This window comes from Lygodium microphyllum, chromosome 1 (genome assembly GCF_053477565.2).
Source record: "Lygodium microphyllum isolate KBCC chromosome 1, Lygodium_microphyllum_v1.1.10, whole genome shotgun sequence".
NCBI lineage: Eukaryota > Viridiplantae > Streptophyta > Polypodiopsida > Schizaeales > Lygodiaceae > Lygodium > Lygodium microphyllum.
In genome coordinates this window covers 163,633,572-163,705,660 of record NC_141135.1, presented here as the reverse complement: position 1 = coordinate 163,705,660, position 72,089 = coordinate 163,633,572, and the positions used below count along the sequence as shown (strand labels likewise).

The following is a 72,089-nucleotide window of genomic DNA, read 5'->3' as shown; positions in this document are numbered from 1 at the left end:
TAGCAACCTGCAATGCTCGACATCATGACTGAACCTATCGCAGTTAGCGCAAGGTCTTGACCTAGGGTCTTGACACTCGACTGGCAAGTGGTTTCCGCCACAGTACACGCATTGGATGTGTGGGCGCATTGGTCGTCTCAACATATCTTGCAACTTGGCTAGTTCCATCTTAACATCAGCCACGTCTCGGTGGTTTTTGCCTTATCCTGGGATGATGGGGCTGATCGCTTACTCAAGGCTGACGCTCTCTCTGAGCTTCGCGAGTTGGTCTCTTCTAGGTTCGCGCTTCTGGAGCTCTGCTCCTTCAGCTGATCGTCAACTCGGATGGCTTCCTCAAAGACCCTAGCTAGCGCTTCTCGCTGCAAGCTCAAGTTGCTTGCCAAATCCTTGTATAGTTCCTCGTTTTGAATCCCACTGATGAATACAATTGATACTGCTCTTTCAATCGGTCACTCTCCAGTAGGGATTCTCTTGAAGAGACTCCGCACATGGGTCACGTAATCGTGAATGTCCTCCTTCTCTTTCTGCTTGACGTTCATGAAGTGTACTAGTAGATTATCGGAGTATCCGGGCTCGGCAAATCTCTTAATGAAGAGATCCTTGAGGCCATCGAAGTTGGCTTGCTCTGCGTTATCTAAGCTCATATACCACGTTCTACCCTTGTCGCCCAAGCAAAGCCCGAACACTTGAGAGCATTGAGTCAGGTCGTTGAGGCCGTTGGCTTCACATACTTGCTGGAACTGCTCAACAAAGTTGTATGGATTGTCATGGGGTTGGTACTTATCGAGTTGCTTGGCAACAATAGGGATTTTAGACTGGCTTTTTGAGCCCTGGTTTGCTTCTAATCCTGCAAGCAACGATGTCGCTAGAGCCGTGGCACTTTGCTCTGCAGCGGTGTTATCGAGCAGTTGCTTCATGAGAAGCTCACTCAGCGTTAAGTCTCCTTCTAGTGCTCTCTCATGGTCCGTTCGATTTCTGCCAGCCAGGTTCAGCACCCGCTGCACCTCTTGCAACTCCATGCTTTGCCTTTGGCTCCTAGCCTACTGATCCCTATTGTATTCAACCTTTGCAATGCTTTGCAGGCCAGCTTTCTCTCCTCTTCTAGATCTGCGATGATAGTGTCTGTTGTCCTACCGTGGTGCTTATACCGGACATGAGTGTCATAACTGCTGACCAACTGCTGAATAGCATCTGGAAAGGCTCCTCAGTCGAATTCCTCATTAGATCTGTGGTCTGAACTTTCTTCTGCCATTGTCAAGTTATCATGCTCTACCAAGCTATCGATCAGGTTCAGTAGACTTGTCAAATCCACTTCGTCGGCGTCCCTTGCTTAGTTCTACTTTTGCGCATTGATGGTTCGTCTTGGGTCCTCTCCTACTGGTGGGTTCCTTGAGTGGTTTATCTAGGTGAGTTCCTTCAGTTATTGAATACAGTCCTCAATTTATGGCCACTCAATGTATGCATCTTTTCCTGTGCACTTGTGCTCAATCAGGCTTTCAGTTTCCTTAAGTGTACTTCAAGTGCGGAAATTCAGGGTGAGTGGAGCAACCAATTTCTAGGCGTCTTACGCACTCTCGCGTTGTTTCGGGCCTATTAGGCTTGTTGGTCAAGTTTCTGGGTGTCTTGTCAAGGTTTAGGGTTTCTCTAATATGTTGCCTTGTTAGTTTTTGGTCCAATCAAGCTTTACCGCTCAGCGGTTTGCATCTAAGTCTCTGGTTCTCGCAACTGCCTACTTCTAGCTTCTAAGCGGCTGCGCTCTACGATTTTGCCTATTCCGTGTGCCAAAATCAAGTCTAAGTGTCCGGAGGGCTTTCGACAGTTTGCGCTACTGAGTTCTAGCCAGGTCAGGTCAAATTTCTAAAAATTGGGTAAAAATCTACACTCGGCCCAACTGGTCCGAATTGCAAGGTCCGAGTGGGTCACTCGAGCGGGCTAAGGCGCATGGGCCGAGGGCCGAATTTGGGACTTGGATAGGGTGGACTCGAACGGGCCAAGGAGCAGCCGAGGAGTGGACTCGGACGAAGTCACTTGGACGAGGTGGCTCAGACGGGCCGAGTGGTCAATTCGGACGAGGCCGCTCGGACGGGCCGAGGCAATCTGTCCAAGGGAAGTGGGCCGAGGGTCAAATTTGACACGTGGTAGAGGGCCGAATTGGTCCACGGTCCAAATGGTAGACTCGGACAAGCCGAGTAGGTTTGGGCCGAGTGGGCCGATTAGGGTTTTGGCCGAATGGGCCGAATGGTAAGGGGCCGAGGGCCGATTCTAGGACTCGGCCTACAAGTGACCGTTCTAACGGGCCGAACGCGACGCAAGTCAACAACGCGAGTTCGATTTCCATCGTTTCTTGTGATTTACTCAATCATATCATGCACAAACCTCCAGATCCTGCCTAAGGGGGTAAGTGAAGGGATTCATATACCTAGATAGAGTGGTGGGCTCGTCGTTGGTGCAATCGAATCGAATCGAGCAATAGCTCTCTCTCTCTCTCTCTCTCTCTCTCTCTCTCTCTCTCTCTCTCTCTCTCTCTCTCTTTGAAATGGTTGTAAATGAGTTCTCCCTTGGCCTCTTTGCTCTTATACCCCTTCGCGGGTATGGTGTTGATGCCCCCAATCACTCACTTGCCGATCTTAGGCATCACAAGCGAGTTTTTTGCCATTTTTGCACGATTTTTGCCCTGTTTTGCAACAATAAACCCTACCCTTCTCTGGTGCGATTTCTTAATCCTATCCTACTCTAAATGCAACAAGAATTGAAAGCAAAATACTGAAATGATTTCTCCATGTTTCTAATCATCAAACAAACAAAATAACCCAAAATACTTACTTGTTTTGAAGATCAAAAACACCCAAATTTCCTACCTATCTCAAGCTCCGTTTCGGGAATGAATCCCTTACTTCGATGCTTGATATGAGGCACGCAAGTGATCAAGCTTGAATCCGTTGGTCCCAGCAACAGAACCAAAATGTGGGGGCTTTCGCTCTCAACTGCCAAGACCCACGGACCACTTATTGTTTCAAGTGTTCCAAGCAAGCTCTAATGGCTATCTCTATCTCTCACCTAGCCGACACGCCGTCGATCTTGAGAGTGTAGTGAGCTTACCTTAGTGCCGATATGAGTTGCCTCCTCTCTCACACATACCGATAGCTCCACGATCCTAGATGCTAGCTCAAGCATCCTCAAGCCTCCTCCACCTCCAAGCTCCATCCTCCATAGCCGCGCGCGCAAGAAGAGAGAAGAGAAGAGAAGAAGAGAAGAGGAGATGGTGAGGAGCTTCACCCTCTTGATCCCTCACTCTCACGCACTCACTCCCTCTCACACTCTCACACTCCCTCTCTCAAGAGCACACACAAGCAAGAAGATGAGAAGGAGAGAAGAAGAAGAAGACTCTTGTTGCCACACACCAAAGAATGATCTCTTATTCACTTTTGGAAATTTATATATACAAACCCTAAAATTCCATGGGCACCCATCCCTTTTTTACATGACAAGCCATTGTGGCAAGGTCCTTTTTCCATTTCCCTCTTCTAGCCTTGTGCCTCGAGCCTACACCCATCTAATATTTTACAATTGGCACAAGAGGGGGTCTGGCGCTCTTTTACAAGATTTTTCCGAGTTTTTTGAGGTGCCTTTTCATTTAAGGTTGCGCTTTTTGCCCCGGTTCATATTTAGAGGCCATCTGCGTGTCTTTTCTCTTTTTCCATCTTCCCTTTGCTTTTTCCTCCATTTTTTCGCCATCTTGACTTGGGGTTAACATTGGCTAGCTTGCATACAATTAAGAAGTAGCACCATTACTTATATGGCAGTTGATTCAGAGTACATAGTGATCACAGGGTTCTTAAGTATTTCCTTACTCAGTCTAATCTTACTCCAAAGCAACGTCATTGGGTAGCTACATTACAGAATTATGATTTTTACATCACTCATACAAGAGGCAAGGATAACATAATGGCTGATTCTCTTTCTCGTATGTGGGCTTGTAAAGTTTCAGCGATGTTTTTATCTCTTAAAGTGGATATTTCTATAGAGGAAAATTATGGATATACATAGGAATCCTTGCAAAAGTATTGAGCAACAAATGATAAGATTTCTCACAAGCTGAGGACCTTGTCTCCAAAGTATGATTAATTTTTTGAGGTATTTGAAAAAAAATCACTGGTAATACAACCAGGAACACCCAACTTTTTGGCTAGGGAAAGAAGCAAGATAAGAAGAAGGTAAAGGGATGGATGAAAGAATAGAAGCATAGGAGAAGAAACCACGGGTTAATCATTGCTAGCTCTATGGATAGATGATCCCTCTATCCTTCTCTTCAACTATGATCTCTCCCCCAAGTGATGTGTCGTGTTCATGATAGTTTGAACTTGCTCTTTTTACTCAATCTCCCTTCCTCTCTATTCCCTTCTCCCTTTTATGCCTTCTGAACATGTGATTCTTTATAAAATCAATTTGAACTTGTCAAGTCTACCTTACAGTGCCTTGAAGCATAGCACTACCTTCGTTGTCAAGCAGTCCACTTTACCACCATGGCCTACTATGCCAACACTTGGCAACATCTTGTCATCTTGTAATGAATCTTATGATGGGGAGATTCACTGAAGCTATTGCAACAAACACACACAATACATGGAAGGAGAAGCTCTATCATCATCAAGAACACAAGAAGAGAGATAAGGCCAAATTTTTCCTTTTTTTTTCTTTTCTTTCTTCTTCCTCACACTATATAATATGAACATATTATATTTAATATAAAACATAAAGGAAAGAACCCTACTATGTCAAGTAGCTGCATAACTAATTATACTAATCAATTGGTGCTAATACTTATACCAATTTTAGATATGTCTGTAAGAGATGGAAAATAGGGTACATAGGGGCAGATATAAAAAGAGAAGGTACCAATCATTTTCTAACTAGATTTGTCTCCAATTCTGACATTAGTACAAGTGTCTTCTCGTGTTTAATCTCTCTTTTTGTCCTTTCATGGAGCCAACCATCTCTTTCCTACTTTTCTATCTTTCTCTCTCCATTTCTAATATTTCTCTCTCCTCCACTAGAATTTTTCTCACTTCTACACTTCTTCATCTCTCTCTTCTGTAGTATTCTCTCTCCTCTTTCTCTCTCCAATTCACTTTTTGACAAGTGGTATCAGAGCTTGGGTTTTTGGTATTTAATTTTCTCATTTCATCCATAATTTTCTCAAATTTTCCACCATTAGATCATAGACAGCAAGTATAGGAGCCACATGACAGGTACTTGTAGGTGTTCTACTTAGAGCAAAGACTAAACTTGGGGCTCTGATAAAGATCCTGGAGAGATTTGGCCAAACCATGGCTAAAATGGCAAGTCGTTCATCTATTACAAGCTATTTTGAAGGTAAGTTGGTAAAATAGGGGTTAATCGAACTTAAGAGAAGAATAAACTATGGTTACTTTTTGGAAAAGAGCTTCTCCTTCTTCATGTTTGTGACTTCCATGGAACCATCAACCTTCAACTTCATCTTTCTCCATGAATCTTGCCTCTTTCCAACAATGGACTGTGTAAAAGGCTTCTAGGCATCAAGTACAACAACTTGCATATCATTTTGCCATGTCTTGGTGGTGCCACATCAACAGGAGAATAGCCCAAAATTTGCACTGATTTGTTGTCCTGGACAGTAGTAGCAAACGTGGCAACAACAAAATCTCCTTTAGTGGTTGATTAGATCACTTCTACTCTTCATCCAAATCAAGATCAGCATCCTTGACAAGCTTTGGAGCTTCCTATTGTTTTAAACATGGACTTCTTCTTCTTCTCCAAATCCTAACTGTGTAGTCCATGGGCAACCATTAAAGCTTGAACAAAGCTTTTTAATTTCAAAGGGCTTTTGCTTCACTTCATCTCTGGAGTTCATCTACAGCAAGATTCTCTCAAGATTTGAGCAAGATTAGAGATATTGGAGCTTTCTTCAACTCTTCAAGGTTCCATGGGGGATAAATTTGGGGATTCTTCTTCAAGCTTGACATTGCTTGTTTTTGAAGTATAAAGAGAGCTAAATTCTTCCCATTACAAGGATTCTACATGGCCAACATTGAAGATTGAAGGTTAGCTCTCTTCTATTAAAGCAACATGGAGCTTCTCTTGTTGAATTAAGTAGAGAATCATCAAATATTTTCTTCTTCATCTTCCTCAATAATTGAACTATCAAGAGGCATTCTCTAATGTTGAATGCTTAATGATAAGCTCCAACCATAGCTATTAGTTCAACAACTTCATTGTCTTCTTTGAGTAAGGCTCTTCAACCTTGGTAAGATTGAAGATTATGGAGTTATGGGATTCAATTTAGAAGAAATATTTTGGAAATTTTGATGACAACAAGCTGGAAATTCATTACTCTTTTTTGAGCTCTTGGATATAAAGCATTACTTATTACATGAGTTATGCTAATGACATGTTTGTGATGGCATGGGATCTTTGGTTAGCTAATTAAACGTTTATGTTGATTTTTTACATCAATGTCTTGCTATTTTTGGAAATGGTGATAAGATTATTCTTATGTTGGCATTGCAAGTGCTTAATTTGGCATTGGTTGATTCATCTTGGTAGTGATTCCATTCATACAGTGATTACAGGACATTACTCCTTCATTGTAGTCATTAAAATGGGTGTTCTAGGACTTTGATTACTTTTCATTGATCATGAATTGATGTTTTGGTACCCTACAGAGTGCTCTCAGTTCAATTTGTGAGTATACAAGGTTCAACAAGGTCAAAATTGGATTTATAGACCTCTTATAGACTCATTCAAACAAGGCAGGTTCTAGACAGTTTCACTTAGTCAACTTTGGGCTTATATACTATTAATTTCTCTTTCAAAGAAGAAAGTCTTATCTTTGATTTGAATCAAAAATTTTGTCAATCAAAGCTTTCAGTCAAAAGTTACGGTCGATTTAGTACATGTAGGTACTGCAGGACTCCACTTTCCACATGCAGGGAAATAGAGTATTATGGGTCAAATTAGAGATGTTGGTTCTGATAGGTTGGATATTCCTTTGGTAGACATTATGGATACTTTGGCACATGCTTTTATGACTTATGATGACTCTCAAATGGCATTGGAAGTAATAGATGTGAGTTTGTTAAGGAAGTACTTCTATCAGTTGCAACCACATACCTCCCAGTTGGTTTAGCAAGGTGTAATGTAGGCTCTTATTAATCTCTATGATAACAGTATCTTACAAGGATGTATATGTAATGTTGAAGCTAAACACATGTTGTTGGGATTACTAACCATGGAAAAACTTGAGCTTTAAGCTGATTTGTGGGCATCAATGAAGTATTTTTGCAACAATGGTACTACTATTTTACAATGCTAATCAATGGGCTATGACGGTTTATACACCTCCATTGGTTAGTAGGCGATCATGGGCTGGATTAGAAGGACAGCTAGTATGGAAAATCTTGGATGTTGGTATGCTTTCATTGCTCAAACTTCTTAGGAAATGTTCTACCAATATAGAGGAATATGCTACCTTCATCTTGATTTGTCTTTGTATCTACCATGAGGATATTCGCCATTGTGTAGAGATGGCTACAAACATTTTGCTAAAGCATGCTACATGGAAAAAGAAAATGCTTGCATTAATTGCTACTTGGTGCAATCACTTCAAGGATAGTGCTCGGCCTACTCTACAAGATATGATTACTTCATTGGAATATTTGGATGTTGGTATTATGTCTAAATTTGCAAAATTAAATCATGGATAGCAAGTATACTTTGTACAAAGCCAGGATGAAGAGGATTATTCCATAGATCTTAGACAGCTAATCAATGGGAATCAACCAACTGCAGTGTTGAATTCTTTGTTTCTTCAAGGTAATGATGATGCTGAAGTGGAAAATTTAAGGTAATGCTGCAGTGTTGAATTTTTTGTTTCTTTGTTCCATAGGCCTTTTGGACCATTTAAGGAAGGATTTTCACATGCTAAAAATGAAGACTCTAAAGTTTTTGATCATTCTTATGATGGATTAGTTGAGGATATGCATCAACTCACACTCAATCAGGAATTACATCAACTAGAAGAGGAGTTGGATGCATTGATCATGGTTATGAAAACTTGGATAATAATTTTGTTGAATGGTATGTTGATGATGAGGATGTACATGAGATTCATGATGGCTATAATATGCTAGATGATGGATATGCTTATGGTGATGATTATGGGGATCTTTCCTCCTACCCATTTGGCTTGAGTGGTCAAGATTGTAAGTTTGATTATAGTTTTTCTCCTCTTGATCATTATTATGATGGTATACGTTTTGATCCATGAGGCCATGGGAAAGATTTTGCACCTTCAATAGGCGAACATCTATATTGGGTTCCAAATCTTTATCTTTCAGAGGTTTATTTGGCTAAAAACTAGTCATTTTATCTCTTGTTCTACTACATACAATTTATGGATAGCTTGCTGTTTTGACTCAGTTTCAATTTTGATTTGATTACTGAGGAGTAATACCTATATGGGCTGAAAGTATATCCAATGATCTTTCTTTTGACTCATAGCACATTTGATTTGGATATGCCTATCAAATGATATCTCAATTTTACTACACTTGGGTGTATAGTAGACAGCAAGTTGCCTATTGTTTGCATGTGTCTTTTCTTGGAGTTATCGTGGTTTAGTTTTTTGTTTTATCATTTCAAATAGATTTCCATATGGTCTATTTTCTTTTCCACTTCAAATTGCATCCATTACTTAGTACATATAAGTGATTTTCCTTTTTTTTTTGTAGCCACTTGTACCAGAGTAGTACTCTAATTTCCTTTATATTCAACCATTGTAAACAGTCCACCGATATTTTTTAGGACAAAAATTTCTTTGAGTGGGGATGGAATGTAAGAGATGGAAAATAGGGTACATAGGGGCAAGTATAAAAGGAGAAGGCACCAATCATTTTGTAACCAATTTTGTATCTAGTTCTAACATTAGTACAAGGGTCTTCTCTTGTTTCATCTTTCTCTTTCTATCCTTTCATGGCTACCAGCCATCTCTTTCCTACTTTCATGTCTTTCTCTCTCCATTTCTAGTCTTTCTCTCTCCTTGACTAGACTTTCTCTCACTTTTGCACTTCTTCCTCTCTCTCTTCTGTAGTCTTCTCTCTCCTCTTTGTCTCTCTCTAGTTCACTTCTTGACAATGTCTAACAATCAAATATAATAAATGATGATTCTATGGCCATGTGAGGATCATAATGACCATTGACTTGCTAAGTGTAGATGTGTAGATCCATCTAACTAAGTGTTCCATCAACAATGTTCACAAGTGTTGAGCTTACCATGTCAACACTCCCCCTTGAGCTCAATTGTATCTCTACAACTCCAAGTAAGATTTGAAATCCTCATAGCTTCTTTGCACCCAATCCTTTCGTAAAAATGTCAACTACTTGATCCTATGTGCGAACATATACCAAGTTACTCTCACCTACAAATACCTTCTCTCTCAAAAAATGGTAATGCATCTCAATGTTTTTTGTCACAATATGGAACACAAGGTTTCTCACTATTTCTCCTATTGTCATAATGAATGACAATTATACTATCTCCCTACACATCCAAATCACCCAATAATGTTTTTGTAGCCATACCACCTCACATATTGCTATAGCAACACCTTTATACTCTACCTTTGTGCTCCATAAAGCAACCGTTGGTTTTTTTTCTCTCCAGTACATTGTACTACCAAGAGAAAATATGAATCCATTGATCTTCTATCAAATATACTACCAACCCAATCTACATTTGTATATCCAACCACTTACACATCCTTACCTACCTCATAAAAAAGTACATAATGCAAGGTGGACTTCACACACCTCAATATGTGTCTCATTGCATCCACATGAGGTTTCCTAAGCACCCATATAGAGTAACTCGAAAGCCCAACAAGATAGCACAAGTCTAGCCTTGTGATAGTCATATAAATCAAAGTCTCTATATCTTCCTAAGCATAATAGGGTATTCTATCTCATCCCCAACATTAATATTTAACATGATCTTTTTCTCCAATGGCATTGAAAGGAACTTGCTAACCATCATACCATACTTGGATAACATATCTAGGCTATATTGACTTTGGAACAACCATTTATCATCAACACATCTAATTACCTCAATATCAATAAAGCACCTCAATTTAGCCAAATCCTTTATCTCAAACTTCTACTTCAAAGGGCCCTTGACATCAATAATCTCATTGCCACTATCACCTCTAATAAAATCAAGTCATCCAAATAGATAACTATGATGACCAAATTTTCATCATCCTTTCTCATAGAAAGTGAGTGATCCACATCAAAAACAAAAAACTAATGTTGGCAATGTACTCTTTGATCTTATTAAACAATGCTCTAGGTTCTTACTTTAGCTCATGGAGCACCTTCTTTAATCTGCACACATACATGGGATGCTCTAAATCTTCATAACCTATTGGTTTCCCCACACATACCTCTTCTTACAAATAATCACATAAGAAGGAATTCTTTACAACCATCAATTGTAAACTCCAAACTTTGTTGTCGCTACCAAAGGCAATCACACATCTGGCAATTGCCATCCTAGCAACTAGACTAAATATCTCCTCATAGTCTATGACATTTGTCTACACGCAACCTTTCGTAAGTAGCCTTGCCTTTTACTTACTAACAAAATCATCTATGTTATGCTTTATTTCATAGATACACTTACGACCAATAGCTTTCTTGCCATTGGACAATGCTACTAGATCCCAAGTCCTATTGGCCTCTAATGTAGTCATCTCCTCATGCATGTTACATCCAAAATCAGCATGACCAACAGTCTCCTTAAACCAAGTGAGCTCAACACCCTCCATCACCTTCACCATATATGTATGATGGTGAGCTACATATTCCTGCAAATCTTTTAGGGTATCTCACCCTTCTATACCTCTATACCACTAGATCACTCAAGGAAGTCATTACATTACCATGTGCTCTCTATACATTTGGTGTCTTGACTAAAGGAATACCAACCTCATCATCCAAACTCTTTGATCCACTAGACTCTCTATCAAGAACTAAACAACTAGTAGATACGTCATTATGATATGACACTTTTCTCTCTCCTTTGTTATTACTTGCAATACTAGTAGATACACCTGAAGATGTGGGGCTGCTACTTAGTCTCCCAAACCAAGGATTGATTGTAGATCTACTACTAGATGATGTCTTTGGTCCATTAAGGATTTGCAATTCCTTCTAGGTAATTTCTCTCATCCACTAAGGGTTAAAGATTCCTACTTTTTTATTTATACATGACTATCATGATCATCAATATTATCTTATGCATCCCCCATTAGATGCATGCCAATGGCCCATCTCATCAAAAATAACATCGCTACTTACTCTAAACTCACCAATGATAGGATTATAATAGTGATACTCTTTTTACTCAGTAGAGTGTCTAATGAAGATAGACTTTTCAAACTTTGGGTCTAATTTCTTCCTCTACTTATCAAGCATATGAACATATGCAATATAACCAAATCACACCTTCAAGTGTGATACATCTAGCTTCTTACCTCTAAAATGTTCCTAAGAGGTCATACTATGAACTACAATCGTGTGAGTTTTGTTCATGATATAGACAATAGTATGAATAGTGTCAAACCAAAAATACTTTAATATATTCTTGTCATAATATAGACAACAATATAAATAGTGTCAAACCAAATATACTTGGGCATATTCTTTTTAGACCCATCAATGCTCATATAACTTTTACAACATACATGTTTTTCTTTTTTGCAAACCCATATTGTTGTGGGGTATACGTGCATGTAGACTATCACTTACCCAATGAGACCTCAAAAAATTAGTAGACTCTCATTAGAGAACTATTATTCCTCTTGATCTGATCTCAAGCACTTAACTTTCAAGCTTGTGTCTATTTCAACAACAGCCTTGAAAATTTTGAAATGATCAAATACTTTACTATTTTCCTTCAAATATACCCTCAAGCGCTTAAGATTTAAGCCAATTTGTGTTTTGACAATAGCCTTGAAAGTTTTGAAGTACTCAGACATTTGACTCTTTTCCTTCAAATATACATGTAGCTTTCTAACGCATCTAGGTACACAACATCAAGTATATTCATGTCTACATCTATGTCATATGACAAAGATTATATTACGTGCTTCTCAAATAGACATGCTTTACAAACCTTATGTAATTCTACAACTCTAAATGCAGTCATAATAATCCTTTGGATTGCATCAATTTCAACTTTACATATTTTCATACCCAATATGTTTCCACAATATTGTTCAATGTTTGCAACTACACTTTGCCTTTGGCATACATAGCAACATTCATAACAATAATTTGAGCCATCCAAAGTAAACATGCATCCAACTCTACTTCCTTTTGCAACTAATCTGCACTTGTTATTGAAGTCCTCCACAAAATAGCTCTTTGCATTAAATCTAACTTGCACCCCCTTGCTCAAGCATTGGACCAATAGATACCAAATTCCTTGTGATGGATTTCTCTCTATATCTGAATGTGTGGATACTTGCCATGTGCATAGGGTCACTGAGTCTTGCATAGTATCAATTTGAGGTGACATGTATTAAAAATTACATGTAGCATGGATTGTGTGGCAGAATTTCTTACATAACATCCTATATGGCAACAAATATGGCATCATTATTTCTACACTGCTAAGAAGTAGCACGATCCTAAAGCAATAGTCGTGAAGAGTACATCACCATTGGTGTCATGTTGCTTATTGGACTAGGTATACTGATGAGTGACTAGAATGAGAAATGGTAGCTGATATAGTATTATAGCTTCCAAGTACCCAAATTATTAATGGGGCTAAGGATACTATTACTAATGGCATACTCCAAACGTTATAACTGCGGCACAACAGTAGGTGAATCCTACATGAGATGACAGGAGCATAAGTTTATCATTTGCATGTGCCTGTAAATGAATGAGCTCCACAACGGATTGCATGTGCTGGTAAGTGAATGCACACCATAATGGAAGTTTGCTAGCAAGCCATGGAAATAGTAATCCCAACTTGGTTTTTTTGTATAGCCTAACAACTCATCATTATTGCACACGACCCTCCTATGCACATGCACTAGAGCACATCACCCATTGCACATGTGCACTAGTGTATACCTTTTTTATCTTGGCCTATGCACATATACCATGCATCATACCATGTGCACCCCCCGTATGTTGTGTGCACTAACCTCATAGAAGTGCACTTAGCCCAGGTCATAACACAATTCCCAACACACTTGTACACATAGAAGTGCCCTTATTTTTCTCTTTCTCACCTTGACACCTACCCTATTCATAAAGGAGGGTCAATGGATAGAAAGCAGAGGAAGGTGGCACCTTATAGTGTACTCTAGCACACTACACCCTAGTGCACTTGCCCCATCCTTGCACATTGTAGTGTATCCTAGTACACTACAGCCTAGTACACTTTTCCCATCCTTGCACATTGCACACCACACATGCACAAAGCACAATGCACATGTACATGCACATTGCACACTGCACTAGTCCACACCATCATGCACTAACCTCTCCTAGTGCACTACATTAGTGCAATTTTGCTACATTTTCATTGTTGCACTATACCTACTATATTGCCAATTTCTTGCACGCTAAGTATTGTATTCTAGTGCACGGCGCTAGTGCATACATACATGCACATGATCTAATGCAAATGCACACCACAGTAATCCAACCTAGTACACTATCCCTTGCATTGCACTGTGCATACTAGTGCACTGCACATTGCACCAAGTTTTCAACTTTACACACATCTTTGCACCTTAGTGTGCAGACCCTCCTTGCATACCATCACACACAAACCCTCATACATAGACATACACATCTCGCTACTACATTAACACCACACTGTATTTTGCACTAGTGCATATGCACTAATGTACCTTGGTGCACATGTACACACACACACACAACCTAGTGCACAATGTGTTTCATCCTTGTACATCCATGTGTGTTATGCACTGGTTCTACCCTAGTTCACTACACCTAGAGCACAATACCACCTTGCACTTTGCCTAGAGTATAAAACACCATTGCATACCACCTAACAATTCATCCTAGTGTATTACGATAGTCCACTAGCACACTACACTCATGCACAGTGCACACACAAAAGCACATATGCACTAGTACATGCATGTACTAGTCTACCTACCCACAATCCCCCACTTGCGCACTTTTCTAGCATCACCTTAGTGCACTCAGCATGCACTATAACTCACACCTTACTATACTAGCACATTAGATCTATCCTTACATTTCACATTACACTTGTACATAGTGCATGTGCACAAGACACATGCATATGCACTAACCTCATGCACATGTGTACAACATAGTGCACTAGAACCACTCACCACAACTTGCCCTTGCACCAACCATTCTAGCACACTCACCTTGCATCTTTCCTAGTACACATCATCCCTAGAACACCCTATATGCAAAAACATCAACACACTACCCTCATGCACTCGTATACGTGCACTACACCTAGCATACTACACAAGTGCACTACATTCTAAACCCACATAGTGCACCTACCTTTGCATATTCCACACACACACACACACATGTGTCAAAGCACATAGGGCACATTAGTCCACCCTTGCACATGATAATCACCATAGTGCACAAAAGTGCACTAGTATACCCCACATGCATTACTGCACTCACCTCATACTACGCACGTATACATGTCCTAGTGCATATGTGCACTAGCCTAGGTACACCACCTTACATTTTGCATATGTGCACTACTCCAAGTACATCATTATATACTATGCACAAATGCACTAGCCCAAGTACAACACTGCATTTTGCACATGTGCCCTAGCCCAACTACACCATTGTCATTGTGCACACATGCGCTAGTGCACCTCGCATGTCCCCTACACACACATAAGCCACATGTGCTCTTGACCACCCCACAATATGCACTCTATTGTATCCTCTAACACCATTGTGGACTAGCATGTTCCACTCATGCACAATGCATATGCACTAGTGCACACGCACCTTAGCACATACCCCAATACTGGGGCATTTACCCAACGACCCACACTTACCTTTGCATACCCCAACTCTTAAAGTAAAATTATAGATCCTAGCACATACATGTGCACCCCTTAACCCTTGTTCCTCCTAGCGTATATACGTGCACTCAAGTGCATCTAGCAGTACATAAAATGGGTCTTTTAGACATAACATCTCAATTCAAATGGTAAGGCTGTAAACATCAACCATGAGGACAAAGACCTAATCCCACCTACCTCTCTTAGGGTCAAACTAATTGCAAAGTGAGAGCATGTCACCAAGGCTCTCACTAACAAAGGAGTGGATTATAACATCCTTATCTACGATGTATAGATTGCAAGCAGACAATCTGACCAACGCAACAACCAACCCATAAGAGGTGTCATCATACTCTCTTCTTAGACTAGGCAAATGAAAAAGTTTTTGAGACTAAAATCTTGCCAATTATATTTTATGTGCTTCCAAATTAAGAAGATGTAGGAAGATAATTCTACTTGGAAGACCTTTCAAGTGCACAACCAAGAGCAAAGTAGATTACAAAGCACACCAAATACATTTGACCCTACACGGCATCAAGATAATCAATAGTTTCTACAAAGTTAACCTTGCCAATGCCCAAAGGAAAGGCAAGTCTCCCAATCAAAAAGAAGCCCTAGTGAGAAGATTAAGGAAGTGCTTGAAGAACTGCAAAAGGCATACAAGGAAAAGCATGTACCACTCAATAGGAATTCTCCTCGTCCAAGTAAGTGTTGAGATTTACGTAATACTGGTGCCATAGCTAAGCAAACAGTGGTTGCAAGATTCAGCCTACTTCAACGATAGGTAAGTATACAAGAAAGAGCATATTGCAAATGTAGGTGACCATAAATGGAGAGACTCCACTATCGATGACTAACTGAACAACGAAGCTAGCCACAATCTAGATGACATGGATCTAGAAGCTCTAAGTGAGGTATGTCCTGCTGGCTATGTCTGCCATGGTGGAGAGTCAAGTGGAAATTGAGGTCATAAGCTAACAATGAGCTGACCAAAAGTGAAGAGGTGCTAAGAGAGTAGAGAAGGGAGCTGATTTGAGCTAAGTTGCCACACTCACCATGGCTCTGATACCATGTGAAAAGACGTCGGATCTAGAGCATGACAGTGGCTACGGTGGATTGAAGACGAAGATTAAGTTCATGATGGCATAAACAATACTTGACCTGTTACACAAGTAAATTAGGTTTCAAGATTGAGACTTGGACTCATAAACACAATCTTGTGTATAAGACTGATAATCACCAAGACACTAACTAAAATAGGAAAGCGTCATGATATTGCATTCATCATATATCAAAAAGTGGCAGTTAAGCACAATGCTTTATAGTTGTTGGATGGGTAGCAGTTTCCCTTTTTATGCATATGGGATTCAGCTTGCCTACATGTCCTAAGCCTAGAACTGCCTCATACAAAGAGGCCACAATAGCTGTGATTGTAAATATCTCAATGACATGGACATGAAGACTGAAGCTGCAAGTAAAGTGAAGAACAAGTACAATATCAAAAAGAGCAAGCTAGACTACACCGACAAGAAGACGTACAATGAATTGAAGATCTACGTAAAAATAAGCGCTAAAAACTGCGAGGACCTCATGGTCCTTGACCCAATTTTTTACTGACTTTTTTAGCCTTGTAATGCCTAGCCCAAATATCTTTATCATAAGCTTGTAAACTCCTCATGTAGCCTTGTACTACAACCTCTGTACACTTTGTGAGGCCCCTGTTACAACCTCTAGATGTCCATCATGTTTGTGGTACCCACACTTAGCCTTTTCTGTAATAGCCTCTGGTGTTTTTCCATGTTTATGGTGTGCCCACACTTTGTAGGTGTTGCTCTCACTAAAGCCTCTACACACTTTGTACTTTCTGGTTGTGATTGAGGAGGGGTGTTGAGATATTTGCAATCACACCTACTGTGGCATTTTTTTATGAGGTAGTTCTAGACTTAGGACATGCAGGCAGACTGAATCCCATATGCACAAAAAGGGAAACTGCTACCCATCCAACAACTATAAAACATTATACTTGACTACCACTTTTTGATATATGATGAATGCAATATCATGATGCTTTCCTATTTTAGTTAGTGTCTTGGTCATTGTCAGTCTTATACACAAGATTGTGTTTATGAGTCCAAGTCTCAATCTTGGAACCTAATTCACTTGTGTAACAGGTTGTCTTGTCTATGTCATCATGAGCTTAATCTTCATCTTTGATCCACCATAGCCACTACCATGCTCTAGATCCCGCGTCTTTTCATAGTAAGGAATTCAAAACTGCTACTACTAGCACCAATACAACTTCAAATGTTGTTAGGAAATAATTGCCATGCACAAAGAAGTGAAGACCTTGGGATTACCAACACAATCATCACAACAAAGAGTCAACACAATGCCGCAAGCAATGGGCTTCAAAAGCATCCAGGTATGTACTCAAGGGTATTATGTAGAAAATCGATGGATTTGGTTACCTAGACCAATCACCCCACCACATGTGCAAACCACAATCCAAGTCTTACAAAAAGCAAAGAAACACAAAAAGATATCAAAATGCAAATCAAAGTCTAGGAACAAAATCTATCAAAAGACTAAGCTAGTTAGTCCACAAAAGATGCTTGAGTCTACCTTAACTATAGTGCAACAACACCTAAGGTACTTGGTAAATTGCAAGAGAAGCTAATGGTTTCTAGAAGGCCATCAACATAATCAGAGTACATAAACCAGTCTCTTTCTAGTGATGCTACCCAAACTAAAGAGAAAATCCTTGAGAAGAAGAAAAATGATCCATTTAGAGTTGCCAAGAAAAAACTCAAGGGAGCTCCATTACTTTTGAATTTCTGAAGTCTCCCAAAGCAAAAGGATTGACATTGCCTATAGAGATGCAATAGAATCAATAGCAACCTAGTGCAGCTACTCAACTTAAAGAGAATACACAACAACCAAGGACACTCCTAAGAACCAATTATCTCTCTCTGAGAGCAACCACAAGGTAATATCAAAAACCTCCAAGAGCTCATCTCCTCAAGGTAAACAGACAAAACTTCCATGTCTTTTTAAATAACATTCACACTAATCAAGAAGACAAGGTGATGGTAGTGGCGGACAAATGGCAACCAATCCAAGCTACTAGTCTAGTCAAAACAACATGATAGTCTCCTAAACCGAACTCTTTGCCACCTACACAAAAAGAAGCAGCATAATAGCTCCAGCCTTGTGCTACTACTCAAATTATCAAAGAAGACCCTAAAGGAAAGACGTGTGACAAAAAGATACCAAAATTGCCACCAAGGGTACATCCAAAACAAGTGAGCCCAAGAATACTTCTAAACCCTCCAAGAATCCAAATATGCAGTTGGCCTCAAATGTTACTACAATTAAACCCACCAACCTTGCAACTACTACTTCCAAATCCAAAGTGAGATCCCAACACAATTGCATCCAGCATTTGCAACTAGAATAGTGAACCTTTCCTTAGAACAAACCCATAGTAACTCAATGCAATAAGATACAAATATTGAATTCTGAAGTGCCATTCACCAATCCCTAGAAAAGACATGTTCCACTCAACCAAAATCTCCTATAAATCTAAGGCCAAATGAATGGAATATTATACTATCCAAATCAGTCCTAGATCACCCTCTACTGAAAAGCTTCTAATAGAGGAGGAATTGCACATTGCTAGCCAATTAGACCAAGGAAATGTGGTACTCTCACTCATGTCATTGTATCAATACTATTCTTTGAAAAATCTCCACAACTTCTTGATGCTTATGGTACCCTCCAATACAATATTGGCTTCTATAAATGGCTTATCCCTAGACACAACCACATTGTACCATAGGTTCTTACCTTGTAATAAAAATAAATCAATTCATTCTTGTACATATAAAATCAATCATATTAGTTTAAAAAAACCAAAAAAAAATCCATGCACTCTATACAAATGATACCCCTACAACTCTTGGAAGCATTGCAAAGTGTTTAGTGCAAGGAGGGAGCAACTAACCCCTAACAAGTACAGAATTGGTAAATGATAAATATTGAAGTCAAACTTTGTCAAAATTCAATTCTTTTGAGCTCAACCACATGTCCTCTTAGATTCTATTAAGTGAATGCAAAAAAAAAAAGGTGGCATAATTATATGCTCAAGCCTAAAGGCAACTCCAATGATGTAGCAAGTCAATACCTTTTAAGAGTACAAGAAGAGTAATGGCACCAAGGATATAAGATCTACTATAGTTGCACCTCAAGGGCATAAAGAGAGGAAATCTCAGACTGCTACCATGAGTCCACTACAACCCTAGTTGGAAATTCAATAAGTCTACAAGAAGTTCAATCAACTATGGTTCTTCATCAGCAACAAGTTCTCAGCAACGAGGCTCACTGATCAATCACTTCTACAAAAATATTTGATCAATGCATAATCATGATTAGTATTTCAAATGCTAAAAATATCTAATCTCTTTTGTAAGATTGAAATCCTCATTGTATGGTACTAATATATATAGTGATTTATTCCCAATCAAAAAAAAAAAAAGGAAACAAAGGAAAAGAAATGAATATGCACTCACAATCACCGCAATGCACCTAGGGGTCCTCAAGTTAGATACATTTGGTGACATTGGTTGACTAGCTTTGTCCCTGACACCCTAGCCCTCCTTTCAATTCCCCCACATTCACTTAGAGAAATCAAGGGTAGGACACATCTAGGGATATTGTCTGCCAAATTATGCATCTAGACTCTCATGGAATTCAACCCATCTCCCAAACCAACAATATAAGTTTTATGCATGGAAACAAGTGTAGTACTTCCCCCTAGGGAGAGATTGCACAAGAGGTTTTTCAATTATAGGTACTCACAATTGCAAGGATCAATTTACCATCATCTCTTCTTCAATGCTTCTCCAACCTTCAAACCAATGCTTCTATTTTTGAACCCACCATACCAATGAATAATCCCAAGAATGTCATAAACTTTAGTAACCTTGTTGGTTACCACCACTCCAATCACAACTTACCATGTACCAAGAAGCATCATCAAGGGTGCAACTTGGAGCATGCCATCTATGACATTGAATTCCATGGGATTGGCATTCACCTAGGAGGGGGTAATGTTAACCACAAGAAGAAGCAACACACAAAAGCAATAGTTGCTAAATCATGCAAAAGTGCAATAGGAATGGGTTATCACTTTGTATTGTGCTACAATAATGATTATATTTTCACCTTACAAAAAGCATGCAATAAGGGTGTGACCACAAAAGTGGGATGGACACCCAAAGTGAAAGGGGGAAACCTAACCCTAAAAATCATGTATAGAAAATATGTGAAAGAATAGAACAAGATATTCATGTGTGTGCAAACTTTGGGACTCTATGCTCTTGTTTCTCCTCTGTGTGTATGTGAGAGAATCAAGGAGAGGGAGAGAGTGAGTGTGAGGGACTAGGTGAGGAGAAGCTCTTGCTACTCTTCTTTTCACTTATTTATCCCTTCATGGTGAGAGATGAGGATGAATTTTCATGTGTGAGGTTGAGTTGAGAGAGTGGGGAATGGAGCATAAAGCTCATCTTGCTCCACTTCTCCCCTTCTTCTCTATCTTCTCTCCATATTACATTTGAAGGTGTAAGCAAGGATGTAGATCAAACCAAGTAGCATTGTGTGGACCATGGAGCAAGCAATGAGCCTCACTAAGCAACAAAGAGGTGAGTTCTTGTTCGCTATAACTCCATAATCAATTTACATTTATTTGTTTGTGCATGGCAACAATAGATCATAGATTAATTTGAGAGGAGCGTGTGAGATGCTCATGTGAGTGGTGACTAATGACATTGTGAGTTGAAACTCCAAAAAGAATAGGAGCTCACCATCCTAGGTCCCATCATTAAGCTCATAGAGCACAACAATGCCCCCTAAAACCAAGTATGTTTATTGACGCAACATAATAGTCACAACTCTCAATGTTTCCCCATAATAGTAATGTGACAAGTGGTATCCAAGGTAGCTGTGGCGTTATATGGCACTCAAGGTGATGTTATGCCTCTAACTTGAAGGTATGGTCAATGTGAGACACTCAATATTACTATTGGTGATGACTAGACCAAGATACTTTGACAATTGACACAAGGTGGGCACAAAATGCAATCTAGTGACTCAAGGTAGTACTTATTAGGCTCTCAATATCTAGTAGTCAAGATGGTTGTGGTATGCACTCATTTTGAGGGTGGACATAGACATGAAGGCGGTGATCCAACTCAATCCAGGTGGTGCTCTAACCTAGTGGAGTTGTTTTAGGTGGTGATCCAACATAGACATGAAAGTGGTGATACAACCCAATGGAGGTGATGTTCTAACCTAGTCAAGGTGTTTTAGGTCCATCATGGTAATTTTGGATCACCTTTAACATAGTCATGTTGGTTTGTGAACCATCTTCCAAGTTAGTCATGGTGATGTGTATCATGCTTCAACAATGTAAATAACTAAGATTACGAGGATTTTGCTCAAGTTAGGCATGGTGATGTGTATCACACTCCAACAACATAAATAACTAAGATCAAGGGGATTTCACTCAAGATAATGGCTATATATCTCTACAAGTTCTATGTATAGTTTGGGTAGTGCATCCAACACTCAAGGTGATCCGATCATCCATTCATGGCAATGTTAGACCCCTAGGAAGAAGTTGTGATAGTGGTATAGAGATGGTGGTAGAGCTTATCAAGCTAAAGATGAAGCTTCATGTGCAGCCTTCAAGTTGATGACAATGCTAGAAGTCAAAAGAACCCAATGTAGAGGTCAAGCTATGCAATGAAGGTAGATAGAATCAAGGTAATAGGTGGGCATCCAATGGTGATGATCAAGGCACACTATCACGAAGTCATAGTAATCATGTTTTGAATGCTCAAATGACTACTAATGATGATCCAATCATGCACAATTTTGATGGTAGAGGCCCTAGATGTCACATCAAGTAGTTTTACTATTTTGTAAGAAAGTCATGGTAAAGAATATTCAACCTAGGTAATTGTGGTGAATGTGTGGAGAAGAAAGTGCAAAGAAAACTTAATTTCATAATCCTAGCTTTTATGCAATGCACTATAGCATGATCTTTCTGATCCCATCAATCCATCATGAGAAATAAAAAATAAAAATCAAAAGAGGTGCCTATGAAGAGAAGAACTAGATATGGTGGTTTAATGCTATGATTGTGAAGATCGCTACCTCTTTCATGTGAAATACTTGATTTGATGATGTATCTCCTTCTTTATATGTAAATCATGGTGAATCTATTTGACCCAAGAGAGAAAAGAAAGTACTATTTTGTTGACTGATAGCAGAAACAAGGTTGTTTTTTAAATAAGAAAAAGGTAAGGTTTGCTTTTGATAAAAGGCTAGATTGCATACCAATTGGATGACACTCATAGAATCCAAATATAAGGTAGGAGTCATAGAAGTAATGCTAAGGTCTGCACAACCAGACAACCATAGGGCCTTCTTGCAAGCCTTAGTGTGGTTGGCAACCTTGGTAGTAGACAAGGCAATGTATTTTTACACCCTAGACATCCAAGGAACTACATCTCCAACAAAGGTGAAGACATAGCCAGAGAGGTGGACTTCCTACTATATGCATATTCTAATAGGAGTCAGTGTGTCCCACGACTTTAGTATCCTAGCTGCCATAGAAAAGGGACAAGTTTGCAGTGCCACTAATTTATATCATGACATCCTTCATGGCATCCCAATGCCATCAGATTGGTGCTTCCATGTAGCAAGCCACAACTCCCACTACAAATGATATCTTAATTCTAGTGGGGCTATCATGATATACATCATGGTGTCCACTATAGATGCATATGGGATCTTGGTTATCTTAGCCTTCTTATCATTTGAGTCGAAACAGTTTGTCTAACTAACCTACACATGAGAAGGTAAAGGGATGCCAAAATGGGTTTACCACCTTGCATATGGAACCACTCAAGTATCCTGTGAATATATTCCTCATGCAACAAGTAAAGGAGACCCTTAGAGCAATTGTATGTGATACACATACCAAGAATATTAGAAGTATATCCCATGTCCTTCATCTCAAAGCTTCTCTTAAGCTAAGTCTTTTAAACATCTAGCTCATCATTTTTCACTCTCAACAATCAGCATATCATCAACATAGATTATCAAAATAACAAGGCTACCATCATGGGCCTTCTTCTCTAGAGACACAAATCCATAGCAATGTGGAGATAAGACTATGAATGCATGAAGGAATTAAACTTATGATATCATTCCCTAGGAGTTTGCTTAATTCCATAGGGAGTCTTCCTCAACTTGCATGCTAGGTGTTCAATGCCCTTTTTCACAAATCCCTTAGGCTATTGCATATAAATGTCCTCATATAGGTCTCATGTAGGAAAGCTATCTTAACATCCATCTAACATAAGTCCAAGTGTAAATGTGCAACCACCTAGAAAAGGACAATTGTTTTGAACACAAGAGAGAAGATCTCATCAAATCAACTCCCCTTTAAACTAAAGAGGTCTTATATGCTAGCTTAGGGTGACCAAGGGTGCTATTCAACTTATGCATCCATTGCATGGCAATGCACGTTTTCAAGTAGGTAGGGAAACCAAATCCACGTATGGTTTTGCATCAATTAGTCATACTCATACTGCATAGCCCTCTCCCAAGAAGAACTTCCACCTCTGCGCATAGCCTCCTCAAAAGTAAGGGGCAAATCTGTTATGATGTCGTAATCCATAGAAGACTCATAACTGTTAAGAGGATGTAAGGCTCTAGTAGAGTGTTGCAAAACTAACGATGGAGCCAATACACCATGTCCACTCTATCCAACATCAATATGATCCTGCATAGTAGGCAAATCCTAGGCCACTAGAGCATCAACAATAATTGCAAGCTCTCTAACAGAGATTGACTATACAGTAACTAAAGGTTCCTCGTGAAAGATCACCCTACATACCTCTATCACCTGCTTAGGTTCCCTATGCATCTTATCTTGATGGAATATAACATCATGCTTGCCAATAAGTTTCCTAGCCTACGAATCCTAAAGATGATATCATATCCCACCTGCATCACCATATCCAAGAAAGATGCATTTGATATACTTCTGATCCAACTTGTTACACTTGTCTTTGGGAATATGGAAGAATGTCTTGCATCCAAATATTCTTTAGTATACATATGAAGGAATTTTTCCAAACCATATCTCTTTCGCAACTCTTACACCAAGAGTAGTGCATGGGGATTGGTCAATCAAATGAACAATAGTAGTATAACTCCCTCAACCCGAATTACATGAGATAAGCTTGCATGACTAAGACCCTCTCTTGAATGGTCCTATTCATGTGCTTGGAAACACTATTGTAGGGTGGAGTATAAGGAGCAGTGATTTATCACACCTATCTTGGTGTACTTAATGGCACTGCAGTCATGTTGATTGCAATAATGGCGTGTAAGTGACGGCTTAGAACCACAAGATTCAATGCAAGTCTATCCATGAGATCTAGACTTGGATCTATTCTACTATGGGTCTCTACCATGATGATTATAACTACCACTAGTATCACGCATGCCTTGAACTATGAGAGCATGAGAGACATGAGATGCATCAACATTCTTTTTGGTAACCTTTTCAATGAGTAAAATTTCCTCTACATTTGAGAATGTAAAGCCACCCTTAGAAGCATTAGTAGTAATGGTAGTATGAAATGTGTCTCATGACAAGGGAAGGGTGGCAAGCAAGACCATAGACTTAATATTGTCATCAAAGACAATCCTCTATAATGTAAGTTTGTTGCAAATAGGATGGAACTCATTCAAATGAGTAGACATAAGAGTTCCTTCCTTTATAAGAAGATCCACAAGCTTCTAGATGCTATGCTTATCATAAAAGTTCACATATCTTTTTTCATAACTACCATGCACTACCACTAGTCTCAATTATATTAAAATAGAATTGCTTAGACAATGACAAAATAATTGTTGACTTACATAGCTCATCAAATTTTCTCCCAAATGTCAACATCAAGGTCTTTTGGCTTTATATCTTTGAATTTCAATGGTTTAACCTATTTCTTTTGAATCGAGATCTGCCAAATTTGTGGCTTTCAATAGTTGAAATTGTTGCCATCCAACTTGTCAATGTTAAAGATAGCCCTATCACCAAAAGTACTAGAAGTACCTACCATAATTATTGTAGAATAAAGAGAATATGGGTTGTTATAACTTTAGTAAAACAACCCCAAAAATGACCCAAAAGTGTATACAAAAGGAGGAGTACAAAGCAATGTGCGGCTATCTACAAAGTAGTAGTAAAGTGCCCAAAACAAGTTCCTTCCTTCAATGAAATAGCTCAAAGATGAAGTATAGCAATGCTATCCATAAAACAGCAATAAATGAGAAAATTGTAGATGAATGTCCAAAACAAAATGCTCCCACTATTAGGAAAGTCTAGATAACAACCATGCTTACAATGCAAGTAGTAGTGACCAATGAAGAGAATACAACTCCAAGTACCAAATATTGTCAAGAATAAAAAAGTGTTAGATATATATATGCGTCTTGCACCAAGCAGGTAACAAAGTACGTGAGCTAACTATATATAAGAGAGCTCCAAGCAACAAAGAAATCTTCCAAGCCAAAACTAAGTCATTGCTCATGAACAATGAAGCTCTATAAATAACAAAGCATGTATCCATAGCAACCCATTTGAAAGGGGAAGTACCAGGTAACCAAAAAATCTAACTACAAAGACAATGTCTACATCAACCAATGAGTATATACAAGAGACTCTCACAGTCTCTAAATTGAAAAGTTCTCCCACTAGAAGCAAAGTTGAGTATCCAAGAGCAAAGCAAGCTCAATACATGTATATCATAACATTTGAAATCCCAAAGGCACCAAATATTACATCCAAGAGCATGTAAATAGCAAAAGGATCCAAGCCCATAAACATGAGATTTAGGAAAGGTGGAGAGCAAATATTTACCTCAAATGATCGAAGATATGGCTGCCATGAGACTTCGGGCTAAACCTCTCTTTCTTGAGTTAAAGTGGAATGGTTGAAGCTCCTTGAATGCTTACTCTAATACCTGTTGAAAGGGTGAGTAGGAGTGAGAGAGAAGGGCATGAGTGGAAGCAAGATCAAGAGCTATGAGGTCTGAACTTAAGAGAGCAAGATTGGTGTGTGGAAATTCCAACAGTCACAATGTGTGATCTACCTTTCCTTTATTCTTCTATAATAGTAAAGAATAAGCAATAAAGATGACAGTGATGGGCAGCAGCCACCTACAATGTACAAGTGTGTGGGCACTAAGTACAAGATAAATATAGGCGGCTAGGCATTTAACCCCCAACATCAAGCACCAATATCGAGCATGGTAAAGATGACTCTATGAACCATCATAGCGGTTGGGATTTCAATCCTAGTGACACTAGAGGGCCTTGTACATTGAAGGGCACTTAAGCAATAGAGCACCAATTGCGAAGATAGTGGTCTACATGTCACTTAAGAGTAATGACAACAAATTCATGGCAATGAAATACACAGAAAAACCTCTTTATATGCAATCATGGTGAAGTATCATGTACTCATGGTGGCATTCGTGTTGCTCAAGGTGATTGTTAATTATTAAGGTGGAGTTTAAGTCACTAAAGGTGATATTCAAATGATCAAGATGATCTAGCACCAAAATCAATGTGATAGTGTCAAGCACTAATGATCAAGATGATCTAGCACCAAACTCAATGTGATATTGTCAAGCACTAATCTTCTCACCTTAGAATTGGAGGTCCAAACATGTAATTGTGGTGGTAAGGAGATGCAATCATCGATCTAGACAGGTATGCTACTTGCAAAATATTTTGTGCCATATAGTATGAAATGGCAACCAATATTCAATCTCAACTCAAACTATTAACCAAAGCATTGAAATTCAAATACTATCATTCCTCTGGAATCATAAAAGCACAAATAGATAAAGCAATGTAACACACGAGTCTATGCTTCCATTTATTCTCTTTAAGAAAATATCTCAATGTGCTCTATCAATCCGTGCAAGGATTGGATGTGTTTTATTGCTTTATACAAGATTGTGGATGGTTATTCTTTTCATATTATTTAGGGGTTTTTAGAAGTGAGAAAGCTAATATGCTTTGATCTATACTCATTCTCTGCCATGAAATCAAGTTCCTTCTTATTTGGCCTTCCTAAACTAGCCATGTGTATTTCAGATTGGCTATGCTTCTCAACTAGAGAGCAATGACTTCATCCTTCTTAAGAAATCATAGTCTCGTATTCCTACGCAAAGATGAGAATATGAGGAACCAAAAAAGAGTAGATTCCACCTTACGCCCAACAGTGGAACCAAAAGTTAGTGTTATACAAGCTTCTATTCTCTCTATAGCTCAAGCTACTTCTCACACAGCCAACTCCTGCTTTTACTCTAAAGCAACTATGCTCTCTCCACACATCCCCACAAATGCAAAAGGACAAAAATAGATCAAAGGTATAGTAGAGACACCAAATATTACCTCTCTTTGTAGTTTTCTCTACCAAAGAGAAACTTTGATAGCATCACAACCCAAGTGATACTTTCTTGATAGCCCTTAAGCAGCCTTTTCCATCCGATCCACATTCACCTCCATCTTTGCCACATTAAAAAGAAATAAGAGAATAGGAAGAATGGAAGCAAGAATGGAGAAGGGAATCTTCAACTTCGATCCCTCACTCCCTTTCTCCTCTCCCTTATACACACTCTCTCAAAAAGTATAGCTATGGTTGTCTCAAGATTTCCACATTCTAAACTAAGAGAATAAGAAGAATAAGAAAAAAAAACAATAAAATAAGAGTAGAGAGCCGCTCCCTCAATCCCTCTCTCTCTCTCTCTCTCTCTCTCTCTCTCTCTCTCTCTCTCTCTCTCTCTCTCTCTCTCTCTCTCTCAAGCCTTGGCTTGGTAAGCAACAAGGAAGAGATAAGGAAGCAAGAACTCTAAAGTTTGCATATTTTACACATTATATATAGGGCTTCATGGAATCATGGCCTTCATCCTTTTTCTCTCTCAAGTTTGATCATCTAGTCTATTATAATGGCCTTTGGCTTTATTGGTTGCCCACAATAGATGAATAGTTTAGCACAAACTTTTGTGTAAACCAACTTGCTTGTAGTTTCACATTACTTGTGATACTTTCTATATATACATGGATTTAAATTTTATCTTAAAATAAAATGTACACAAAAGTGAGTCTAACTTTCACTTTTTTGTAAAGATATCCAACACTGTATATTTGACCATAATGTCCTACCTAGAGAATTGCAATACCTAAGATAATCTTCAAAATAACTTCAAAAACTTAGTTTATTTTTTTACAAGTATCTTTTTCTTAGCTTGCCTTTGTTGACTCCCTTGAGCTCTGAGAAACTATGCATCATCTTCATGATAGAATGAAGACAAAAATGAGCATCTGTTTGTTATGCAGCATATGATGAATGTTGTTACAAGAAAGGGGACACATGATGATGTATGGTATGTTCTCAAGTACATCTAATTATATAACTAGTCATATGAATGGTTCTATAAAATCTAGGTTATGTGCAAATGAGTGACGATTCATGCCACACAATGTTACATAGTAAGAGTTTATTAGATCAACGAAGAGAAGAGATTTATATAAAACACTTAGCATCCATGTGCATAGACCAATGTGGCAAGATGACCCATCGTGCTTTAGATGAGACTCTTGAGGCATCTATATGGAGCTCAACAAGTCTCTAAACAAATGAATACCCCTTATAGCAAAGGACAAGTAATTGTCATACATGTGCGACAAGTAGGTCTTATTCTAAATGAAATGTAAGATTTGAAAACTTGGTTGGTGGCTGTAAAATAATTGAATACGTAATCTTGTTTACAAACTTTTAGTTGAGTATTACGGAATTGATTCCAAAGAAACTCCCTTCCTTTACCTTTGATTCGGATCGCCTTTGACAAGTGCTTCTTCTTTGATATAGAAACATTGATATTTTGGGCCATAGAGGATTTATTATCTCACTAGTTGGGTACGAGTTTATTGATTAGCATAGAGATGAGATTTATATAAAGCACTTAGCACCCATGAGCATAGACCAATGTGGCAAGATGGCCCAACATGCTCTAAATAAGTGCAATGTTATGAATAGACCACATTATACAAGAATGTATAACAATGCACCAAATGTCATACATAGGCAACCACACCATTATAACAAGGAATATAAAGAGAAGATTAATATTACAATTTTCAGAGTTTATAATTTCCAATGCTCTAAATTATAACAAGGAATATAAAGAGAAGATCTATCACCCATAGAGCTTGAAGAGTGGTTTGACAAACTGGAGATGTACTTTGTTCTATATCCACGAGTTGTAGAAACAAATTGTATTATGTAGCCCTTCATTTGAAAGGCTATGCCCATACATGGTAATAGTATATAGCAAATATAGGACAAGTATTTTTGAATTGGAAAGCATTTTTAAAAACCACGATTAAAGCTTTCATCTCATTTTTAAAACCATGATAAGCATCTATATGGAGCTCAATAAGCCACCAAGCAAATAAATACCCCTCAAGACAAAGAGCAACTTTCATGCATGTGCCTAACCATGCTAAGCGATTAGAAGGCCTTATTCTAAATGAAGTATAAGATTTGGAGACTTAGTTAGTGTTTTCTTTATTTATTAATATATTATCTTATTTTCAAACTTTTAGTTGATTGTTAAGGGATTGGCTCCACAAAAACTCTTTGTAATTGGATAATTTTTAAAAATATATATATATTACCAAAATATGGTAGAATAATTGTTTAGAAAACTAAAATTAAGTCTACATATTTGGGTGGAGAGTGGAAGGTTATTACTCACACACTCTCGAGTCTGGACAAGTGAACCTGACAAGTCAAGTAACTTTCTAAAGTTTAGGTTCATTACAACATGAAGAGTGTAGGTCCCTAATGGTAGGTTAGAACGCAAATAGGTTGTCTTCAGGAAACGTATCGCTATTTGTTCAGCAAGACAAAAAACATCGATATATATATGAACAAAGTATAGAATCAATTCATCCTAAGGTCTCTCACAAGTGTCAAAGTGGTTAGCTCAAGTCCAAGTTTAGATGGTACTAGGTTGACCCCGCTTATTGTATGAGGTAGAGTTAAAGTTCCCTTAACTAAGTCTATTTCTCTCAACAATAAAGAGTGTTGGCTTAGATTTCGAGCTTCAAATGCCTACCAAGAGGTGCCCCTTTTGGACCTTCAAGGGGAGATACCTCACATAATCAATTTTGTCTCGTAATATGGGCTCGAAACGTCTCGAAGATCAAGGATCTCAGAAGATGAGCCAGCAACAGTCAAGGAACAGAACCAACGAGAGACCAAAATAGGCAATGGGGTTGTAGCTTAAGTGGTTAGAGTGTCTTGGTGAGTGTGGGTGCACAAGTTCAAACCTTGGGTACACTACCCTTGAGGCATCTTTCAAAAGTTTCAAGCCTTTCTCAAAAAAGAAAAAAGGAAGAAAACAAAAAAAAACTAGAGACCAAAGAAACCAAGTTTTCTCCTAGCCCAGCAACTTTAAATTAAGCCATTTTCAAGAAAGTTCCTGCTTGATGGAAATAGGAATACAAATCGGAAGAATCTGCATGGCAGACAAATAGTGAATCTTGAAGACCTGCATCTGGGTATTATTTTGTCTACAAAATTTTTAACAAGAAGCCTGATATCAGGTAATGGCCTGCAAAATTACTTACAAGCAGGCTAATCCAGGAATCCCATAAGGAAACTGTATCAGATAACATACAGACTAATGGCTGCCTAGGCAGTAGTCCATTAATGCAAGGGAATGAAACAACCTAGCTTTGTCTATATACAGTAGACCTGATCAATATACGAGTTATGACATTGAAACACAGGCGGCTCAGACCAAATGGCTGAGAACTTAATCCCTGTGGCACCTGCTCTCCACATTTCTCAGACTATTGGCCTGATGCTGCTCTTAATGCATAGGGCTTCTTATAACATTTCAAGTATAGAGAAGAACAAACAACACTGACAGATGAAGCAGCCATGGCAGCTCCTGCAACCCAAGGCGGAAGACGGAAACCTGTGAAAGGAAAAAGTACTCCTGCAGCAATAGGAAGCCCCAGTATGTTGTAACCAAGAGCCCATATGTAGTTTAACCGAATACGAGAGAAAGTTTTCATAGACAGGTGTATAGCTGTAACTACATCCTCCAGGTTGTTCCTCATCAAAACAATATCAGCTGCTTCAATGGCAATATCAGTTCCAGCACCAATGGCCAAGCCAACATCAGCTGCTACAAGAGCAGGTGAATCATTTATGCCATCACCTACCATTGCTACTGTTTTACCTGTCGACTGCATCATGTGAAAAGATTAGCAGACTAAACATAGTACTCACCCCAGGAGCTCATACTTATCCATGCAATAATGGGATCTACAACAACAATTTTGAGAGATAAAAACCTGTAGTTCTTTGACCTTGTCAGCCTTTCCCTGGGGCTGAGTTTGTGCAAAAACCGTGTCGATACCAGCCTCCCTTGCAATTGCACTTGCGGTACCCCAGTTGTCACCTGTCACCATAATACTTTGAACCCCCATTGACTTGAGAATTGATACAACAACAGGGGCTTCAGCCTTTAAAGGATCTGATATAGCAATAGCTCCAACTATTTCCTTATCAACAGCTACAAGAATGCAGGTTCGAGCTTGTATCTCCGTATCTTGCAAGCATTCACACACTTCATCTGAAATATCAATGGTACATGCAGTCATAAGTTGTGGATTGCCTATAACGACCTGTTTCCCACTGACTTCAGCAGACACTCCTTGACCAGCAATTGCCTTGAAACTTTTGACCTCAGGTAGCCAGGTTAGATCTCTTGATTCCTTTCGGAAAGACATTGTATAATCCACAATTGCTTTTGCCAGGGGATGTTCACTGTTTGCCTGCAGGAGAGGTACCAAGATAAGTAATGGATCAGCTCTGCAATCACATGACCTCAAGAGCTGCTTCATACAAGAGTAACCTGACCTCAACAGCAGCAACCAATTCATAAAATTGCTGAAGAACCATGTTCTTGAAAAGATTTGTTCGAACAACAACTGGTTTTCCCACAGTAAGAGTTCCCGTCTTATCAAAGATAATGCATTGCACCTTGATTCACAAAAGCCAGATAAAAGTCGGTGCCATTGTGTGGACCGTAATACAGAGCACTTGAAAAATATAGATATGTGATATGGCATAACTGACCTTGTGAGCACTCTCCAAGGCACCTCCCCCCTTGATTAGAACCCCTTGTGAAGCTCCTATTCCTGTTGCCACCATGACGGCAGTGGGAGTTGCTAAACCTAAAGCACAGGGACAGGCAATAACCAACACTGAAATACCAAACTGAAGAGCAAGTTCAAACTCATCCATGGACCGCGGGATCCAGTGACGTGGGTAAGCTCTAGCCTTTCCTGCAGCAAACCACCCTAGCCATGTTGCTGCTGCCATAAGAACCACCTTCAAATCAACACGAAAGAAATTCATCACATCATTATCTCAGAGTGTAACACACTTGGATAAAACTAAATGTGATATGTTATCTCAAGCAGTTGATCATTAAAGTGAAGAAACTAACAAAGGGCACAAAGTATCGGGAGATGTCATCAGCCAGTTTTTGAACTGGTGCCTTAGCCATTTGTGCAGCTTCCACCAATCGGACTATCTGAGACAGTGCCGTTTCTGAACCAACATGTGTTGCCTTGACATGTAAAACGCCTCTTTGATTCATGGTGCCACCAATTACTCTATCGCCTTGTTTCTTTGTCACAGGCTGTGCTTCACCTGTTATCATACTTTCGTTTACATAAGATTGACCCCAAATCACTAGCCCGTCTGTTGGTACTTTGGAGCCTGGAATGACCTTTATGATGTCATTGCGTTGTATCAGTTGTGTGCTGATTTCTCTTTCTGAAATGGCATTTCCGTTGTCATCTGTAGTAAGCAGAGTAGCAGTCTCGGGGGCAAGGTCCATCAGCTTGGCAATAGCCTCTGAAGTTTTCCCCTTGGCCAGAACCTCCAAGTATTTGCCAAGAAGTATAAATGATATGAGCATGGCGCTGGTCTCAAAGAAATCCGTTCCTGTGAAACTTTTTGAGGTTGCAGCACGCACAACTATATACAGAGAGTAAAAATAAGCAGCATTTGTACCTAGAGCCACTAGCACATCCATATTGGCAGAACCATTACGCAGGGATTTAAAAGAACCAACATAGAATGGTTTGCCAAATATGAACTGTACGGGACTAGACAAAAGCCACCGCAGAAGTTGTCCAACATTTAGCATATTCAAAATGTGTGTATCCAAACCATCCTTTATCACTGGAATGTACATGAAGATCATGGACAGAAGAAAGACAGGAACTGTAAAAATGCAGCTCCAAAGGAAGGATCTCCTATATTGCTGAATTTCTTCAGTTCTATCAAACCCTCCAAACTCCGGACGCTTGCAAAGGCTTGCTTTCAATTGGTTGAGGGGGGATCCTGTAGACTCAATAACCTCTATAAAACACCTTGGACCCGTCAGATCTGGATCATAAGCAACAACAGCCCTTGAACCCTGTAAATTAATCTCCACTGCTTTGACGCCTGGTAATGCTCCCAAGGAATCCTTGATTAGATCTATAATTTCCATAGAATAAGCACCCTCTAATTCCAGTGTTACCTTATCCTTTTGCTCACCAGCAGTAATAAGATCAGCATCAAGACCCATATCTTTAACCAACCCCATAATCTGCTTATAGTCAACCAACTTTGGATCATAATGAACCTCAACCTCCTCCGTTGCCAACAAAACAGCTGCTTTCTTGACCCCAGGAACCTTGATTAAAGAAGACTCAATAGAGCTTGAGAGAGGCAAATCCTTAACTCGCAAGCGGCATACTGTTTTTGTTTCTTCACCATAATAGCCCGGAATAACTTCTGCTTCAAAACCAGCATCAATAATAGCCTCACAGATTTTTTCCTCCTGCGTAAACAAGTTGATGCTCTAAATTGACCCGTTCACAAGTTTCATCTCAAGAAGGATAATGAATAACAAGTTTGTACGTGTCAAGCTGTTCAAACCAGAGTCACAAATTTCAACTCACACTGACTATAGGTGATTCTTGCAATCACAGGAACCGTTTAGGCTTTTAAATATATCCACACGTCCACTTCCACCTCCCCTTATTTCCATTCTAAGCCCCCCTCCAAAAAAGCACACAAAAAAGACCTCTCACACCACCCTCCCAGTTGCACTTCCCTTCCCTCCGTCACATGCATCACTGGCACTTGACAGGCCATAGTATTAAGAGAGTCCAACCATTCTTTTTATACTTGAGCTGTGTAGCCTCCAGATTTGCATCTATTAATTATTGTTTATTGTGAGCCTTGGCAAGTCCTTGCAACCACACTAAGCTTTTCTATGCTCTAACACATTGTAAATTTTAAACATTGCAAAGCCTAATAAAATCCCAGCCTACAAAGACTCAGTCCCAGGTCCTCATTTGTCATCAGAGAATGCATGACCATTGGTATATTTTGTGTGAGCGTGTGTAATCAGCCAACTTTGCTTGCTGCCATTTCCAGACTGCTTGCTACTTTGCCTATTGGTTTATCTACAGCTGCATTTGTGCCTGTCAAGTTAGATATCACAAGTGCAGGCATCCCATCTCTTGAGGTTGTGGGTCGCTCACATGAGAACTCGACAGCATCATTAATGCAGTTCAAAACTCTGCCAGGCTGCACTTTTGATTCAGGTTGGCAGCTTTGTGTAACGCCATCATCTCACTTTGCCCTTTAGTTTGTGCATCTCTCTCTCTCCCACTCCCTCCCTTCCTCCTCCATACCAGCCTATCTCAAAGGGCTATTCTAGAAGCTTGCAAAAAGATTGCCCAATTTCATTCATTGAGAGACCAGAGAAACATCAAAAAATGGCATGTGGTGGAAGGTGGACTATTCTCAACCCTGGTGCTGTCCCTATCCAATTCCTGCTCCTCATTTTGTTTGGACTACTAACAATACTGTCATCCAGCCCCGCCAAGTTGCTCAAATAATCAACCACCACTCCAACTGTACTTGGTGCTCCATTTTATCAACTACAACAGTAACTTTGCATTCTCTTTGTGCACGTCATGATAGTACAAAAAAGAACACTCGCACGACAAATGAAAACTAGAGAGCAGAAACTCACAACCACCCAAATTCTATCATATAGATGTTTAAATACAAATCTCTATCAGCCTTAATGACTTTGGCTCATAGCCACCAAGAACAGGGAACGGGGAACAAGAAACAAGAACAAGGAATGGCATAGGTACAGGGAGGACCCATTCCAAGAATGAGATAGGAATACATAAAAAATCTCTGTAATAAACACTTAATAAGTATAAAAAGACATATCAAAAGGATCACTTTTAAGGACCATATTCTAGCAAAGAGAAAATGAAGAGTGCACTACTATGAGTTGAAAGGGAATGTGTGTGCATGTGCGCCTCGGCAGGCATGCGTGTAGCACGTGCATGCATGTGTGTGCGCATGTGAGGAAACAAGAGTAAAAATGCAATCCAAGGGTGGAAGACAAGACAAACATTTTTGTTTTTGAAATGGATCCAAAAAGTCAAAATTCTAACATTCTAACAAGGGATGCCTGTTGGCAACAGTGTTAAAATATGGCTGATAGTGATTTTAGTAGCACACAGAAAATAGGGATTGCCAGGAAATTTAGATAGAAGAAAAGTGGGAGAAAGCTGTCTTGATTCTCCTCCCAGCCACACATGACTTTTGTTAAAGACCTTAATCCTTAGGAATTTAATACATTCCTGCCACCACTAACTTGGCCTTGGCCCTTGTTCACACACATAAAATCAGCTTAAGGCACATAATAGTTAGCCTTGGCCCGTGTTTGCACTTATAACTCACGTGCGGGTATATTCAGTAGTCATTCACTTCATTATTGATCGTGTTCACTATCTCCGAGTTACCCTAACCCTAACTATGTTTTGTGTTTATGAATTTGTGCACGATTGGTTTTGTGTTTTCTTCATTTAGAGCATTTCTTCACAATCCTCTCATACTCATGTGCAACTGTTTGATTCTCAAAAAGTTCCAATCTCTCATCTAGTGTCCCCTGGTTTCTTTTCAAGTCCAGTTATATGAAACATTGGATGGACCTTACTCACAGATTTAATTATATCTTCCAAGAAATCCTTTGTTGCTTAAACGTTTTCCTTTTACATTCCTAAAGAGTAAGGTGTTGTATACAAGCATAAATGGACTATATCCGGTGTAAGATTGCATGGCACTTATCCTAATCTGAAACAATACTTACTGATAGGCCATATAATTGCTATAGATTCTATACGAACAATCTAGCCAATTCTAGAGTTTTACATCATATGAGATTGGAATAAACCTAGCTAGTTTGATTAACCTATCCACAATTACCCACACAATCATGCCCCCTCTATGTCCTAAGTAATCCTCCAATGAAATCAATGGGGACACTCTTCCATTTTCTTAAAGGAATATCTAAGGGGCAGAAAAGTCCTCCCATCTTTACCCTTTAAGGGTTATTAAACTAACATTTACTACCATTATCTACATAATGCAAGACATCCTACAAATTCCACACCAATAAGACTTCGTTTTAACAAGACTATTAAGTCTTATTAACTCCTGAGTCACAAGTGTACCACACTAAATTTTTGAAGGGATCATGTAACCGGCCTGTTCACTGCAAAGGGCGGTAGTGTACAACCAAAATATGTAAATGCTTTCACCCAATTTAACAGTCGCCCACTTTACCTGAACTTCAAAATCAAGAAGACATACAGGAAGCTAGAGTGCTCCTGTTGTGACATAGACACCCTGTAGGCCCCTAAGTTAGGCGCCCCTTGCGGTATTTCTTTATTTTTAAAAAGAGAAAGTACAATGGGCTGTCTTTCACCTATTCTGGGCGAAATTTGACAACATAACAGTACAATTACTGACCCAAATCAAGTTGACCAGGAGGGGAAACTCTGCCCTAGTCTGAATCTTCTGGTTGGAGTGCAGAATTGACCATTTCAGCCTGCTGTATTTACTGGTTCAGACCTGTTCTGAAACCTGTTTACAACGCTTACTGTTCCCTGTACTATTCAGCCCACTGTAATTACTGGTTCAGACCTGTTCTGACACCTGTTTTCAGCTCATATTGTTCCCTGCACTGTCCTGCATCGTCTGTGCCAAGTGCCCCTTGATTCTGACATCAATTGGGCTCTGAAATACCCTCTGAACAGTCCAGAATCAGTTCTGATTTAGTGTTGTTTCAGGCACTTGCTTGGTGAGCTTACCACCCTCACCTGTTCCTGCTTGTGGACAGCAAACTACTGCTCCTGTTCTTGGAGAAAGGAGGCTCTTGCCTCATGCAAAAACAGCATATTCCACACAGCTATACCTGAATCAGAAAAAAGGCCCTTGATTCTGCAGCATAACCACACTGTCAGGGAGAGAGAGAGAGAGTAGGAACCAAGCCCAGCCCTCTGTGCACCATAGACAAGGTAGACCAGCTCTCAAGAGCTCTCCATCTGCAGCTGTTACTCACAAATGAGCCCCTTTCAGCCCAAAAACTGCACGCCAGCCCTCTTTAAAGAGGTAAGTGCACACATTTGTGCCAAGTGGCAGCACTGGAAGATATTTCCCGTTCCAACCTTCCGGTCTAAAATTCTCCATGCTCGGTGCAGAATTTGACCTCGGCACAGACCAGATGATTGATCCTCGTGCAAAAACGAAGATAATGACGCGAACAGATTCTGGGGTCCAAAAATAGTAACTCCCTAAATTTTAGGAGTTGCTTCCATTGCATCCCCACTAGTCTTCTGACCATCTTTGCAGACTATGGCTACATCCAAATCTGTAATGTAGCTCAACTGAAAGTGGATTTCCACTGATGACCCCATATGGACTAATCTCTTGAAGATTTGTCCATCTTCACTTTGAACTAGTCTCTTCCAGGCTAGTTCTTCAACACACTTGTCCATATACACTTTCACAAGTCTCTTCCAAGCTTGTCAATCTACAGTGCCATCAGTCTCTTCTAGACTTATATTGGACCTTAACTGTCCAGTCTTGACTCACTAGACATTCCTGTCCGTTTCACAAACTGGCCATGCAACTCAGACATAGATTTCAAGAGGGATCCTTCCAAAAAGAAAAACCAAATAAAATATGTAATAAAGAAATCAACAAAAAGGTAATAGTTGTCACAGTCTTGTGACATACCTCCCTCTCGAAATCGCAAACGTCCTCGTTTGCATGAATATTATGCATGCTTCCAGCTAACCCAGTGAACTTACACCTGGCAGCACATGTACAACACATACATGCTATCAGTCAACATTGTGTATTGAACACACTGTTAACATATGTATGTTCTAACTGTGAAACATGGCAGACTATCATCATGTGACTCCACATCACTGTTTCCAGATATAGTGGCCGGTACACCACAATGATATCCCCATAGTGGCAGATTCTCATTTGATGACTCCACATCACCCTGACTAGAGATCTAGTGGCCGGTACATCAAAACGATATCCCCACTGAGTCAATTCACAAAATACATGCCCGATCGAGTACCCATTGTTACAATATGTATTCAATTCAATAGAAGTAAAAACTGTATTCTTGCAAGCAATACTTACTTCTTTAGCACTAAGAAAACCATATGAACACAATAAGTGTTAACCTGTACAAAATCTGTTTCTGTACATAATTTCTTTCTTAAGCAATTGTCACTTTGACAATCTATTTCAGCTTAGAGATACAAGGGGTCAAGGTAGGTTGCAAGCGAAATGCTTCAAGGTAAAGTTCCAACACATTAGGTGACTCTACAAGTTCACCTTCGTCCATCCACTTAGCATCTATAGCTGGATAGTTCTTGAACTTAACCAAATACCTTCTAGCAACCTTGCCTTTCACTTTCCTTTCCTTGTGTGCCAATACCTGTTCTGGAACAAGAATTTCATCAAGTTCCTCAACTTCGGGCTGTTCCTCAACTGGCATATCTTCTGGCACATCACCCACATAAGGTCTAAGAAGACTTACATGGAAAGCATTATGAATCTTCCAATTGTCAGGCAATTTCAGCCTATAACTGACATCACTAATCTTCTCTGTTACTTGAAAAGGCCCATAGTATCGCATACTAAGCTTAGTGAAAAGACTTTCCTTGCCTTTCTATTTCTTTAAGTGTGCCTTTTCAAACCGCAACAGTACCCAATCACCAAGTGAAAATATCAATTCACGATGGTGATGATCAGCAGCTTTCTTTTGCTTTGCCTGAGTCCTTTCAAGGGCATGCTTAACTTTCTGATACATTTCACCCATACTCTGCACATATTGATCTGCCTGAAAGATCTTATCCTTTGTATGCAAAATGAGAAGGACCTTTTTACCACCTTCAACAATTTCAAAAGGGGCTTTGCCTATTGACGAATGCACAGTATTATTGTATGCATACTCAACCAAAGGCAAATACTGCTCCCACTTTGACTTGTGCTCTGACACATAGCACTTAAGCAGATCTAAGACAGTAGAATTTGCCTCTTCTGACTGTCCATCAGTCTGTGGATGAAATGACGATGAGAACTTAAGCGTTGTGCCCATGTTCTCAAATATGCCTCTCCAATATAGACTTGTCATCCGTGATTGACAAGCTGATCAAAGATCCTTGCAAAATCTGCATCATCAGCATACTGTTCCTTCATATCATCAAGCTCATGATGATAAGGAATTGACACAGCTGAAATTTGTGGCTTCCTTAACAAAGCATCAGCCACAACATTCTTTTTGCCTTCCACATGCACAATCTGAAAATGGAACATTGACAAAAAGTTTGCCCAGCGCATATGCTTTTCTGACAGCTTAGTCTGAGTTAAGAAATAACGCAATGTCTGATGATCTGTCTGGACAACAAAATCTGCCCCAAGTAGGTAGTGTTTCCAACAAGAAAGCGCATGAATCACAGCCAACAATTCTTTCTCATAGACCTGCATAGTCTTCTCTGGCCCTTGCAAGATTCTACTTTCATAAGCCACTACCCGGCCATCTTGCATTAACACTGCACCAATGCTATTGCCACAGGCATCACACTGGACAACAAATGACTTCCTAAGATCTGGCAGAATGATCACTGGACTAGAAGTCATCTTTTCTTTAAGAAGATTAAAAGCTGAAATCTCTTTCTGTGTCCACTGGAAAGAGACTCCTTTCTTTTGTAAAACATGTAAAGCTGAAGCAATCTCTGCAAAATTGCGAATGAACCTCCTGTAGTAAGAACACAAACCCAAGAAGCTTCTAACATCATGGACAATCTTCAAATCTGGCCATGTTCTAATTGCTTCAACCTTAGCAGGATCCATTCGGACACCATCCTTTGACACTATGTGCCCCACGAACTGGATTTCTTCCAAGAAGAACTCACTCTTCTTGCCATTGATAAGCAACCTATTACTACAAAGCTCATCAAAGACTGCTTTCAAGTGTTCTCTATGCTCCTATTCATTCTTTGAAAAGACAATCATGTCATCAAAGAATGTACCAACAAACTGCCTGTATGGACGAAAAATCCTGTCCATCATTCGATTTAATGTAGCAGGAGCATTAGTAAGTCCAAATGGCATTACCAAGAACTCATAGAGACCAAACGTGGTCCTAAATGCAGTCTTATGCACATCCTCTTGCTTAATCCTGATCTGGTGGTATCCACTCTTCAAATCTATCCTGCTGAAAATTGACGCTCCTTCCAAACGGTCAAGGATGTCGTCAATTCTTGGAATGGGGAACCTGTTCTTGATGGTACTCTTGTTCAACGCTCGGTAATCTATGCACATGCGCCAAGAGCCATCCTTCTTCTGCACTAGGAGCACTGGTGAGCAAAAGGGAGATGAACTTGGCTGAATCAGCCCTTTTTCCAACAGCTCATTCACCTGGCTCAATATCTCTTTCTGTTGGGCTGCACTAACCCTATACGGAGGTCTACTTGGTGGGCTACTGCCTGGCACCAAATCTATTGCATGATCCTCAGACCTCTCTGGTGGCAACTGTGATGGTAATGAGTCAGAAAAACAATCACTGAACTGAGACAAGAAAGCAGACCTGTCTCTATCTAACATAGAAAAATTTGACTCATCATTATCCTTGACATCACGTGCAAAAATCAAGTACGCAGAAAGATGATTCTTTATTACAGATGTAATGGCAGAAGCCGATACAACAGGTACAGACTCTCCTTTAAGCTTCACATCAAGCACATGAGTCTTTCCCCTATGTTCCAAAGTTAGTGTCTTGTTAAAGGTATCCAACACACCATGCTTTCTGAACATCCATGGCATTCCCAACAAGACATCACAGCCTTCAAGTGGCATGATATAAAATTCTTCTGCATCAACATAAGACTGTACATGAAGACGCAGCTTTCCAAGAATGGGTGTCACAGACTCTGAGTGACCAGGACATGCCAACCCTGCCTCTGCTGTGTAGCCCATCTCATCTGCTCTGATGCCCAAAGTAAAAGCCAACTCTGGTGAGATAAAGTTTGCCTTAGCTCCAGGATCAAAGAAAATGAGTACATGTTGATCCCTAACTTTACCCCAAGCTCTGCAAAGCTCATTAGCATCCGAGTGTGGCTTGTCTCCCAGCATATCTGGCACTAAACCTGCTGAAGGTTTGGGCTTCTTTCCTTTCCTGTCCTCTTTATCATCATCAGCTGATCTCTTATTCTTGTCTGGACAGTTAGACGCAATATGACCAGTCTGCTCACAGATAAAGCACTTCCTCTCAGCCATTAAAGCCTTTCTCTCTTCAAGAGACTTGCGCACAAAAGGTTTCTTCTGGTCCTTTGGCTGCTGTCCAAAGAACTTGGCTGGCTTCTTCTTGAGAACTGCCAAGATTTACCTGTGCTTTGAGAAATTTGAGAAACCTATTTACCAAATGGCTTCTTTGCTGAAAATTTTTCACATTTGTCATGTTTAATGCTGCCCCCAAAACCACTTGATTGTCCCAACAATAATGCATTTCCTATGGTAGCATTCTCAATTAACTGAGTCAAAGTGGTGACCTTTGTCTTTGTACAATAATTCCGGAGTTCCTTGGGCAGCCCACAGCAATATTTCTCTATCTGCTCGATCAATGGCACAACCCTATAAGAAGTGACTGGAAGCAAAGCCTCCCAAAACTTCTTGTTATAGTCTTCCAGATCCTTGCATTTAGATGCATCCAAATTGTGCCAAGCTGACATAACATCGATCTCAAATTCATTGGTCAACCAAGCAGAAGCAAATACTTGCTTAAAGTAAGTCCAAGTGGCAAGAGCCTGTCCTTGCATCAACAGTGTACTCCACCACTGACTAGCATTGTCCTTAAGTGGCAGCTTTCCGGACCTTAGAAGGCTCTGTAAAGTTCCCTCCTGCAAATGCGGCATCAAACTGCTGTAAGAAAGAAAGAGCCTTAGTCCTATCTTCAAATCCTCGAAAAATGTCAAATTGTACAGCTGCACCACCTTCCTTGTATGGCTTTGGCTTCTCATGAGCCATCAAAGGATCTGTAGGATATGCCTGTAACATAGGAACACTAACAGATGGCATGGAAGTTGTCGGACCACTGACTACAGGGCTTGTAGACACAATACTTGCTTGCTGATTTTGATAACCAGCCATACCAAAAGTGCCCTGTGGCATGCCAAAACTGCCCTGAACTCCCTGAAATCCAGGCTACATGCCTATATTGCCATACATGGGGTTTGGCATAAAACCCTGTGTACCCCCAAACACTGTTCCTGGTACATAAATCTGGTTTCCAGGCGCATAACCAGCCATACTCTGAAATACAGATCCACCTCCAAAGTACCCAGGATGTACAGAGGTCAGTGGGAAAACCTGTGGTAAAGCCTGAAAACTGTTTCCCTGTCCATTTAAGCCAACATTTGGCTGCTCTAAAGTGGCAAGCTGAACTGGCAATGCCTATGTAACTAGCGTTTCCGCCACCTGTTCCTGGACAGTCGGAACCAATCTTGGAGTCTTCATTGACTCTGCAAGCTGCCTTGGTGTTTCCACTGAATCTGCAGCATGCTTATCCTTATCCTGGTCCTCTACTGGATCCGAAATCTTTGCAGATTGCCCAACTTGCTGTAAAGGAGGGGAAGGCTGCAAAAATGTCAAAAACCTTGGATTCTGCATCACTTGAGTAAACATACTCACAGCAACAACTAACTGAGTCTTGAAATTGTCTTCATCCATAGAAGAAGCCGTAAGAACTTGTGGCTCAACCATAACAGGAGGAGTAACAAACTATGGAGGTCTAGAAGACTCTCCCACCTCATGAACAACAAGGATCTCCTGTGATGAAGACGCTTCCTCTCTGGTGTCTTCCTTTCTATCAGCCATAATGTACAATTCTGTGTTTACACCCAAACAGACCCTGGCTCACTCTTTAGGGAGAAAGTGATTCGGTCCCCGCAACGGAACCATGTAACCGGCCTGTTCACTGGAAAGGGCGGTAGTGTACAACCAAAATATGTAAATGCTTTCACCCAATTTAACAGTCACCCACTTTACCTGAACTTAAAAACATAGAATCAAGAAGACATACAGGAAGCTAGAGTGCTCCTGTTGTGACATAGACACCCTGTTGGCCCCTAAGTTAGGCGCCCCTTGCGGTATTTCTTTATTTTTAAAAAGAGAAAGTACAATGGGCTGTCTTTCACCTATTCTGGGCGAAATTTGACAGCATAACAATACAATTACTGACCCAAATCAAGTTGACCAGGAGGGGAAACTCTGCCCTAGTCTGAATCTTCTGGTTGGAGTGCAGAATTGACCATTTCAGCCTGCTGTATTTACTGGTTCAGACCTGTTCTGAAACCTATTTACAACGCTTACTGTTCCCTGTACTATTCAGCCCACTGTAATTACTGGTTCAGACCTGTTCTGACACCTGTTTTCAGCTCATATTGTTCCCTGCACTGTCCTGCATCATCTGTGCCAAGTGCCCCTTGATTCTGACATCAATTGGGCTCTGAAACACCCTCTGAACAGTCCAGAATCAGTTCTGATTTAGTGCTGTTTCAGGCACTTGCTTGGTGAGCTTACCACCCTCACTTGTTCCTGCTTGTGGACAGCAAACTACTGCTCCTGTTCTTGGAGAAAGGAGGCTCTTGCCTCATGCAAAAACAGCATATTCCACACAGCTATACCTGAATCAGAAAAAAGGCCCTTGATTCTGCAGCATAACCACACTGTCAGGGAGAGAGAGAGAGAGTAGGAACCAAGCCCAGCCCTCTGTGCACCATAGACAAGGTAGACCAGCTCTCAAGAGCTCTCCATCTGCAGCTGTTACTCACAAATGAGCCCCTTTCAGCCCAAAAACTGCACACCAGCCCTCTTTAAAGAGGTAAGTGCACACATTTGTGCCAAGTGGCAGCACTGGAAGATATTTCCCATTCCAACCTTCCGGTCTAAAATTCTCCATGCTCGGTGCAGAATTTGACCTCGGCACAGACCAGAGGATTGATCCTCGTGCAAAAACGAAGATAATGACGCGAACAGATTCTGGGGTCCAAAAATAGTAACTCCCTAAATTTTAGGAGTTGCTTCCATTGCATCCCCACTAGTCTTCTGACCATCTTTGCAGACTATGGCTACATCCAAATCTGTAATGTAGCTCAACTAAAAGTGAATTTCCACTGATAACCCCACATGGACTAATCTCTTGAAGATTTGTCCATCTTCACTTTGAACTAGTCTCTTCCAGGCTAGTTCTTCAACACACTTGTCCATATACACTTTCACAAGTCTCTTCCAGGCTTGTCAATCTACAGTGCCATCAGTCTCTTCCAGACTTATACTGGACCTTAACTGTCCACTCTTGACTCACTAGACATTCCTATCCGTTTCACAAACTGGCCATGCAACTCAGGCATTTAGATTTCAAGAGGGATCCTTCCAAAAAGAAAAACCAAATAAAATATGTGATAAAGAAATCAACAAAAAGGTAATAGTTGTCACAGTCTTGTGACAGATCATGACACTCACAGTCATCTCATGCAACATTTCTACATCTTTTGAGACACGTACTCTACCCTTGTAGAACAAATAACCATCATCAATGGTGAAGTTTTCAAACTTGAATCAATGGTGAGCATCCATTGATGTTTCTTTTTAAGTGCAAGCTCATAAATCTGGACCCCTTTTTCAATGGCTTCACATATAATGGAATATGTAGGGTCATCCTTGCACTTCCCTTTCAATGAGTACATCACTAGTGAATTGAGTAAAACTCTAATTCATTTATCAGGAGCAATCTGCTAAAGGAATTTTGCTACAATATTGTATTTCCCTTTCCTGTTATCTTAGCTCAGAGTCAAACTCCTAAAGAAGATTGGCCCACCTAGTCTTCCGGCCCTTCAAGTCAATTTGATTGGTAAGCCACAGAATGTTTTCTTGACAGCCACTATCATCACTTTGGCACCATACAAATAGTACCACCATTTCTTCAAAGCATATACTATTGTGTATAGCTCCCTCTCATAAAAACACAATATTTTTATTGCACAAAGTCAAGTTTCTTGCTTTCAAAAGCTATTGATTGACCCTCTTGTAGCAAGAGTGCACCTATTGCACGACCACTTGCATAGCTCCCTAGTCATGGGAATAGCTATCTTGGCACAATCTCGAATGAATCATCAATAAAATTAAAATAAACCTAGGCAGATCTCCAATTCTTCAAGGTCCTGTGGATGTGGCCACTCTTAGATACCACGTATTGGTTCCAGATCCATTTTGATTCCCTCTTTTAAGATAATATGCCCTAGATATTTAACCTCTTTTGCAAAGAATTCACACTTGGATTCTTTCGCAAAAGGGAATGGGCTCTTAACACTTGAAACACCTTCCTTATATGTTCAAAATGTTCTTCTTCCTTAGTCTTATTGATGACTAGGATTTCTCAAAGATTGAAAGAAATAATGCATAATGAAACCTAAATGATTTTATGCACAGTCTCCCTTGTCAATGCATTGCAAAACTGCAGTAATGTGGTTAGCCTTTTTTTTTTTTTAAAGCCACTGCTTCATGCACAAAATGCCTGTATGGAAACTACAAGTTTGGAAGTGATGCAATTAAACATTCTAATTTTCTTGGAAACTTTTGGTACAAATCGGAATAGAGAACCAAAAGAGAGTTCTCCAGCTATTTTGAAGGGGAAGCTACAGAAAACCCAAACTGTCCTATTGGGTTCCTGCAGGTGCTGTAAAGCTGGGCAGAGGAATGTGCCATTCGTTCAAAATTAGGCATGGATCACTTTAAAGATGTGAGAGCAGCAAAGAAACATCTACCAGACAGAAACTTCAAAATGGTGGACACAATCATGAAACGAGCCCAAATATTATGTGAGATTGATATAAATCTGGCTGCTTTTTTCATCCACGTTAGCACAACAGTACTGACTCTGATATCAATAGGACAAAATCTTGCAACAAGACTGAACACTTTTGTTTAAGATCTTGTTCTCATACAAAACCTATAAATCCAGAAAATTCTCAAATTGAGACCACCCAGGTTTGAACATGCAATCTTGCGACAAATCAGTCACATGCTTACATCAACAAATGCAGGATGGTAAATGACTTGTGCTCTGTTTTGAAGAACAGCGACAGTCGCATCTTCAATGCCTGGCAAACGCTTCACTGCTTTTTCAATAGAGCCTGCACATGCTGCACACTTCATTCCGAGAACTTTGAAAGTCACTTCACATGTTTCTGAAGTATCTATGCCATTAGCTGGTGGATATCGAGGCATGGAAGGGTAGTGCGGAACTGGCATAAGCGAAACTCTGCTGGGAGAGCCATTATTCGAATTTACCCGTGCAATTGCCATATTTATTATATGGCCTGCCATAACGTCCAGAGGCAGTTTGGATCTGAAACACACAAAACTTCATCAACTCACACCCTGGAAAAAGTCAAACTGCCGTACATTCTCTTTTGTTAACATGTCAAGTTCGTACTGACCAAGCGTAGAAATTGTGTTTTCAAGAAGCTTATTGAGTTCGATTTATTCAAGTACTCATCCCGATAGGAAAATCTCCTCTGCAAGAGCCAAAACAAAAAGACCTTTTTACATACATAGATAGCTGGCATTATACGGGCAACAGTATTCTCTCTTCATGCAGATAGAACATTGGATTTTCTTCAGGAGCAAGACACACAAGCAAGGAGTGCTTACAGCAACAAAGAAACTGGACTGTTAGCTTCAAAACTCGAAGTTAAGATAATGTTATCCCAAAATGAGGGTGAGCATCACCCTTCACAAACAGATCAAATTGAATTGTACTCTCGAGAGATCAATGTGTTGATGATCAAGAAGCCCATGCATGGACATTCCAAAACCAATGGAAGCGAAAAGTGATACCATTTGCAGGAAAGGATGTTGCTAGATTCTAGGACTGGACCGAGAGAGAGCTACCATTTATAAGCCCCGTAAGGTGATCGATATTTTGCTACTTTGAAAGGTCAGGTGAAAAATTAAATTACAAGAAGATTCCACAAAACCGACCCTGGTTGAAATGAAGAAGACCGACCATGGAATTTGAGAGGCCAACGCACACACACACGCACGCACGCACATGGTAAGAAGGTGAAAGGGATTAGACCTACTAAAGTCCTTCAAGAGAAGGGAGGGGCAGGGGGGAAAGACAGCGATGATGAAAGGGAGAAGGACAACCTAAAGTCCTTCAAGGCGAAGCGAAGAAATTAGAACGGCAAGCCATGGATGATGAGTACGCCTCCCTCGGTCATGAATCGATTTGAGAGAGAACAAACGATGGTGATGATGATGATAACTTGTATTGTACCTGCTCAAGGAAGGTGCTCCAGTTTAGGAGAAAAATTTCAGATACGCAGCATGCGTCTCGCTCGCTCGCTCTCTCTCTCTCTCTCTCTCTCTCTCTCTCTCTCTCTCTCTCTCTCTCTCTCTCTCTCTCCGCGTCTCTGTCGGTGAAGAAAGAGGAAGAAGACTTAAGAGAGAACAAATGATGGTGATGATATGGTGACGATGAAGAAGAAGTGTACCTGCTCCAGGACGGTGATCCGTTTAAGGAAAAAAATTTAGATTCTCGGCATGCGTCTCGCTGTGGCTGTCTCTCCTGTCTCTGTGCTGCGTAGACTGTCTCTTATGGCGATCGCTCGGCAGTTCGAACGTAAACTGAAAGGGAAGCAATAATTATTTGAGCATTAGAATTATTTGTTGCCCCCCTCCTTAAATTTGGCACCTTTTGCCAGCCAAGACCTCACATCGTTGACATTTCGTTGCAATGAACTTTCACCTCTTTTTTTTTTAATGCCCGCCTTTGCAAATGTCAATGTTTCAGATGTGCTCATCGAATCTTATACTATAATGCTTGCTCTAAGCTCTTTACTTTATGTGCAATCCACGGGAATGCCGTAGCATGTTTTTACTCATGTTTAGACCTTAATTTTATGGTGGTTAATCCAAGCAAACAGCAAATGTTTTACTCATTTCTTAAAACCCCCCCCCCCCCCCCCCCTTAATGCATCATATGTTTTCCTCCTCCTCGGAATTTATAACTAAAATACTCAACCTTCAATGGGAACCTTAAACCTTCTTCATGCCCTCTGTGGCCCCCATGTGCATTTGCCAATTCTGTTCGCAATATAAATGCATTGTATTATTTTAAAAATATGCAGTCTCTGTAATCTTGAAAGAGAGGGCCCAACCACCCATTAATCAAGAGTTCTTAGGAAAATGACACTACATATCAGTAGTTATAAGCTCTGATACATGAGCATTATCAAAATCCTAGATCTTGGGAATCTTGACATCATACTTGACATTCATAATGTGCATAAATTAATTATCAACAAATTTGGAGCCACTCAATGGCCGTACTTCTACATGTGTGATGCATACCCATCTCAAGCTATTGACTCCTAGTCCATAGGCCCTATTAAGGCACCCGCAAAAGAAAGAGGAGGTTTCTTTGCAAACTATATCCTTTTTAATGCAAGTATTGAATTAAATTATCTTTACGACATTGTCAAGATGCATCTATCCTATACTAAGACCAAATATAGTATTACCAAAGGACTCGAGAGTTATCCAAACTACATGTTATTATACCACACTCATATATGGAAATGTAATCATCTTGTGTAAACTTGAAACATTTGTAATCCGGTACCAAAATGCTCATTTATGCTTGCTTTAATGGGACCACTCTATGGATTTTTCCTTCTACCTTTTTCCTTTATGAGAACATCTCTTGTGTACCCAAAGCATATTTATAGCACTTACATGCCCTTGAACCCACATTGGGGCAAGTCTAAGATGTTCTCCCATATACATATATCAAGACTAAAGTACACCCAAGTCACAAGCAATCCAATAAAGGTCTACATTGATGTGATGGTAGGGTGATTGAGTAGGTAACATTTTATAGCTCGGTGATGGAGTAGGTGACTTTTATAGCTATTAGAAAGTTGTGGGCTAAAGCCATTCTACCTTGGTTTTCTAGTTGATTTAACTAAAGTGTGAGTGATCATTATTTATGCAGTATTTTAGTCATCATGTGTTTACAAAGAAAAGTGAAGTATACCTTTTTTCCGCTGTCAGTAGTACATTCTTATTACTATCAAGAGAACATATAATGTTCTCTTATCATTGAGATGGTGGCAAAGGCCCCACAAAGTGTTGACCCTTTATAGCTTTTTTACATATTATATTTTAAGGTTTGGCTTGGGGATCCTCAACCAACCAAAAGACTCCCAAACATATAAGTCACAAGGAGGAGAAGTTTGGTATTAAAGAAATAAATAGTGTTTTTTCTTAAAGGGTGAGCGGGGATTGTATTTATATTCACACACACACACACACACACACACACACACTCTCTCTCTCTCTCTCTCTCTCTCTCTCTCTCTCTCTCTCTCTCAATTCAACATAGGATACAATTACAAAAAAGAAAAACGTGCCTTTGAAAATTTGTTTTTGGCTAAGAGAGAGAGAGAGAGAGAAAATAAAATTTTTAAAAATTAAACATATAAAATGAAATGATATTTTAATGGTTGAACATGTGCATGCAATATGTACATACTCTAAAAACATCAACAAATGCACATACACTATTAAAGAAGAGTTACATTTCTTTTTTAACTAAACATATGAGATGAGATAATAATGTTAATGATTGAAAATGTTCATGCAATGTGTACATACTCTAAAACCATGTACAAATACACATAGACTAGTAAAACACATAAATAATATACATGCACACATACACGTATACACATGTAGACACATACACACATGTATATGCATACATGCTCATACACATGTAAACATATATGAGTGAGGGAAAAAATGGAGAGAGAGAGAGAGACATGAGGAGAGAGAATGGATACACACTTATAAAGTACACGTATGCAGGCACACATATCCACACACAGATATATATGTGTACATATACATAGAATGCACATGCACAGGCATACACATATACAAACATGGATACACAACATGCATACATACGAGGTGATGAAAGATGAGAGATAGGAGGAAGAAAAAAAAAAGTAGAGAAATTGAGAGCAAGTCAATCACTGCACTTGGTCCATAGTGAGTGAGAGATGAGGGAGAGCTAAACTCTTACCCTTTGTCCATAAGGCAAAATCTCGTCTCCATTCCCCCTAAAATGGTGCGTGATTGGGATCTAAGACTAAACCCTATGAAAAGTTTGCACACAACTCTTATCCTAAATTTCCATATGAGGAAATCCCCCACCTTATTGGGTCCATCCATCCATTGATTATTTTCCATTGGTGAAAGATGATCGCTTGCTTTCCAATTTAGTGTGCATGCTTTTTCTTTAGCTTTCTAACAAAGCATTCTAAGACATTGTTTGACATTCGAAAGCAATTTCATTGATTATATTATCGCAATGTTTGTTTCATGTCCTTAATGACATACATGAAAACAATTTTTGTTCCTTTTTATTTGATCATTGCAATTTGCCTCTAGCCTTGTATTTAAGAATTTAGGCCCCACATCCGAGACTTTGGGCCCCACCCCCACCATTGGTTATTCACCCTCACCATTGGGTATTTTTGACCCCATTCTAGGTCTCTTCCTTGCCCTATACCCTTTGTTTTGCTTAGGGTCTCTCCAGTGTACTAGCCCCACGCATTGTCCCTATCAAGGATTCTTTCCCTCTCTTAGGACCCAACTTTGAGTATTCCTAATAGAGCCCCACTAATTCTTGTATTGCCCCAAAGGATGAACCTTCGTCACACATTTGATCTTTCATTCAGGTGGTAATCTACAATCTAGATGGATATAAATTGACTAGGTGTTATCCATTATAGTAAGACCTTGGGGAGAGTACATGCTAACTATAGTGATGCCTCTTTCAATGAATATGTACCAATCATAATGCTACCTCTTGTGGCAAATTTGCATTACATCTTCACATCCTATCTACTTGATTTTTGGCATGCATCTTTTCAAACACATCCAAAATCAACCACATTTATCTATAACCAGAAACAACTTAAACTAGGCTAAAACATCCTTATCAAGTAGCAATTCCACCACTCACCTTCATTAAGCTAAGACACTTTCATTGAACAATAAATCCATATTAATCAACCAATAACCAACCATTCCTTCTCAAGTAGAATTTTTTTGTTTATTGAGGAGATTTATATAACCACGCTTTTCAAATCCAACCAATTGTATCAAATCAAGTCGAAATTTGAGTATTTAGTCCTTTGATAATTTATCCACATACCACTAGCTAAAATTGCATGCTTTTACCAATGTGTGCACTCTATCATGTGATGATAATCTTGACTTTTCATCTATTCTACTTAGCATATGGGTTTGATAAGATTTGTAGACTCTTTAGGTCTTGTGATTTTTAATCATTGAATAAGTACAACCAAAATGATAACAATTTAGGATATGAATTAAAGAATTTATATAATTGACTATGCATTATTTCTTGTGCTTGCAATATGTCTTATGCAATTGCTAACATCCTAGCTCTATTATTTCTAAATTGGTGGCATGCATATATGGGTGACTTATCGATATTTTTCTTTCGTTAATCATTTAAAAATGCTATAAGATATGCACCCTATTTATGGGCAATTCCTATGATTTTTTACTAAAGTATTTACCAACCTATTTATGAAATCTAATTAAATAATCTATTATTTTGTTATTAGTGAGGTTTCTAAGCTTATATTTTTGGCTATTTTTACAACTTAGAGTTTTACCTATTAAAGGTGTGGATAATCTATTATTCTCTAAATTTTCCTCAAATGTTTAAGAATAAAATACCCGATTTGGGTATTAGAAATAATAACATCATTGGTTGTGATTTACCCTACACTGAGTGTGACTGAAGACAAACCCATCACATTGGAAGGTCTTGCCTTGTTAGACACATTGACCTTTTTGTGTGGGGGTATGTTGGATGGAAAAAAAGAAAGTGGATAGGATGAGGCAAGGGTTTATGGCTTAGAAAAGTGCTTCATTTGGGAATAAGCTTGGTTCTTACCTTCTCTCTCACATCTGAATGCTCTTATATTTTATTGGCCCCCTTTATTAGACATCATCTCGCTATCGCTTGCTTCTCATGCCATTTACTCACAATTAGCCGTCCTTTTAAAGTTGATGAGAGGGGGAATAAGAATCCCGCTTAGATCATGTGATATTTGAGGTCTTAGGGTGTGCAAGAGGAGGGGAAAATATATAATTGTCTTAACTCCAATTGTCCAAGTGGAAAAATGCCTTAATGTCAACTATCCAAGTATCAAATTAGGGGGGGTGCAAAATATCCCTAGGGTATTTGTCAAATGATGACATGACTATTGTTCTTTGGCCCCAATTATTAATTAGGGAAATACCCTCTATTAAAGGTCAATTAATGAATTTTAGGAAAAATACTCTCTCTTTCTTTTATAATTATAAAATTAATGGGGGGGATCATAGGAGGTAAGGATATGGCAAAGCTCGTCAAATTATGGGGGGGAGGGGGGAGAGAGGAGAGAGAGAAGAGATGATGGTGATAGTGATTGGGGGGAAGGGAGGAAACCTTGAGTGGAAGCAAACAAGCAAAAGCAAGAGCTATGGTGGAAGAAGTAAGAGAGCTATAGTGATTGGGGTGAAGGGAGGAAGCCTTGAGTGGAAGCAAACAAGCAAAAGCAAGAGCTATTGTGGAAGAAGCAAAAGAGCAAGAGCAAGAGACATAGGATGTGGGAACTATAATGAAAACCAGGAACTTGAAGAAAAGAGGATAATGTGCACAATAAGATATAGAGATAGAGACAATATAGAAAAGGCAGTGAACTGCAATTAAGCATTTCATTGCTAGTGATTGTATATATACAAGGTACATTAAATGAGGTAGGTGAGCCTTATCTCTAAATATCTAAGATATTGACAAAGTGGATATCTATGAGATCCTTTTGTCCACATGCTGACTTGTCCTTATCTTATCCAACTTTTATCCTTATCCACAACTTTATCTTAACATCCCCCCTTAAAAGGATTCCATAGGTATCTGTAGAGAAATAAAAAAAGGATTACATTCAATTCATCAATTCAGCTAAATGTTTTCCCATCGTCCCGATCAGATCATGCTAAGGATTTGCATGGCAATTTTGTGCTTCAAGTAAGGAATTGATTTGGTGAGGAAATAAGCAACATTGTCACATGATGGTACATATTGAAGGATGATATGGGAACTTACAAAATGATATCTCATATCAATATGGCGGAGTTTAATGCTCAATTTGGGTCCTTGAATGACAAAGATTGATGCTTTATTGTCGGCGAAGATTGGAATTTGCTGAGGCTGATACCCAAAACTGATGTCTTCCAAGAGTTTCTTCAGATACATTATTTCATGGGCGGCCATGTTGCATGCCACATATTCGGCTTCAGTAGTAGAAAGTGCAACAGAGTGTTGCTATTTGGTACTCCAAGAGATGGGACCTCCTGCTAAAGTAATGATAAAACCAGTGAGAGATTTTCGGGTAGCAAGATCACCACCCCAATCTACATCGGAATAGGCTCGTAAGAGAAAATCATTGTTGTCTTTTGTAAAACATTTCCCACATTTGATGTTGCTTTTAGATATTGCAAGATCCGTTTGAGCTGCTTCCAATGTTCATAAGTGGGTTGATGCATGGCCTTGTAGAGAATGTGTCCTGCATAAGATAAGTATGGACGGGCACAAGTAATTAGATATCGGAGATATCAAAGTGCTTTCATGTAAGGAATGGTCTCCATTTCACGAGCCTAATCAATAGAAAGAGAATGGGAGGAGGATGGATTCAATTGTAGATTTTGGGCAAGTGGAGTGACCATGGGATTACATTTTAGCATGGAATAATGGGAGAGAATAAACATAATGTAGGTATGTTGATGCATTTTGATGGATCTGGTTGATTGTTCAATTTCGATGGCAAGATAGTAATGCATAGGACCATAGTCTGTTATAGCAAACTGTGAAGATATGATAGATTTGGCTTTGGACATTGCATGAAGAGTGTTGGCAAGAATAGGAATGTCATCAACATAGAGACCTAAGATAATGACAATGTTGCCTTGAAGAAGAGTATAAATGTTGTGATCTATTTCTAGCCTCCGAAAGCCATGGTGTAGTAAGTGAGAATGAATACAAGTGTACCACTACCTAGGTGCCTGTTTTAGACCATAAAGAGCTTTATGCAGTAGGCAAACATGTGTAGGAAATTTAGGATCAACAAAGTTTGGTGGTTTAGACATATAGATTTTTTCTTCTAAGTGACCATGCAAGAAGGCAGTCTTAACATCAATGTGGTGAAGAATTAATTTAAAATGAGCGGCCATGGAGAGTAATACCTGTAAAGAGGACAAAGAAAGTACATGAGAGAATGTACTTCCGTAATTGAGGCCTTCAATTTCTTCGAAACCATGAGCCACAAGTCGAGCTTTGTACTTGTCAATGGAGCCATCTGGTTTGAGCTTTTTGTGAAGTACCTATTTGTAGCTTATTGTAGATTCTCCAGGAGGAAGGGGTACCAATTTCCAAGTGTTATTGTGAAGTAGAGCTTTGTATTCTTCAAGCATTGCAACTTGCCATTGAGATGCTTCAGTACTTTGAAGTGCTTGAGTAACAATAGGACAAATTGGAGCTTCGGGAATAGTGATTGGAGGTGAGTTTCAAGCTTGGCCAAGAGCAATGTTGGCTTGAAGATGAAGATCATGTAAGTCCTTGAAGCACGAAGTTGATTGTGATTGTACCTCTTCAGTGTCGGAGTCGGATGTATTGAATAGAGTAATTGGCATTGATGGAGAAGCTGGAGATGGAGGCCGTAGAGTCGTAACAATGAGAGCCGTAGGAGAAGTATTACTTGATGTCGATGACATTGCGCCTATGTGAGCAAACCTTCGAGGTTTGTGTTCATTAGTGGATGGAGCTAAGTTGGGAGTAGAGGCATGGAGAGGAGGCAAGTGTCCATGAGGAAATGAGGTTTGTTGAATGGAAGCTTGACCTTTATATAGATGGTCTTGGGAATTTTCAAATTGTGGACGATTGGGAGTATCAGATTGAGATCTGATTTTGGCAATGATAGCAACTTGTTTGCTTGCCAAAGGATTATTGGAGTGGACTGATTGCACACAATGTTGTTTGTATTGTAATAATGGCGCCTGCTGCCTATCATCTAGTGGCCTGGGACTTCGTGTAGTGAAGACATCAGCTATGGATCCTTCAGCTTGTTCTACTACGTGGCACCGTTTGCAGGTGTATTATTTGCCAGCTGTGTGTCATGGAGCATTTGCTGCTGCGTGGCGCCGTGTGCGGCAGTCGTGAATTGCGCTGATTGACGACCTGCTGCAGCAGCTGTGAATTGCGCTAATTGACGGCCTATAACCTTTGTCTATTGTGTGGCGCCGTGTGCGGCAGTCGTGAATTGCGCTGATTGACGGCCTGTAATCTTTGTTGATTGACTGCATGTAGCCGTTAAAGGTTTAATTAAGGCTCTAAGGTTTGAATGCCTTGTAGATAAGGGGTGTTCACATGTGTTAAGAGATTTGCATCTTGTATGAGAAGTATAAGCCGATGAAGGAGGTGAAGAGTAATTGTGACTAGAACTGGACGGAGAGGAGTTTGTCGAAGTGAAGTTTGGATTTACATGGGGCGTATCTAATGTCAGGGATTCTGTGATTGGAATAAGTGTGAGAGATGGACATGTTGTGGTGTTGGACGGAACAAGATTATCTTCATAAAAGATGGCACTACGGCTATAAATAAAGACTTTATCACTTGGATCATAGAAGCGATAGGCCTTGTGACCATGTGGCTCTCCATATCCTATAAAGATCAGTTGTGTGGCTCTAGGAGAAAATTTGGATTTGTGATTTTGATGACAAGAAATGCAATGTACAGACTTGATGTGATAAGTCAAGAGAGTGACCAAACGACAACCTATAAGGAGTGTTATTTTGTAGGGAGTTGGAATACAACATGTTTTAAAGATATGTTGCAGTAGCAATTGCTTCCTCCCAGTAGTCTTTTCCCAGACGAGCTAGTGATAGCATAGCTCTCGCAACATTGAGTAGTGTACGATTCTTTCTTTCGGCAACTCCATTTTGCTGTGGGTGATGTGGTATGGTAAGCTCATGTTGAATGCCAAAGGCCTTGCAATAATCTTTGAATTCATTTGAAGTATATTCTCCTCCGTTGTTGGTACGAAGAGCTTTGAGTCATAACTCCTGCTTATTTTCAACTGCTTCCTTATATTCTTGAAACTTGGAGAAGACTTGTAACTTCCTCGTGAGAAAATATACAACAGTATATCTTGAATAATCATCAATAAGTACCATAAAGTATTTTGCTCCAGTGAGAGATACATGATTTATTGGACCCCAAATGTCTGAGAGTGCTAATTGAAGTGGTTGAGTCGTAATGGAGTAAGATTTGGGATAAGGAAGATTTGTGGCTTTACTGAGAGCACAAGCTTGACAAAATGGAAGTTGAGAGAGAGAAGGTGGAATGCTGCGAACAAGCTTTTTGTGAATAAGTTGTTGGAGAACATTCTGAGAGGCATGACCAAGCCTAGAGTGCCATAGGAGAGTGTTCTGCGGTAGACTTGTGAGCGAAGTGGAATTAGCTGAAGCATTTGAAGAAGGTTGTAGTAGTGAATACCCAAGTGTATAAAGCTAACCTTCTTTGGGGTAGGTAAGTTTGAGAGATAGTGAGAGTAGCTGTAAGATGCAGTGGTCTTTATAGAAGTGAGCAGTGAGAGAGGATTGAGAAATGAGCTCACTAATACTTAATAGATTTTTCTTGAGATTCGGAACATAATAGACTCTATGTACTTTGATGATGTGATTGGAGGAAAGCTCCACTTGAATTGTGCCATAGCCCTGAGCTTGTTGAATGCTATTGTCCCCCATGGCAACACGGAGTGGAGTAGAGATCTCTTTGAAGTCGACTAGCCATTCCTTATGAAAAGTCATATGATGAGTAGCTCCAGAATCTAGAAACCATGTATATTCTTCTTTGGAGTTTGATGAAGGTGCCCAAACACTGGTGGCTAGGCTGATGATTGTTTTTGGTTCCTCTTCTATGTCATAATTGCTTGCCCTCATAAAGGATTCATAAACCTTCAATTATAGCAAGTTGAAAATAATGATAGCAGTAAAACCAAAGCTAGGTGTGGATAATCAATTGATAAAATCTAATCTCAACTGCCATGTATAGCTTATAGGAAGTAGGATTTATACAAGCCACTAGCAATCATTGAGCATGCAATCAGTATCGAGAATTGTCAAACTCAACCAAAGAGAGAGAGAGAGAGAGAGAGAGAGAGAGAGAGAGAGAGAGAGAGAGAAATATATATATATATATATATATATATATATATATATATATATATATATATATATATATATATATATATATATATATATCCAATAGGCATAATTGTCATGCATATAGTAGGTCTTAGAGATAGTGGAAGAGAACTACCAGATACACTACTAACTGAGCAAGTGTAATGGAAGCTCAATACATGGCCGTATGAGGTGTATGCATAACTGACAACAAACAAACAGAGATAGGTGCTAGGCTCAAAGCATAGATCAAATCAGCCCACTAAGCAATAAGTGAATCCAAATAGCATCTGAGAGCATAGACATAAAACAAGGATCCCACGATCTCAATGGAATGAGCTCAAGCTCATCTACATAAATCCACACCTCTATGTAATATTCAAAGTAGTGCAAGTAACTCCCAATGAAATAAAATTGAATGCCAAATGAGCTATGCAAGCTCAAAACCTCAAGTACATAACATGTGAGCATCCAGAATACATGAAGCATAAGTCGAGAATATAAAACCCGACATAAGCCATTGAAATGACCAAAGCATAAGGCTAATGCCAAAGCATCCAAGGTAGCTCAAAATGGAGCCAAGTAGTCATATAAGCATATGTCATACCCAACTAGCACATAAACCTTCAATGAGTAAATCTTTCAAGTTAAATACTTGCTACCCAATATGTATACAACAAAGAATCCTACTTTAAACTAAGCAAAGCAAGCTCAAATCTATCCAAGAAGCACCTCAAGACATGTACCAAGCATCCTAGCATCAATGCATAAGTGTATGAGCATTAGTGGAGCTTAAACAATGAAGTGATGGAAGTCCCTATTTGTATTATAGTAGATTGTCTTGAGTGTGTAGACAATGGCTGAGGTATACACTTGCAAAGGATGCTCCAATGGGTTCCAAACAATGTTGGAAGCGGTGCCAAAGCTTTATCAAAGGCCACATGAGCTATAGAAGATGCAAATGAGTACAGGAGAAGTAGGGACAAGAGCTTGAAAACAAGCACAAATCACGCTAAATTTGATGATGTGGCTGCTAGTCTTGCTACTGCTCACTAAACCCCGAGCAATGGCAATCGAGCAATGGCAAACCAAGTGTCTCTGACCCTTGGAGAAGGCCTCAATGGGTGGGAACAACTAGGGAAGCAAGAGTAAGATTTATACCTCAGGAAGAAGAGGGCTAAACTACCATGGAAGCTTCAAGCCGAAGCTTTGTCTCAAGCTAAAGTGAAATTGAAGGAGAAGCTCTCCAAACCGATGCTTTGATACCAGTTGAAGGGAGGAAGCCTTGAGTGGAAGCCCGTGAGCAAAAGTAAGAGCTATGGTGGAAGAAGCAAGAGATCAAGAGCAAGAGACACAGAATGTGGGAACTCCAATAGTCACAATGTGTGACTGGCATTCCCTTATTCAAATGCCACTAAAAGAACAAAGAATGAAGTTATAGCGATGGGCACCTATCACGTGCAATGTATAGGTGTGTGGTTACTATTAGTATAATGAATATATTGCCCCTCTCTGACAAATATACAAAATCAAATGTACAGCACCATTTAAAATCTTTAAAGCCTTTGACATATAACTACCCAGTCTTGTCTTTAGAAAAGCATACAAATTTTGAAATCCATTTTCCTCCAAAACATAAATAAATTAGTGTGAATTTTGTGTAACAACAACAATTAGACCAAAAGAATACATGGTCCACTATGCCCCAAAATTTAAAAAATCCTCTACATCATAGCATTCTATTTTTGTGAGATCAACATTCTGCCTCAATTGTTTTGAGAAGGATGAAAAAATTGAAATAAAAATAGATTATACATGTTTTTAAGGGATTTTTTACGTTCTACAAATATTGATAATGAAACAACATATCCAAGACATGACTAAATGTGTAAATTGAGTTGAATATTGAAAGTTAGAAATATCATGTACCACAATGAGAATTCTAAAAGCTACGAGAGAGAGAGAGAGAGAGAGAGAGAGAGAGAGAGAGAGAGAGAGAGAGAGAGAGAGAGAGAGAGAGAGAGAGAGAGAGAGAGAGAGAGAGAGAGAGAGATTACATATTAGAACTCAACATGGTCATTCTCAGGTTGAAGGTGTCCATCAACACTTGCACCAATACCCTAAATGAAGAAGCTAGGTATTAAGAGGCCTCGAACTTTTTGACATTGACAACACTCTATCCTCATCCGTCATCAAATAAAACTCCATCTTTAAGCTCCACATAATAATACCCTTCTTGATTTAGTAGCCTTTATATGCATCTCTTCTTGATTAAGTATTGAAAAGACACGCCGATCATATGTAGTGTTTTGAAAATAGATCATCATCATGAATATAAAAAGAGAAGAGTTTGAAGGTTTACATGGCATTGGCAATCTAGAAGCTATAGAACTTCGGCATGAAAAGGGATTGAGAACACATGTGGCTTCAATCCACCTTGCTCACTTTACTTACATAGGTGAGAGTTCTCCCTCCTCATTAGGTCATGTGAAGCATGACATTACAAAATTGGAGTGCACTTACCATCCTAAGCCATGCTTTGGGTGAAAGACTAATACAAACCACATATATAATATTGAGTGAAATCCCTAAACCATAGACCACTATTATTTAATACAAATCACATTATATAACAACTACATTAGTACAAACATAAATTCTTTTCAATACAACAAAATGACATGACATCATATAACTAAATATGACATACCAAATTAAAGCATGAATTATAATTATATCACCTCAACTAAACCATTGTCACCATGTGTTTTTATTGTGTGTATATCTATGTGTGTGTACACGCATTTATACATGTGTGTGCATCAACGTTATACTATTCTTTAGATTCCATAGATTCCAACATATAGGCTAGTGCTTCACATTAGATTTGTGTGTGTGTTACAACAACACAAATGCTAAAATAGTGAAACCAAAGAACTTATTGTTCCAAAAGGAAAAGGTCAATGCCGTGTGATGGTTAACACTCAGAATGATGTTAGTGCAGTGTATGTGAGGTCATACTCAGTAGTTTTTATGGCCCAATGCTGTTCACCATTTGTCATTATGTGATAGCCTAGCCTAGCCATTGCCTCTAATTTTGTGATTTCTTCTTACATTGCTTCTAGATGACTGCATTTAAAAGATGTAATCAAACGGTTGGTGAGGGCTTGCTCTCGAGTCACTTGAGTGTCTACAAGCTCTTTGGTGATAGAAGCATGCTTAGTGAAGATTAATTCAAATTCATCTTCTAATAGTTGCCGCTATAGCTTCATCTAACAGATCTAAAGTGAATGATTAGGGGCATCGGGGATGAAACACTCTCGACTTATTCTCAAACTTTAAATAGGTAAGTGGCTAGGGTTGCTTTGTTGAACCTCGGCACGGAATGCAAGCTCCAAGTGGACCATTTTTGGTAAGTAGAACTAGTGATGCAGGATGAACTGAAAGCTGGGTTATGATGTTGAACTACAAGCTAACCTAGATCCCACAAAGGGTGTTGATTGATTAAGACAGGTATCTTCATCTTATCTCATTGCTCCTTATGTCCCCTCTATGTTTAAAGGGAAAATACATTTCTTAATATGAATGACAGTAATGTAACTTTAATAATATAATAACATTAATAATGTACCTTTATACCATATATCAATAGCATATTGATAACAAAATCTTGATATAGTTAACATAAGTATAATACTATATGAATGTCAAAACAAATTACTAATAATCACAATGATATTTAAACATCAATAGCATTAATAGCTATAATAATAATTTTAACAAATGTTAATGTACTATATAATACAAAACATGTAATATACACAAAATATTTAGTAAAAACACATTAACGTTGATTTATTAATAAAACATTATGTATAATATTATATATATTGATATTTTAGATTAAAAGTTATCATAAATTGTTAAAAATAATACAAATAGTGTTAATATTATATTATAATTTATATTGTTATTAATATAATAAATATGATAATAATATACTATCTACTATTATTCATATTAAATCATATTTAAAAGTATAAAATACTCATATTTAATTAGTTTAAAAATAAAAAATACTATATATACTTACTTATTAAATTATATATAAATGTTAATATCATCTATTACAAATGTCAATATTATGGTTTTTATTAAAAAATTGAAACTATTAATGCATAATAATATTCAATAAAATTTTAATAGATATTTACTTCATAAATGTTACTTATATACTAGATATTTATAATAAGATAATGGCTTATTATAATATTGGCAATTGATATCACTATAAATTAAGCATTGAATTATATATTAGATTTTAATATTAGAATATCTATTTAAAATAATATTAAATTATATTAGTAATTCAATATCATAATATCGTTATAGTAAAACATTACTTAATTGCCACCTTTAATGTTGAAATATTTCTTAAAATGTTAATATAAAATTTGGTTACCAATTCAATATGATAAGTGTTTTTGTAATAAAATATTATCCATAATAATTAATATTAACATTATCAAATTTAATTGGCTTTAAGTAGCTTTAACTATTAAAATTTTAAATTAACTCTAATATTGCAATATTTTAATGCTAATTTAACTTTTCTACAAATTTTTGAGAATGAGCACATTGTATGTTGAGAAATATATATTTAATTAAATGGTTTGGTTTGATGAGATAATGCCTAATCATTGATGGATGCATTGAACATCATACATAGAAATATAAAAAGGATGACAAGAGTGGATTATTTTAGGTATGGCATTTACAATATTGAAGAAAAAAGAGTGAATTATTGAAAGGATATATATTTAAGATTCTTTTGGAATAAAGATTGGAGAAAGCTAGGTAATGAATGAGACAAGAGCACTAACAAATTAAAGTGAAAATTTATGAAACTCAATTGTACACCCTTGCTCTTGTGCACAAAAAGAGTCATATTCATAGAGTTGCTATGAGGGAAATAGATGCGAGGATGCTTAAGCAAATCAACATCATTTGTGTTATTATTTAAAAATACAAGAATATAGAGGTACAAGGAGTTACTACCACTATTAACCCTTGTCTTGCAATGGAGTAGGTATACAAGGAAGTGGAAACATCCTCATATGGTGTGTAATAATTTTTTTGATTCTGTGACATGCAATAGTTATGTTTTCAAGGATATTGTCAATATGAAATTGAGGTTTGAGCTCACTCCTGTGCGAGTTATAGCTATTATTATTTTCTTAAGTTGAGTGAGCCTCACCTTGCATGCAATGTGTGGGCGGCCAAGAGGCCATTGCAATGTGGGTTGGATGTCCAAAGAAACCCTAGAACTATGGTATAAAAAGGATAAGAGAGAAAGGAAAAGGCTATTCATGTGTATGCAAACTTATGGTCTCCTCTTTCTTGCTTATCTTTCCATGCTATTGTGAGAGTGAGGGAGGGAGTGAGTGTGAGAGTGTGGGACTATGTAGAGAGAAGCTCTTACCATTCCTCTTCTTCCAATCTTTCCTTTCATGGTGAGAGGCAAGGTCCATGTAGTGTGCCCAATGTAGAGTTGAGAGAGTGAGGGACATGTATGACACTTGCTAGCCCTATTTCCTTCACATCTTCTTCCTTCATTGCATGCGAAGGTGAACTTGATAATGTGGAGCAACCAAGGAGCCAAGTGTGGGCCATGGAGCATACTTGCCAAGGCATCTTGATTACAACTAGGTAAGTTGTTAAGTATGTTCACTACACTTGCACTTCAAGTTGTTATATTGGAGGTGCAATATAGATTCATCATAAGATCTTGTGCATGTGAGTAGGCTAGGTGAGAGGTAGCCATAAACTTCTCAGTGTAGAGGCCTCATCAATTGATGGACTTCTAGTGTTTGAACTGTAGAACTCATTAGGTATTAACCTCTCAAGCCAAAACTCATAATTCTATCGATCATCGATTGGCAACTCATTAATTGACTACTTTTCAAGCTAGAGTTTACAACTTTTTGTAGCTTAAAACTGAATTTGTCAAACGTCAAGATCCCAAACTCCCAAATTAATCCATCAAATTGTCAATTTGTCAGGTTAGCCACAAAGCTTACCAACTTGTTGATTGACAATTCAATAATCATCAAATATCAAATAATCAAGTCTCAACTTATTGACCAACAACTTATTGATTAGCAACTTCTCAATCCATCATCATCAACCAAAAGCTTATCAAATAATCAAGTCTCAACTTATTGACCAACAACTTATTGATTAGCAATTTCTCAATCCATCATCATCAACCAAAATCTTGTCAGCTACTATGAACATCCTAATTTCTCAATAAAAAACCTCTCAATCCATAACCTTTCAATCACCAACTTATCAACCAAAAACTATTAATTGCCAACTTGTCAATTGTTGACCCATTGATTGTGACAACTCATTGATCACTAAATATCGACTGGTCATCATGCTAATCACCAACTTATGAACTTGTGAATTCTCAACTCCTCAATTGCTAACTCATCAATTGGCAACTTCTCAACTCATCGATTGCCATTTTGTCAATCATAAACTCATTGGTTCTCAACCCATTGATTGGCAACTCGTCAATTGTGAGCTCAATAGTTTGCAATCATCGACTTGCTAATCAATCACTTGTGGACAACAACTTTTCAACACCTCAACTATCCATCCTAGCTTGAACTTGCCAAACCAAACTTGTTGATCCTAACTCATCAAACCTAGCTCATCGATCACAACTTGTTAATGGTAACTTGTCAAACCCAACTTGCAGACTCTACAATTTTCAATTGTCCATCTCTCAAAGTGTAAGAAGCTAGGAAGAAGAGATGTTTAGTGTAGAAATAATAATATTACCATGTCACACTGACATAGATATAAAAGGGAGAGATGTGTAAATTGTTAGATCTTTTTGAAACATTAATACGTTACTATCTCTTTCCTTATCATCTTGCTCAGAGCTTCTATGGCTTCACTTATTTTTTGTCTTTCTCTCTCATTTTCTAGTATTTCTCTCTCCTTGTCACTCTCTTTCTCTCTCTTTTTCGCTTCTTCTCTCTCTTATGTAGTCTTCTCTCTTCTCTTTCTTTCTCTCCAGCCCTCTCCTTGACACAGAGTGTTGATTTTTAACCCCAGTGCAAAGCAAACAAAAAGAAAATTAAGAAGACATAGGGAAAGATGGAAAAGATAAGCCCTGACTAAAAAAATAAGAGGAAAAAATGCCAAAAGTGCAAGGACAACCTTAAAAGTTGAGGGCAAGCGCAAAAGAGGAAAGGCGCATTTTAAATATAAAAGCACACTCTAAATCCTTGTAAAAGAGTGCCATGCTCTCTCTTGTGCAATTTGTAAATGTACAGGGGTATGGGTGAAGACACAATGTAAATAGGAAGGAAATAAGAAAAGAGAACCTAGGCTAAATGACTGGCCATGTAAAAAAGGGATGGATGCCCAAAGTGGATTAGGGTTAGGGTTTTGTATAAAAGGTCAAAAGTGAATGAAGAAGCTCATTCTTGTGTGTGGCCAAAACTAGCTCTCCTCTTCTCTTCTTCTTCTTCTTGTTCTTGCTTGCTTGAGCTTGTGCTTGAGAGAGGGAGTGTGAGGGAGTGAGTATGTTAGAGTGAGGGACCGTGCTGGAGAAGCTCTCCATATTCTCATCTCTTCTTCCTCTTCTCTTCTCTTCTATTGTCTCACGTGCAACAATGGAGCATGGAGCTTGGAGCTTGAGGATTGAGCTTGGTTGAGCTTGCACCTTGGATCATGGAGCTACCAGAGTGCTTGAGGGAGAAGGAACTCAATCGAGCAGCATGGAGGTAAGCTCATTACACTCGTAAGTGTGAGAGAACATATGGCTATGTGAGAGGTAGCCATTGCACTTGGCTTGAAACACTTGAAACACTTGAAACAATAAGTGGTTTGTGGGTCTTGGCGGTTGACTGAGATGCTTCCACATTTTGGTTCCATGGTTGGGACCTATGGATTCAAGCTTTGAGTGCTTGCATGCTTCGAATCAAGCATTGAAGTATGTTTGCCCTAAATTGGTGCTTGAGATAGGTACAAAGTGAGGGAGTTAAAGAGGTATTCGATCTCCTTTGCAAGTAAGTTTTTTTGGTTTTTTGGATTTAGGGAAGTAGATTGGAGTAGTGTATGTGGTTGCCTGTGATTTGAATGCATTTAGGTAAGGGGAAAATAAAAAGATAGAAATACATAGCAAGGTGTCTGCTACAATAGCAGGCCCAAAACAAGGAAAACACAATGGAAAGAGAGCTTCAAGGCATTAGCATAGCAAAGATAGAGAAGGGGAAAATAGTAGGGCAAGAGAGAAAGGGTTTGAGAAGCTAGGAGGGCAAAGAAAAAGCTCATTTTTCATTTGTGAGTTGAGAGAGAGAGCTTGAGAGAGAGAGAGAGAGAGAGAGAGAGAGAGAGAGAGAGAGAGAGAGAGAGAGAGAGAGAGAATAAGCTACAGGGCTGGAAACCATTTCTGCTTGGCAATCTTTATCACCATGCTTTCGAGCCCCACAGGTAAGCTCTAGGTGTGCCTTTGCATTAGATAATTGCTCCCATGATCATAGTTGAGAGATTAGTAAAGGCACGTGTGAGATTCGGCAAGTTTTTTGTCATTCTGGACCCTTGATTGCTACACTTAAATGCATTCCACAATCGTCTGAGTCCTGCTACCGCTTGGACAATCCAAGCCCACAATCCACTTGGACTCGGACAGGTCCACTCGGACTTGGACAGGTCCACTCAAACTCGGATAGGTCACTCGGACTCGAACAAGTCTAATCGGACTCTAATATGTCACTCGGACTTGGACAGTTCACTTGGACTCAGACATGTCACTCAGACTCAGACACGTCCCTTGGACTCAGATAGGCTACTTGAACTTGGACAAGTACCCAGACTCAGATGCTCCAACTTGGACATCATCACTCATATGAGTTGTGCAGAATCCAGATTCTGGCAATTTGGACCCACCGCAAGGCACACAAAGGTTAAGGCCAATCTAGACGACACCCTCATAGGCCTCCAAATGCATAGAATGACTCATAGGGCTATTAGACTCATGAATTGTGATCTAATGACCTAGGAAGTGATTGAGGCACTGACCCTCAACCTCGTGTCCTGATAGAGATCTAGAATCATTGACCAAATATACTACCCCTTAGACCACACGTTTAGGATGTTGTAGAGACCAAAACAAACTAGCTAAAGTGGTTGTTAAATGCACAAAAGGATCAGGAAGAGTGTGTTGCACTGTATTGTTTTTATTGGATTTGCACACTGCATCAATTAAACACTTAATGTGCACAAAAAAGTTGATAGCTTGATTTCGCATAGCACACTTTGAGGAGCACACCGCTAGCATTTGAGTGCACATAACATTGAGGAGCGTTTTAAATAATAAGGAACTCACCCAAGATAAGATAAGCTAAATGAACGCGCTAGTAGGAGGAGACCCTAGACATTGAACAATGGCCAAGGATCCCAATCATAGAACACTAAGAGACTTGAATTGTCAAGCTGCTTAGAGAGCAACACTGACATGCATGATTAGTGATGCATCTCTACCTGACTTGATCAATCTGAACGACGCCCTAGTTGCTCAAGAAGTCACCAATATATCAGGAACCAGCACCAACCTAGAAAATGACGAGACTTGGGAGAATTTCCAATCAACACCCAACAAAACTGATGACCTGCAAACCGAATATGGAGCATCATGGTAGACCAATCGAGGACATCTTAGCCGATCTAGAGGAGGAGAGAAGGTTGGCAAGGAGAGCATTGCATGCCTACAACTGAGAGCAACGAGCTCAAAAGCTGAGACAAGACATAGAAATACACGAGGTTCAACATGTCTTAGCTCTCACCAATAGAGCAAGGACAATACTAAATGTTGAGAGGGAGAGAGCCTTAGAGACTGATCTTACGCTAAGTGAGCTTCTCACGAAGCAACTCTTAGACAACACAACTACGGAGTAGCTCTAGCGACTACGTTGCTAGCAGGACCAAACTCTAGGAGCCAGACTAATATACCTGTGGTTACTAAAAGTAACTTGACAAGTATTAGCCTAACAATGACCCGTATAGCTTTGTGGAATAGCTTGAGCAAGTATGCAAGGCAAACAGTCTTACAAACCTTGCTCAATACGCACAAGCTTTTGGACATTGCCTAGGAGACAAAGGACAGACATGGTACACTAGTCTAATGCAATGACTTTAATAATCTCAAGTGTCTCTTCATCAAGAGATTCCCTGAGATGGGATACTCTGACAATCTCATCGTTAGATTGATGAATGTTAGTCAAAAGGACAAGGAGGATATCTAAGACCATGTCACCCATGTGTGAAGTCTCTTTGAGAGAATTCTAGCCACCACAGAGTGATCTAGCAAATGCGTGGCCTCCACTCTATTCATAAGTGAGATCATAAGTGAAAAGCTTTACAAGGCCTTAGTGAACAACTCAAACTTGCAAAGCGATGTGCTAGCTAGGGTTTTCAAAGAAGCCATAGGAGTGGATGACCTATTCAAGGAGAGGAGCTCAAGACCCACAACTCGAGATAGCACTGTCTCTAGAACTTCAAAAAGGGCTATGACCATTGGTGAAAGATCTAACCAGAGCACCCAAGACCAAGGAAAGAATGTCGATGAGAGTAAGGAGTTGGCGAACATGAAGCTAGAGTATTTTCAGCATGACTCATACTGGGTGAGCCATCAGTAGGGCACTGCAACAGGATTCCCATACCAAGATGCTAACTCATCAAATACCACATCTCTGCTTATGAGTGTCTCATGCGTAGAAGGTACATAACACTTATAAGCTTTCCGTTCCTGTGCATATCCAATAAACACACTTTTCACTGCCTTAGGATCCAATTTCTTCCTCTTCTCATCCGGTATATGCACATATGCAATGCTGCCAAATACCTTCAAGTGTGAAATATCAAGTTTATGACCATACAGCCGTTCGTATGGAGTGACATCATGAATCCCTGCTGTAGGGGTTCGATTCAGCACATATACAGTAGTCACCACTGCTTCAGCCCAATAAACATTCGGCAGATATTTTTCATTCAGCATAGCTCTAGCTGACTCCATCAAAACCCTATTTTTCCTCTCTGCAACACCGTTTTGCTGCAGTGTATAACTGCATGTGAGCTGTCTTCTGATCCCATGTTTAGCAAGATACATGTCAAAGTAGTTTGAGACATATTAACCTCCTCCATCTGATCTCAAACATGATATGTAACAGCCCAATTCATTTTCAGCATGTTTCTTGAAGTCTTTGAATGCATCAGACATATCATCCTTATGTTTCAAGATATAAAGCCAAGTGTACCTGCTGAAATCATCAATAAATGAGACATAATACTGTGCACCACCAAAAGAATCATTATGTGAAGGACCCTAGACATCAGAGTGTACCAACTGTAAAGGCCTAGTGCTGTTTTTTACATGTCTCATGAAAGGAAACTGTGCCTGCTTCCCAAACTGACATGCAGGGCATACATGAGCAAAATCATTATACTTGAATTTAGGTAATCCAAGTACTACTTCTTTCTGCTGCATAGATTTCAGCTTTTGTACATTGACATGTCCGATTCTCTTGTGCCAGATCTCTACATCTCTGATGGCACTCTCATCATGAGCAAACATAGCTGCTTTAAGTTCAGGAATGGTCGCTTCTAAAGTAAACATCCTGCCATCCCTTCTACCCTTGGCAATTAGCTTGCAGCCATTTCCATACTCCTCAATGAAACATCCATCCTTGTTAAACCTCACTTGCAGATTCTATTCTGCCATTTGACCCACAGACAACAAATTCTTTGTTATGGTCGGTACATGTAAGACATCATGCAGGCCTTTCTTCTTGCCATCATGCATCATCAATGGAACAATCCCTTTATGCTTTATGTCATGTTGGGTATCATCCCTAGTACATACATGACCATGTGTACCTGCAACCATCTCATCAAACCACTCTCCATGCGGGGTCATGTGGTTTGACGCTCCAGAGTCAATGTACCATCTGTCATCTCTATCATGTCTCGATGCATTTTTAGATACATGCTACATGGCAAAGAGTCTATCAACTGACTCATCATGAGCACCACTGGAAGATGCATAGTGCCCATGCTGTCTGCCCTTTGCCTTCATATCTCCTTGCTTCTTGTAACAATCCTTTGCAATATGCCCATACCGGCCACAATAATGGCAGTCCTTGTCCCTGTTGGACTGATCAGACGACTGCCATGAACCAGAACCACCACCTCTACCTCGGGGTGATCTCCCCCTGCCTCTAAACCCACCAAATCCACACTGGCCTTATGTATTTGCACCATGCCAATTACTCTGCTGCTGCTGCTGTCCATAAGTATTACGAGTGTCACCACGACCTTGAAATGAACCATGACCTCTAGATCCTCTGCCACGCTGGCTAGAGTACAACACAATGTCTCTACTCTGAGATGCACTAGAACATGTATTCAAACCAAGTTTGACTTCCTCATGCAGCAACAAAGTAACTAGCTCTTCCCAGCTAGGGGACTCTTCTCTGACAGAAATGGAAGTGTCAAAAGCTTTGTACTCTTTGCCTAAGCCATTCAAAGCAACAGCAATCATATCATCTTCTGATACACTTGAGCCAATATTAGCAAGTTGATCAGCTATGGTCTTAATCTCCGTGGTATACGTCTGGATGCTCTTGCCATTCCTAGACATGTTGAACTGCTGTTTCAACTGGATCTTTCTTGCATGTGTCATGGTTCCATAATTTTTCATCAGTATGTCCCATGCATCCTTCGGAGTCTCACATCCAGTGATTTGAATTACCATAGCATCAGATATACATAAGGAAAACCAATGTAGCACCTTGCATGCTCTTTCATTCCATAGCCTGTAGGCTCTTTTCTGTTCATTTGTTGGATTGTGTGCAGGCAACTCAGGAGCAACTTCATCTCCTGTACATAAATCCCAATAACCTCTGCCAACCAGAAAGTTTTTCATTCTGAATTTCCATAATGTAAAGTTCTTATTATCCAACTTCTCTCCAACTATCTGAGTGATATTGTTAGTCCCATGTGCATTAGCCATGATGCAATAGACTGTCTATCAAGTGCCTGACTCCCTGCAGTCCAATAAGTATGACTGACTAAGTTCAGTCCATAACAGTTTATGACAGTTTTCTGCACTAAATTGCAGAAAAAAACCAGGGTATTTCAGCCCACTGACACCCCAAAACAACCCACAAACAAGTGGTCTCAACTGTAGATATAACTGTCAATACATAAGCTATGTGTTTGCTTCAGCTTAAGCTTCTGTAACCTCACTGCCAGGGTACATACATGCAGTCTGAAAACTGTAAACTGTGAGTAACCAGCAGCAATTTCAAGTCCAAAACTGAGTGTGTCAACAAATTCAGTTTCAGGTTGCAGTCAACCAGAATTCAGCATACCAAGCTCCAAGCAGCTCCAAAATGTCTTTTGACCATGTCATACATTTACTTTGTAGTGGCAAGTTCAATACATGAGCCTTTGAGTAGGCATAGACAACCTGTCTTCATTGACCAATGGCATAAACCTCATGAGCTGTTTGTAATTAACCAGGATAGTGTAACTGCATTTATTTCAGCTTCAAAATTCAGTTTTCAATGATGCTCATTGCTTGCTTCAATTCTCCATGCATTCAGTATGTATAGGCCAGTTCATATAGATGATGGAACCCCCAAGATGACCTGTATTGCTTCAGTAATGCACAGTACTTGTCATTGACTGTGTATGACAGTTTTTAGCCTGTCATTGATTTTCAGATCTGAGTATTCTGTCATTGACTGTGTATGACAGTTTTCAGCCTGTCATTGATTTTCAGATCTGAGTATTCTGTCATTGACTGTGTATGACAGTTTTCAGCCTGTCATTGA

At 39.3% G+C, this 72,089-nt stretch overlaps 2 protein-coding genes across 8 annotated transcripts; both read right to left on the bottom strand.

Annotated features, from left to right (window-relative positions):
* Nucleotides 1–30,742: 30,742 nt before the first annotated feature.
* LOC148041913 (copper-transporting ATPase HMA5-like) lies at nt 30,743–48,525 on the bottom strand. 7 transcript variants are annotated; one of them, XM_087683981.1, is made up of 9 exons: nt 48,342–48,525; nt 47,995–48,124; nt 47,283–47,360; nt 46,873–47,191; nt 32,834–34,222; nt 32,461–32,715; nt 32,242–32,364; nt 31,689–32,156; nt 30,743–31,565 (listed from the first exon to the last, which is right to left on the bottom strand). In XM_087683981.1, the coding sequence occupies exons 4-9, from the start codon at nt 47,167–47,169 to the stop codon at nt 31,164–31,166; spliced, it is 2,934 nt and encodes a 977-aa protein (XP_087540107.1). In that variant the 5' UTR covers nt 47,170–47,191; nt 47,283–47,360; nt 47,995–48,124; nt 48,342–48,525; the 3' UTR covers nt 30,743–31,163. The 7 variants fall into 7 exon arrangements, with proteins under 7 accessions (XP_087540107.1, XP_087540094.1, XP_087540096.1 ...); XM_087683968.1 differs by having other exon boundaries at nt 31,674–32,156; nt 47,924–48,124; nt 48,342–48,518; XM_087683970.1 differs by having other exon boundaries at nt 31,674–32,156; nt 47,928–48,124; nt 48,342–48,518.
* Nucleotides 40,774–42,207, bottom strand: LOC148041914 (uncharacterized). The gene has a single exon (XM_087683984.1). The coding sequence runs from the start codon at nt 42,061–42,063 to the stop codon at nt 40,774–40,776; it is 1,290 nt and encodes a 429-aa protein (XP_087540110.1). The 5' UTR covers nt 42,064–42,207.
* Nucleotides 48,526–72,089: the final 23,564 nt, after the last annotated feature.

What these genes read in the sequence shown, in the direction of transcription:
- LOC148041914 (XM_087683984.1), bottom strand. Translation starts at nt 42,063, where the DNA reads ATGGCTGAGAGGAAGTGCTTTATCTGTGAGCAGACTGGTCATATTGCG.
- LOC148041913 (XM_087683968.1), bottom strand. Translation starts at nt 47,169, where the DNA reads ATGGCAGGCCATATAATAAATATGGCAATTGCACGGGTAAATTCGAAT. An exon ending in CCTTGGAGAGTGCTCACAAG is followed by an intron (nt 32,365 to 32,460) that starts GTCAGTTATGCC and finishes TTGTGAATCAAG; the next exon opens with GTGCAATGCATTATCTTTGA. An exon ending in AATTGGTTGCTGCTGTTGAG is followed by an intron (nt 32,157 to 32,241) that starts GTCAGGTTACTC and finishes CCTCTCCTGCAG; the next exon opens with GCAAACAGTGAACATCCCCT.